Below are 72,089 nucleotides of genomic sequence, written 5' to 3'. Positions count from 1 at the left end.
TGGCGGGTGGGGGTGTTCGCTTAAGCTTGTTGGGGGTGTGTGCGTGTCGTACTTGTGCGTGCGAGTGAGTGGTACGGGCCGTTGGCGGGTGGGGGTGTTCGCGTAGGCTTGTTGGGGGTGTGTGCGTGTCGTACTTGTGCGTGCGAGTGAGTGGTACGGGCCGTTGGCGGGTGGGGGTGTTCGTGTAGGCTTTTGGGGGTGTGTGCGTGTCGTACTTGTGCGTGCGAGTGAGTGGTACGGGCCGTTGGCGGGTGGGGGTGTTCGCGTAGGCTTGTTGGGGGTGTGTGCGTGTCGTACTTGTGCGTGTGAGTGAGTGGTACGGGCCGTTGGTGGGTGGGGGTGTTCGCGTAGGCTTGTTGGGGGGGTGTGCGTGTCGTACTTGTGCGTGCGAGTGAGTGGTACGGGCCGTTGGCGGGTGGGGGTGTTCGCGTAGGCTTGTTGGGGGTGTGTGCGTGTCGTACTTGTGCGTGCGAGTGAGTGGTACGGGCCGTTGGCGGGTGGGGGTATTCGCGTAGGCTTGTTGGGGGTGTGTGCGTGTCGTACTTGTGCGTGCGAGTGAGTGGTACGGGCCGATGGCGGGTGGGGGTGTTCGCGTAGGCTTGTTGGGGGTGTGTGCGTGTCGTACTTGTGCGTGCGAGTGAGTGGTACGGGCCGTTGGCGGGTGGGGGTGTTTGCGTAGGCTTGTTGGGGGGGTGTGCGTGTCGTACTTGTGCGTGCGAGTGAGTGGTACGGGCCGTTGGCGGATGGGGGTGTTCGCGTACGCTTGTTGGGGGTGTGTGCGTGTCGTACTTGTGCGTGCGAGTGAGTGGTACGGGCCGTTGGCGGGTGGGGGTGTTCGCGTAGGCTTGTTGGGGGTGTGTGCGTGTCGTACTTGTGCGTGCGAGTGAGTGGTATGGGCCGTTAGCGGGTGGGGGTGTTCGCGTAGGCTTGTTGGGGGTGTGTGCGTGTACTACTTGTGCGTGAGCGAGGGGTACGCGTGTGGTATGTGTTGACGCTGCTAGATGCGAGCCACATATTGCCGTACGGATCATTATTCAAGTGCGATAACTTAGTTCCGTACGAATCGCTGTCAGGCTTCTCGTACAGGATCGTACTTGTGTGTTTGTACGAGCTGTTTACGAATCGTACGGTAGGATTCCCGATGCATGGTCGTACGGATCACCGACTGTGATTCGGACGGTTCGGTGATAATCGTACGGAAATAGACGGGAACGGATCGGAATTCGCAGGTCGGACGAAAAGTTCACATTCGTACGGAATCGGATACGGATGTGAGTCGTACGGCTGAATTTTTTACCGGATCGGAATCGACCCCTATGTGTCAATTGTGTTAGTAACTCTACTATGTCTATTATGTAACAGCACTTTGCGCTTTAAAAATGGCACGCCAGCCCCCATGACGGTGTCATGTGATCAAGGCTTTGTTAAGCCGAAACGCGTCATGGCAGATTGGTGTTGGGCTAAAGAATAAATAATTTGCACCAACTTCTGGGTCTCGCTTCGTCTATCTGGCTGATTTGCTGAGTTTTGGACGTCAACATACCGCATATATATATATATATATATATATATTCACTGAAAAAACCATAGGTTATAGACCATATATAGTTAGGAATTTGCATTTACAAAACCTTGAAAATTCACTGAAAAAACCATAGGTTAGAGACCATATATAGTTAGCTGGACATTTTATTGACATAAAACCAATGAAATTCCATATATAGTTAGTTGCACTAACTATATATCGCGCACCCGCAATCCACTGCTGATGATGTCACATATTACATCATTCATGACATGGTCAGTGACATCACTGATGACATCACTGATGACATCTCAAATGACATCACTGATGACATCATCTAGTGTCTGTGTGTTTTTGTAAAGTTTAAATATGTTTTACATATTGAAGAATGAGTGGATGTATGGAAGACTGAGTGTGTGTGTGGCTGGCTGGGAGGTGTGTGACTCTGTGCATATCAATGTGTACTTGTATCAGTGATTGTATAAGAGAGTAAGTATGTGTTAGTATATGTGTGAAAAAGTATGGTGTTCTGTGTTTAACTGTATAGATGAGGAAATCGAAGTGTGATTGATTCTTCACAGGACTGACTAGGTGTATGAGTGCATATGATAGTGTTGTAATAATGAGTGACTGTATGTATGAGTGATTGTATGGGTGAATGAGTGAATGTGTGTGTAGACGTAGAAATCAGTGAGTGCGTATGTAGTAACTGGTATTGGTGTGTCATGATATCATCAGTGATGTCATTTGAGATGTCATCAGTGGTGATGTCATTTGAGATGTCATCAGTGATGTCATCAGTGATGTCACTGAAGTATGGTGTTCTGTGTTTAACTGTATAGATGAGGAAATGGAAGTGTGATTGATTCTTTACAGGACTGACTAGGTGTGTGAGTAACTCCATGGATGAGTGGCAGTGTGTGAGTGTCTGCATAGGTGTATGAGTGCATATGATAGTGTTGTAATAATGAGTGACTGTATGTATGAGTGATTGTATGGGTGAATGAGTGAATGTGTGTGTAGACGTAGGAATCAGTGAGTGCGTATGTAGTAACTGGTATTGGTGTGTCATGATGTCATCAGTGATGTCATTTGAGATGTCATCAGTGATGTCATTTGAGATGTCATCAGTGATGTCATCAGTGATGTCACTGACCATGTCATGAATGATGTAATATGTGACATCATCAGCAGTGGATTGCGGGTGCGCGATATATAGTTAGTGCAACTAACTATATATGGAATTTCATTGGTTTTATGTCAATAAAATGTCCAGCTAACTATATATGGTCTCTAACCTATGGTTTTTTCAGTGAATTTTCAAGGTTTTGTAAATGCAAATTCCTAACTATATATGGTCTATAACCTATGGTTTTTTCAGTAAATTTCATTGGTTTTTTAAAAGCTAATATCTATAGCTGTAAAATATATTCTTTATTACGTGACGTATCACGTAGCCACGTGAGACGCCTCATGACGCGTCGCATAACCATGACGTATCGGCTCTGCAGCGCAAACAAAACCCGTAACGTAAGCGTGCCGGAGCACGCTTACAGATATATATATTTTTTTTAACCTTAATTAGACAAAATCCACACGTGCACATATCTTGAGGCCTTGCAAAGGCACATCAAACAAACAATCCATACAATTTTGGCAAGTTTGCTGGAAATCTATTCCCTTCATTTTTTTTTACTGTTTCTCTTAGTTTTCCCCTTGTTACGCTTACCGGGACGCTACCCGGTACATGAACCGGACGCTCCAAAAACACAAGATGGCGGACTCCCGTTACGCTGCCGGTTAGCTGCCCGGTTCACGTACCGGGAAGCGCCTCTACCGCGAAAAATCGCGGGGGACTTTAATATCCCCCTCATCAATCCTAGGGAGTCAGGAGGGGTTTACCTTGCCCCCTTTCCTTCATTTCCCCCTTCTTTTTTCACCACATCTTGTCTCTCGAACCTACCGAGAGACAAGATGGCGGCCGCTCCGGACTGTTTACAATGTTGACAGCTACGCTGCCGGTTAGCTGCCCGGTTAGCTGCCCGGTGAGCTTCCCGGTTCGCGTACCGGGACGCGCCTCTACGGCGTAAAATCGCGGCCGCTCTGGACTGTTTAGAATGTTGACAGACACCGGAGAGCCAATCAGCTTCGCTTCGCGAAGTTCCGTTACGCGTCAGGTACGCGAACTGGGGCGCTAACCGGAGTGCTGTCACAGATATATATATATTTTTAAACGTTAATTTCTCAAAATCCACTGGAGCACATATATTGAGACATAGCAAAGGCACGTCGGGCAAACCATATCTACAATTTTGCCAAGTTTCATGTAAATCTATTCAGCCGTTCGAGCTAAAAGTGAGTCCAACCGCCCTATGGAAAAATGAATGTGAAAAACGCGTTTTGGGACCCCCCTTTTTTCTCGGCCCCCCCTTGACGAAACCCCCCCAAATTTTTAGGGGCTGCTCAGAAACAAAATGTGCCATTTTCATGAAAATTTCAGCCAATTCCGTTCACAAACGCAAAAGTTATTAGACATAGAATTTTCAGAAATCCCATAGAGAAAAAATCCTAACTATATATACCCACTGGCTATCGCCAGTAGGTAATATACATATATAAACATATATAATCTGCATATCTATATAAATATAAATGCATGCATACATATACATATATGCATACATATGCATGTTATTTACATGAAAGTTTTAAAAACACTAATAAAAGCAAAGCTAAAAAGCCACCTCATTACAAACAGAATGGCTTTAACTTAAACGAGGGCGAGATCTATTGCATTTTCAATGCTTGTTTACTTTGGTTCTATCAAGAAGGCATTCAGATGTGTCACACATTTGCCATAAATTCTGAATGTTAGCACTCTAGTTGCTCATTAGATCACTGTAGTAAAGCTAGTGCTCACCAGGGAAGTCTGCTGCTAATCATGGTTTGCAGCCATTTTCCCGCATTTTTTATCCCGCAGACTTTCAGTCCGCATACCATTATCCCGCAAGCTCATTGACCTCGCATACCATTATCCCGCATTTTTTCAAAACGCATGTGCATTTATCGCGCATGCCTTTACAAAGAATTACCTTTTAAAGGCATGTATGGTAAATGTATTTGCGTTGTGAAAACCATGATGACGAGAGAGGTAAGTGGGTTTGTGTTAATTTTTTCGTGGGTTAGTGATTGTGTAGTGTAGTGTTGTGTAGTGTAGTGTTGTGTTAGTGTAGTGTAGAGTTGTGGTGGTTGTTTAGTGTAGGGTCATGCTGGGGGTAGTGTTTTAGGGTTTAGGGTTGTGTTGTAGTGTTTGCGTAGTGTAGGGTCATGCTGGGGCTAGTGTTTTAGGGTTTAGGGTAGTGTTGTAGTGTTTGCGTAGTGTAGGGTCATGCTGGGGGTAGTGTTTTAGGGTGTAGGGTAGTGTTGTAGTGTTTGCGTAGTGTAGGGTCATGCTGGGGGTAGTGTTTTAGGGTTTTGGGTAGTGTTGTAGTGTTTGCGTAGTGTAGGGTCATGCTGGGGGTAGTGTTTTAGGGTTTAGGGTAGTGTTGTAGTGTTTGCGTAGTGTAGGGTCATGCTGGGGGGTAGTGTTTTAGGGTTTAGGGTAGTGTTGTAGTGTTTGCGTAGTGTAGGGTCATGCTGGGTGTAGTGTTTTAGGGTTTAGGGTAGTGTTGTAGTGTTTGCGTAGTGTAGGGTCATGCTGGGGGTAGTGTTTTAGGGTTTAGGGTAGTGTTGTAGTGTTTGCGTAGTGTAGGGTCATGCTGGGGTGTAGTGTTTTAGGGTTTAGGGTAGTGTTGTAGTGTTTGCGTAGTGTAGGGTCATGCTGGGGGTAGTGTTTTAGGGTTTAGGGTAGTGTTGTAGTGTTTGCGTAGTGTAGGGTCATGCTGGGGGTAGTGTTTTAGGGTTTAGGGTAGTGTTGTAGTGTTTGCGTAGTGTAGGGTCATGCTGGGGGTTGTGTTTTAGGGTTTAGGGTAGTGTTATAGTGTTTGCGTAGTGTAGGGTCATGCTGGGGATAGTGTTTTAGGGTTTAGGGTAGTGTTGTAGTGTTTGCGTAGTGTAGGGTCATGCTGGGGTGTAGTGCTTTAGGGTTTTGGGTAGTGTTGTAGTGTTTGCGTAGTGTAGGGTCATGCTGGGGGTAGTGTTTTAGGGTTTAGGGTAGTGTTTGCGTAGTGTAGGGTCATGCTGGGGGTAGTGTTTTAGGGTTTAGGGTCGTGTTGTAGTGTTGGCGTAGTGTAGGGTCATGCTGGGGGTAGTGTTTTAGGGTTTAGGGTAGTGTTGTAGTGTTTGCGTAGTGTAGGGTCATGCTGGGGTGTAGTGTTTTAGGGTTTTGGGTTGTGTTGTAGTGTTTGTGTAGTGTAGGGTCATGCTGGGGGTAGTGTTTTAGGGTTTAGCGTAGTGTTGTAATGTTTGCGTAGTGTAGGGTCATGCTGGGGGTAGTGTTTTAGGGTTTAGGGTAGTGTTGTAGTGTTTGCGTAGTGTAGGGTCATGCTGGGGTGTAGTGTTTTAGGGTTTTGGGTAGTGTTGTAGTGTTTGCGTAGTGTAGGGTCATGCTGGGGGTAGTGTTTTAGGGTTTAGGGTAGTGTTGTAGTGTTTGCGTAGTGTAGGGTCATGCTGGGGGTAGTGGTTTAGGGTTTAGGGTAGTGTTGTAGTGTTTGTGTAGTGTAGGGTCATGCTGGGGGTAGTGTTTTAGGGTTTAGGGTAGTGTTGTAGTGTTTGCATAGTGTAGGGTCATGCTGGGGTGTAGTGTTTTAGGGTTTTGCGTAGTGTTGTAGTGTTTGCGTAGTGTAGGGTCATGCTGGGGGTAGTGTTTTAGGGTTTAGGGTAGTGTTGTAGTGTTTGCGTAGTGTAGGGTCATGCTGGGGTGTAGTGTTTTAGGGTTTAGGGTTGTGTTGTAGTGTTTGTGTAATGTAGGGTCATGCTGGGGGTAGTGTTTTAGGGTTTAGGGTAGTGTTGTAGTGTTTGCGTAGTGTAGGGTCATGCTGGGGGTAGTGTTTTAGGGTTTAGGGTTGTGTTGTAGTGTTTGTGTAGTGTAGGGTCATGCTGGGGGTAGTGTTTTAGGGTTTAGGGTAGTGTTGTAGTGTTTGCGTAGTGTAGGGTCATGCTGGGGGTAGTGTTTTAGGGTTTAGGGTAGTGTTGTAGTGTTTGTGTAGTGTAGGGTCATGCTGGGGGTAGTGTTTCAGGGTTTAGGGTAGTGTTGTACTGTTTGTGTAGTGTAGGGTCATGCTGGGGGTAGTGTTTTAGGGTTTAGGGTAGTTTAGTTGTTTATTGTATGCTAAAGGCATATTCGTTCTAAAAGTTTTCGTTATTTTAATTTGCGGCCTAATAGTACATGCAGGATTTTTTTTGCGGACAGATGGTATGCGGGATTTCGTCATATATTCGCTAATCATACTTTCTATGGCAAAATGAACCCCCTCATTTTGTTCCTTTTTAAATTAAATGTTTTAAGAGTTACCACTTTATTCCAATCAAGATGGCTTCAGGTGTGCCATACCTTTGTAATAAGTAGGACTGTTAGCACTCTAGTTGTTCTTTAGAACACTCTGGGACATTCTGTCATTGGGCTATAGTTGGGCTACATCTGGCTGATATTTGGGCTACATTTGTTTTTTTTTGTCTCTGGTGGCCATCTTTGGGCTACTTTGGGCTACATTGGGCTACATTGGGCTACATTTGGGCTCCAACATATATATAGCCCAATGTAGCCCAATATATATTTTTCAAAGTTAATTTTCGTAAAAACCACTGGAGCCTATATCTTGAGACATAGCAAAGGCACATCGGGCTACCAGTCCCTACAATTTTGCCAAGTTTGGTGTAAATCCATTCAGCCGTTCAGGCTAAAAGTGAGGCCAACCGCCCTATGGAAAATTGCATGGGAAAAACACGTTTTGGGACCCCCCTTTTTTCTCGGCCCCCCCCTTGACGAAACCCCCCCAAATTTTCAGGGGCTGCTCAGAAACAAAATGTTCCATTTTCCTGAAAATTTCAGCCAATTCTGTCCTCAAACGCCAAAGTTATTCGACATAGAATTTTCAAAAATCCCATAGGAAAAAAATCCTAACTATATATACCTACTGGCTATCGCCAGTAGGTAATATATATACATGCACCTGTAAAATAAAAATAAACTATATATATAATAAATTAAAATATTAAAATATTTACATTTTTTTACAATTACATTTTACACTACATTAACTCTAACAGTAGGGTAAACATTGGATAGTGGAGGGGATACAATTACTATTCCCACTCCAGGGAGTGCAACAGTAGGGAATGTGTTGGATGGTGGAAGAGATAACATTTACTATTCCCACTCCAGCGAGTGCAACAGTAGGGAAAGTGTTGGATAGCGAAGGGGAATCCCTTACTTTTACCACTCCAGCAAGTACAACAGCAAGGAAACTGTTGGATAGCGGTGGGGAATCATTTACTATTCCCACTCCAGCAGGTAGAACAGTAGGGAGAGTGTTGAATAGTGGAGGGGAATAATTTACTATTCCCACTCCAGCGAGTGAAACAGTAGAGAAAGTTTTGGAAGGGGAATAATTTACTATAGTAGGGAAAGTGTTGGATAGCAGAGGGGATAAAATATACTATTCCCACTCCAGTGAGTACAACATTGGGGAAAGTGTTGGATAGCATAGGGGATAAAATTACTATTCCCAGTCCAGCGAGTCCAACAGTAGGGAAAGTGTTGGATAGCGGAGGGGATAAAATTACTGTTCCCACTCCAACGAATGCAACAGTAGGGAAAGTGTTACTATTCGCACTCCAGAGAGGGCAACAGGAGGTAACGTGTTGGATAGCGGAAGGGAATAAATTACTATTCCCACTCCAGCATGTGCAACAGGAGGTAAAGTTTTGGATAGCGGAGGGGATAAAATTACTATTCCCACTCCAGTTAGTGCAACAGTAGGGAAAGTGTTGGATAGAGGAGGGGAATAATCTACTATTCCCACTCCAGCAGGTGCTGCAGTAGGGAAAGTATTGGATAGCGGATAGGAATAATTAACTATTCCAACTCCAGCGAGGGCAACAGTAGGGAAAGTGTTTGATAGTGGAGGGGAATAAGTTACTATTCCCACTCCTGTAAAATAATTAACATTAATTAACAAACAAATAAATAATTACAAATAATGCACCTCCCACCATATTCCACTATAAATTACACCACCTATGATGTAAAACATAACACAATAACATAATTAATAATTAAATAATTAATAATAATTAACAACCAATTTAAAAACAATCAATAATACATTAAATGACACAATGAACACTATAAAACAAATTAAAATAAATGTTATAATAATTTGTTTTACAACGTGTATTAAAAGTACATTACTTCCCAGCCTACTCCACTATCAACCCACAACCAGCTCTTTACAAAAATGACACAAATACCATAACTAATAATTAATTATTCATGATTAATTACCAATTATTAAATAATTACCATAAATTGTGTATCATAATTAACAATATAACATGTTAAATAGATAAATATTAAATAATGATAAATATATTAATTTTAATTTAATTACTTCACACCCTACTCCCCTATACACCCACAACCCATTCATAAAAAACATTACACAATTAACATATTTACCAATGAATTATTAATAATTAACAAACAATGAATAACTAATTAATAATAAATTAATTACCATAATTAACAATATAAAATCTTGAATACTTAAACATTAATTAATACAAAATATTAATTATTTATAATGAAATGACATACCACCCTATTCACCTATAAACTCACAACCCTCTCCTAAAAAATAACACAATTAATGTATTTACCAAATAATTATTCATAATTAACAACCAATCAATAACTAATTATTAATAGATTAATGACCACAATTGACAATATAAAATATTAAATACATACATAGTAATTAATAAAAAACCCACAATCTGTTACAGAACATTAAACCCAAAATGTAATAAAAAAATATTAATAACTTCTAAACATTATTATAACATTTATTCTAATTAAATGACTTCCCACCCTATTCCCTTATAAACCCAGAACCCGCTAGGGAACGAAAACGCAGAATTTACTTAACAAAAAATGTATAACTTCAAAAAATGTTACACATATATTAAAAAACAAATGCAATACTTACACAAAAAAACACATACATTTAAAATCACACTAACATACATAACACTAAATAAAACAGTAATATTTTTAACAACGATAATTCAACAAACACTATTAATTACTTTGATATTTTGAAAAACGATATTACTTACCTTCAACTCGATATTCTTGTCAACGATAATCTGACAGTCAATATTTTTGTACTATGATATTTTGCAAGTCGACATTTACAACTCGATATTATGTCTGTTCACCAATACCAATAAATCCTTAAGAGGGAAGAAATAATTAATGCCATTACAAACATAGTCTAAAGACACTAAGACGACAACAACTCTTTTATTTATTAAATGAGTGGCCATATAAGAAGATTGAAATAAAGGAGTGATGAAATAAGAGTGAGGAACTCTCAACTATTTAATTCTCCTGGTGACCATAATACACTGGAAGTGATCCATCACCCATACAACTTAGGGAGACACCCATGTGATGTGAAGAACATGTCAGAAAATGAACAACATTATTTCTTTTTAAACATAAGCTTGTCCTGAAGAAGGTGGTGTCCATCAATACAAGTCCACTGAAATGCCACTTCAACAACTTGTTCTTCATTGTATTGTTTTGTTATTGGTTTAAATGATTTGTTATTCACAGCTGAAGTAAGTATTGGAATATTGCTTCCTATGAAAAGCACTTGTATATGGAACAAAGTAAAATGAAAGTATCTGTATTAGAAACGAAAGTAGAACCGTTAGATCGAGGAGCACCCTCTGATCTTTTTTATTTACAATGCAAATTTAGGAGTTGGTAGATTTAATATTATTTGAAGAAAAAGGATCATTATGTATAGACATTAATGAATCTATATATTAGAATATTTGCTGTGACTACTTTTTTTATATAAAAAACAGGACCTAGTGTTTGGGATGATTGTATGTGAATGTGTGTGAAACAATAGCTGGTTAAATTTATGAAGAGATAAATAGTAAAAAAGGGACATATAATTTTGGTTGGTTTCTGTAAACCTAGTTCCCATTGTTTTGAACAGTTGCTCTCACATTTTGTTTTTGGATTGATATTAATTCAGATTGTCCACAAATGGGGCCAGTGTTTACCGGTGCTCTTTATGCGGACAATGCTGTGATCATGGCCAAAACCACTAGGGCTTTACAGTCCTTACTGAATTCTTTCTCCAACTTTATACAGGACCTTGATTTATCGATCAATGTAAATAAATCTTTTGTGATGGTAGTTGGTCCTCGCATGGCTTGGCTATTCATTTTTTAACTCAGAAGCCCAAAGCCCAGTGACTTTGACTGTTGCGATGCATCCATTTTAGATCAGTTAAATGTATCCAAATCTTGCTTTAGGTGTCCAAGATCATTAAAGTATATCTATCCCAAGGTATAAGCATGATTTATGGATTAAATAGGTTATAATGGATGTCTTTTTTTTTTCATTCTCAATATGAGAGCCAAAAAACAGTTTCCGTTGCTGCATGGTTTTGGATGTCAAGTCCTGCCAGATGAAGATGTTGTGCTCCTGTAGGTTAATAGACTTTAGGGCATATTAACAAGCGACAGCGATAATTATCACTGGCCGCACCTAGCTCGAGTTTCCCTATCGCTGGAATTCATCGCCAAGCTAGCGCTGTATTTACTACGCTTAGCGCATTGGCGATGAAAATTCCAGCGATAGCAGGGAAATGTCCCAACATCGCTGGAAAACCAGCGATGATCCCTGCTGAACAGCGACGACCTTGCTGATACAACCCTGTGTTCGTAACCCCACATTCCACCTCCCATGAAAAGTATGCCTAACACTGGATTTTAGCAGACATTAAAATCCAGCGTTAATGGCTGGTTAGCACGATTTTGTTTATCGCTACGCCGTTCGGGTCATTGTTGTAAATATCGCGAAGCTGCCTTTGCGATATTTCCCCATGTAGTCTATTAAGGCACGCCTACTTTGCATCCCATTAATGATGTGATGCAAAGCTTGTGTTAAATCACGGAAACACGCGCTAGCGTGTTCTTGCTAATATTACGATAAAATTATCGCCACTTTTTGGCTGTAAACTGACGCTAAAGCGGCGATAATTTCATCGCGCCACTTGATAATATGACCCTATGTTACTTTGCTGCCTGGACATCTTGCTGTGCCTAATGATGATGTGGAAAACAGGAGATAACTTGTCTTGGGCCTTCTCTACTGTTGATATTTCAATACCAAATCCCATAGATATCTTTGAAGATCCAATGAAGGATGAAACACAACTGTTGTGAGTTTCGGTATAATCCAGCTTCCTGGAATGTCTGTTGATTTCTGTTCTTCTACTCTGTGATTTTTCCTAATCTATCTCTGTCGACAGTTTATGTTCCATGGACGTGATCCTATCGTCAGCAACTGAGAATCAAAAGATGCTATTTCTGCATTTATGAACAGGACTTCCTAGGAGGTCTTAGATGCATTTTATTCAACCATGGTCATGAGTGTTTTCACAGCAGTCAATTCCTTTAAAATAGTCTCCATGGATTACTGCTCTTTGTGTGGTTCTACTAACAGTTATACCTATTTCATCCTTTATAGAAGTTGTTTTATAAATGTTGTACCCTTGGAAATGAACAATGGGTTATATAAGAGACTCACTTCAACCAACCAAATAGATACCACAAGACAGTTTACTATATGGTGGTGAGTTATAGTCCTTTGTAATCCATATTTAATAGGCTTGATATTGTATTTGAATTGGTGCATCAAATAATTGTTGTAGTGGAATGATGACAACGTTTCAGTCTCTGGCGTCAGCACATAGTGCATGAGACTATCTTCTGGACAGAGTGTTTGTAAAAGACCCCAATTCTCGAAATCCAGTAATATAGGTAATGCTGAATTACATCAACTGCATTACATATGTAGCTAACACCACTTATAAATGCAGCCAATCTTATATTTATAATCAAGGAAAGCAGAAGCTGGTATTCTGGCCATCTGCTTCCCCTAGAATAAATCAATGCCTGGTTGTCCAGTTTTAAACTGCAAGTTCAACCTGTCAAAACAACCACTTTTGATAGGCCCAAACTTTCCTTTTAAACATTCATAAGTCCTCCCTAAGTAGGTTTTATTGACAGTAAAGCAGGGTGCATGGTATGTAAGAGAAGCAGGTGTAAATGTGTAATATTAAACCTGTCCATACAGTGGCTACCAATTCAAAGCTATTTTCACTGTAGTAAGGCTAGCTATTTCACAGGGAAACACTGGCATGTAATTTTAAATACTAATACTGTTTATTGGGAATGGAATTAGCTAGAAAAAGAATATTCTAATAGTTATTAAAAATCTAATTATATGATGAAGTGATATTTTTTCAAAATATTGCAAAAGGCAACTTATTGAAAGTTTGTTTCCTAGTCTGAAGGGCTGGAGGCTAATCTACATTTTTGCTCCACCACTTCTGCAAGTGAACAATTAACATTTGAGTAGGTATGAAGTGTTCCCCAGGAGCGAACAACAGTCTGACCAGGATGGGCAGAGTTGACCCCTCTGAACCTGGCAGAAAACGCAGGGTGGGGTTGTGAGCATCCTTTTTTTTTTTTTTTTGTAAACAGATTTTATTGTTGTTCACATGAAAAAAAAAATCACAGGGCACAACTCGCCACCTTGCCCATGCAGGGGCCCATAAGTCACGAAGCATCCTATTCCCAGCATACCTAAGGGGAGGAGTCGTTACATCTCCACGACGCTAGCCGCCTCTGGTCCATGCCCTGTAAGTCTATACCAATCCATGCGCAGGCCGCCAGAGTCGAGTCTCAGCAGAGTCCAGAAGGATGAAAGTCCAGGTGCCCAGGTGCAGCACCGTACCTCTGTGCATGACAGGTATTCAAGGCCTCCAAGCCCCCCCCACCTTTCGAGGGGCTCCACTAGAGTCGAGTTCCCAGTGTTCCAGGACAGCTAATGGTGAACATTTTATACAAATACGAACAACATTAAATTACATTGGGGTTGTGTGGGAAAACCCACCGCAGCGCCCATTGAACGTCTCCTGAGCGCATGCTAAGGTGATTCAGTGATTGGCACTACGTTGATTTACTCACAATTTATGCGGTAACTCAGAGCCATACATGGTGGCTATGTGTGGCTTAATAAATCTGACACGGAGCTCTGCGTTTCGCATGTACCACTTTATGTGATACAAAAGTGATGCAGGGTTCTCATAAATAAGCCCCTCTGTGTACATTGCTCAGGTATGCATAGGTACGTGCCTGATGATAAAGCTGCATAGGTTTCATGTAAATGCATGTTATTGTCCAACTCACACATACAGGAACAGATATATATTTATAAAAAGTATAAAGTTAGGATCCCAATTTTTTGCTTTGGGAATCATGCCCGAAGTAACCTGCCACAGATGACATGGAGGACAAGTGGTGAGAATTTAGAATGGACTTGTACCACTAGATTGCACATTTTCTGTGACAGCAAATCTGTGCTTTGGAGCCAATCCAGGAAAAAGAACAAGCAGGCTGTTACATTTAGGAACAACCAAACTAATGTATTTATTGACATGAGATGCAGGCTTCCACAGTACAGCCTTCTAAATTATTTTACCAGATCGTGAAACAGAAAGTATTACAATAATCTAATTTCACAGCAAAACATTCCAATTATTTTTGTAAGAGTTTTCTTGTTATAAAACGATAAAGACAGAGCACAGTGAGGTCAAGCTGTATATGCTTGAGCTGGCATCCCAATCTGCCTACAGTCATATGGTCCTCATATGGCGCTCTTACACAGATGCCAGCAGAATGTGAGAAGTTTCTGGCTCATTTCCTTTCCCTCTCTTGTAAACCATTCTGCGTGTATATGGATTCACCTCAGCAACACTGCTATCTTCAGCCGAACAAAACTGACGGCATGTTTGTCTAGTTAACACAATGAAAAATCTGGTATGGAGCAAAGCTTTATCACAACTCAAATAAGAATGTTTCCCTGTGTGGCTAGAATGTTATAAGCAGCTCCCACTACTCCGAATAGCATCTGTGATAGAAAATACGGTACTTGCCAGTGACAGGAAGAATGTTCGTTTGGTGGAGTGATATTTCACGATATGAGCAGCGATCAACTGTATACCACCTCTCACTCACTTGTGCTTTCACCGAATTGAGGGCCGGAAGTACGAAGCCTTTGGAGTCGTAAACTGGTTTATGACCGCAAACGTTGGCATTTCATTTGGACAGAAGGCCTTCTGTTCTCTTTTTCTGTGTACTGCCTACGGAATGGCTATTTACGATTTCCTAATAATGGATATTTCAGTGTACGAAGCAATCGCAAATAATTAATTGCAAAGGGCCAGATGTATGATCAGTTTTCGCAAGTGAAAACGGGTTTGCAAAACGTCTGCGCATGGAAAAACCTAAATGGTTAATGTACTAACACTATTTTGCGACTCGCAAAAAATTGCGACTCGCAAAATAGTGTTTTGCGACTCGGTATTAGGAAGGAGAGTTCCCTTCCTAATAGCGACTCACAAGCCATGTATGAATGTTTTGTGACCACAATTGTGGTTGCAAAACACTCACAATTTACTGCACTCGTCAAGAGGGTGGTATTGGAGTAGCAAATGGGAAGGAGTCGCAAGGGGACCCCTTCTCCTTTGTGATTGGCTCTAAAAATATATTTTAAGGGAAGGCAGTGGTCCCAGGGACGACTCCCATGGGCATATTACCAAGGCAGGCGAAATGAAATTATCGCCGCTTTTGCAGCCGTTTTCGGCCACAAAGCGACGATAATTTCATCGCCCTATTAGCAAGCTGACGCTAACATCAGTTTGCGACAGCTTTTAGGTAATAGCGAGCGGTTTGGGGCCCTATTTGCATGACTGCGATATTTATCGCTAATGACATGCAAAGTGGGCGTACCCAACCTGTTAGCGGCTGAAAGCAGTGGCTAACATCGCTATCGCCTATTATCAACGCAGGCGTAGCGATGAAAAAATTTGCTCTAAGCGCGAAAATCGCTGAAAACTAAAGCCTGCTCAGACCACTTCTTAACCTGTACATCCAATGGGAGTTGGAAATTCAGGTTAAGACCCTATTGGCGTTCATACCTGAATATCGCTGGATTCCCAACAATATTCACGCATTTCGCCGCTGTCGCCGGATATTTTATCGCATTGGAAATAAACGTTGTTAATAGCACGTTATCTCTGCGATAAAATCCGGCGATGCGCGGCAATAAAAAAATGACGCTAAGCTTATTTAGCGATAAATATCGCTAGTTGTTGATAATATGCCCCCCTGCCCTTAGAAAATGAAACAAAAGCATCAACTTTTTTTTAATAAATACAGACAGTTTTCCTTTGAGGAAAATGGGCTGCATTTTTTTTTTAAACTGGTTTATTAAAAAGCAGTCCGAGACATGGAGGTCTGCTGAGCCCAGCAGGCCACCATCCATGGGAGGGCCAGCCATTCCCAATGGAGTCACAAATTGCAAGTGGCTCATTAACATTCATGAGCCTCGCATTTTGCAACCCGATTGGGAATCACTAGCAGTGTCTCTGACACTTTTATACATTGGCTTTTGTGACTCGCAAATTGCGACTCGCAATTTTTCGCAATTTGCGAGGCGCAAAAGCCAAGGGTGGTACATGTGGGCCATACTGATTGTTTTGCACATGCAATTTACCACCAACTGGTAACAGGTGGTAATCATAATCAACCTATGCAAACAGACCCAGAATGCAGCAGTGTTTAACACAATGGTTGCTTTGAAAGTGATGCCAAGGAGGATGTGTATACTGGCTTAGTCTGCAGAGGCGGCGAGAGGAATGGATGTTCTGCCTCAGTATAATACTTATCCAACAAACAAAGGAAGACATCTTTGAAAAATACAGGATTACTAGTGCAGTAATTTTAAATCTAATAGGTCACATTAAACCGCAGCTCTATAGAATCACTCTCAGGAATAATTGTATACTAACCCATATACAGGTACTATGCGCAGGTATCATGCTCGCTGCATCTCTTTGACTCTGGGAGATGCAGTGTCTCTGACACTTTTATACATTGGCTTTTGTGACTCGCAAATTGCGACTCGCAATTTTTCGCAATTTGCGAGGCGCAAAAGCCAAGGGTGGTACATCTGGGCCATACTGATTGTTTTGCACATGCAATTTACCACCAACTGGTAACAGGTGGTAATCATATTCAACCTATGCAAACAGACCCAGAATGCAGCAGTGTTTAACACAATGGTTGCTTTGAAAGTGATGCCAAGGAGGATGTGTATACTGGCTTAGTCTGCAGAGGCGGCGAGAGGAATGGATGTTCTGCCTCAGTATAATACTTATCCAACAAACAACGGAAGACATCTTTGAAAAATACAGGATTACTAGTGCAGTAATTTTAAATCTAATAGGTCACATTAAACCGCAGCTCTATAGAATCACTCTCAGGAATAATTGTATACTAACCCATATACAGGTACTATGCGCAGGTATCATGCTCGCTGCATCTCTTTGACTCTGGGAGTTGCCAAGGTGTGATTACTGCAGCAAATGGGGTTTCCCAAAGAGCTTTTCCCCCAGTTTTCTCTGCTTTTCTGAATGCTATGTGAATACGCATTTATAGTCATACTGAAGAGTTACCGAACTGCTGAATTTCCTCATGTGATAGGATGTATTGATTGATCTCATGTCCCAGATGCCCCCCTTTGATAAGATTTTGTTTCGAAATTGAAATAATAGTCATTTACTTAACATTCAGGTTGTTTGATACATACAATAATATCACAGATTTTGTGGCTAGATTCCAAGGCACCACATATGGCTCATTTATGTTTAGGCATAGTGAGATTTATGCAAATCTACTTAAAGGGAATATTGAAAATGGATATTTACTTGATACGCAGAATCACATTAACACAAACAAATGACCTACCAGTTCATCCACTTCGAAATGTAATTATCTCATTTAAAATCGTAGGTTAAAGGGTATATGCTTTCCACTCATGAATTTTAACCTTACCTAAATCCATCTGCACTAAGTGAGCGACGTTATAGTAATGCACACCAAAAGACAAGATCGTCACTGAAAGGACAATTGGAATTCTAAAAAGTCGAACTAGATGTCTGCATAGGAGTGGAGGGGCAGAACAATACATACAAGAGACTGGTTGCAAGATTTAAGCAACCTGCTATGTTGCATAACATCGCAACTGGAAAAGGACTATCAACGATCATGTTTGAGTCCGACTCAGGTGATGATGAAAAAAGCGTGTCATCAAAGAAAGCATAAGATATATTAAGGCAGAACATGATGTGTGTACATTCCAATTCATTATTTTTAAGGTTGGATGTACAAATGTGATGTAGAATAATACACAAAAAAAATTTTTGCTTGCAAAAAATAACATATACTTTTATTTTCAGGTATGCATATATATTGCTTAAACATTATGTTAACTGTTTCTTATTTCTTGATGTCTTTGCAAGTGTTAAATCAACCTTTTTAACTCAGATAACAACAATTGCAGGTATTTCTACAATTGTAATGCTTGCTTTACCTCAATAGTGGTTCTTTCAATTGTTGCTTACCCTGCACTTTTTGGCACATACCAGCTCGCCCATGACCACTATCGCAATGCATACTCATAGCCTCACTAACAGAAATTCTATGCACATTGCAGTGCTCTTCACTTTCTGCTTCCCCCTTCTTGACCAACACTTGCTATTTAGGTTTTTTATAGGCTTTCAACTGCATTGGATACTTGCAAAAGACCATGAGCAACGACCAAACTATAGGGCTGTTACTATTTGTAATGTACAGTGCACCTAGTTAGAATTGTAGTCACATTTTCAAGGCGATCCATAGAGTGACTCAATCCATTAACTTGCGCAAATTCATTATATTGTCCACGCTTTTATAGCAATAATTCGTGCTGTAGCTAACCAGATAAATTATTGTGAGCCTTTGTCATACTGTCCACTTTCTCACCAATGGACATTTGGCCCTTTCTGTCATGTATTTGCAACATTTTCAAAACCAATTTTATTCTTTAGTCCTTGATCTTGGATCATGCCACCTTTTCCTTATTTAATAGATGGTCATTGTGTGATACTAATTAAGTTTTTCTTCTGCTGTATTGAGACCCAAACTTATCTTTCTCGTGAGTCAAGCACAGAAAGTAATTACTTTGGAAATAAATCATTAGAGTGGGTTACACACTCCTCTATTTGAATTTCCAATTCTCTTTCGCTAAATTTTAGTTTGTGTTTCCTGCCTTCAGCATCACTATCTGGGTCTTGTCTAGATATTTTTCTACTTTTCAAGGGGGGAGGGGCTTAACAAAACAAAAGATTGGTGCTGGATTAGAAATTGCTTCTTCAACCTGAGTGCTCTCCAGTCCTTTGCAGATCATGTGCTGTAGTGCTTCATGTTTGTGAGGTTACCACTCACTGCCATAAAACAATTCTTGCAAAATTAAACTTTATTTGCATTCTACTGAATATCTAAACTTGATGTGATAAATAGCAAATCATATATATATATATGGTAAAGTTTCCTTAACACTATAGTGCATATCAAATAATGAGTCCCAATTAGCAATTCGAAAACAAATTCAAACCCTGAATCTCCATTACAAACCTTCAGACATCAAGCCCTCACTCTCTAACTGACCCCTTCATTGTTCACACAAGTTTAACTAAAGTTATCATAGTGCAGAACGCACATATTTGTCAGTGGAATCCTTACAAAACTAAAGATAAAAAAATTGGTAAACTAATGTTTGTAATTAGAAGAGGATTCAAGGAATGAACATCCTCTTACAATGGATGAGTGAGTAGATGCATATTATTTTAGAGCAGAACACCCTTACATATGATGGAAGACAAAAATGAATATTGCAAATAAGGGGATCGCACAATTCAAGGGGCAGAATGCCTCTAACTGCAAGTACCTGCAGCTTCACAGCCACTCTTAAACACAAACTTATGAGCACCTGTATACATGCATCTGTAGACCCCAGAAAATCACAGACGCTAGCACGATAAACCTCACTCAAAAGCTACTGCAAAGAGAAATGCCACAGGTCACACAGATTAAGGAAACCTGCACGGAGATCTGAGCTCTATTCATGCAATTTCCAAGGGGCACATAGGGGGTTATTTTGATAGCAGGCAGTTGGACCACTGCCCGCTATCACGATGGTCTGGAGACTTCCCGACAAGCAGGCGTCGACCCAACCCGCCGCATTAGGATGCTACCGCCGACTTGTTGTCAGAAAGTGCTCCTTTACACGAGTCCTACTTTCACATCCATGCACAGTGTGCCATGGACCATATGGTGCATGGTACACAGGGCATGTAAGTGCGTGGGAATACTACATGTGTCCCCACTGTTGTATAGCATTTTAGGACCCTAGTGTAATTTTTCCGATTCATGCCTTTATATAGGTATGAAGTACCGTATCCTTATATAGGCATAGAAACTATAACAATATTAAGACATAGCTCATGTAGTCCTAATACGGCTTGGCTACTTCCACTAGTTCTGAAAATCTACAACGATTTCTTGGAAAAACCCGCAGACAGACAGAGGCCCTATTTGGGGCCCCCAAAATCTGTTTCCTACAGTCTTTTCATGGCGGTCTTTCTGAACATGATAAGGTTGTCAAAAAGGGATATTGTAACGCAATGTCGATGCCTTGCTTCATTCGGGAGTACAATTCCAACCGCCGTCCCGCAGGATCACTGATCCTGGAGGAGGCAGCAGTCTTCCCCCCAACTTCTGGGATTGCAATCCGGTGGCCGGACCGAGGGGCTGTCAGTGGTCAGACTGCCATCGATGGCCTGTCAATGGAGCCCAGACCACCATCGCTATGAGCCCCATAGTACCTTGTGATCTACAAATAGATATGTCTAACAAAGGGCAACATTCTGTGACTAACACATTAGGACACCATGAACATTCTGTTATGCCTTTGCTCATAAAATATCAATCGCCTGAAAATACACCTCACACCGCGCCAACTGGTGTGACACTGCTAAGTACACTTTGAAACTGTGCTCTTGGTCCGACTTGAGATGCAAGGTGGGCACCTTCTCAAGGACACAAGAATAGACACACAAACTACACAAGAACCACTACATTAGCAATATTTTCTCTACCACCATTGGAGGCATGGATTGCACACACTATTCCATTAGAAACCGTCACAGACATTACACTGTCTACCACAATGCAAAGGATACACCAACCTAAACATACACTTGTTATGCGACATAAAATTATGGTTCACTACTTACTCTAAATGCTTACTGTTATTTTGGCATGATGTGTCCATCATTAACGTCAGTAGGCTCTTTCAGCAACCCACATGCAGAAAGCAGATACAAAAACCCCATCATACCAAGTGAGTTTTGCACATATCTGTGCATGACGGAGCAACTTCTTCCACTATGTCAACCAATCATAACTCTCCAAAGGTCACCTATGAAATTTTGTTTGATTACATCCTATCATAACCAAACTGTAAAGGGAGAGAGGTAATACAACAAGACTGATGTTTAAACTCGCTGGATCATCTACAAATTGTGGATATCAAATATAGATGCATGCTCCTCTACTAGGGAATTTGCCATGTCCACCCACTTCAAACCTGGATTAACAGGTAACCATGTGACCCCTCCATAGTCTTTCACAGTACATAAACTACTAGAACCTAGAGGTTCCTGGATGCTGCCACCAGATATGTATTCCTATGAATCATTGATTCCACAGCCAGATTATTAAACTCATGCTCACTCATCACAGTCTACACTGTGGCCAGATAGTCCACAGGCAGATGGAGGGAACTGGCCATCTTTCTGCCACTTTTTCAGAAATTGCAGAGAAGAGATCTTATTTCAATTGTCAAAGAGCTGCTGTGAACTTCTATTTTACTTTTTTAAATTTTCTAGTGTTTTTAGCTTCCTGTAGAATTTTACTGTGTGTATTGTTAATGGTGGGGTTTATAGTAAGGACTAATTTCCAGATATATTTGCTCCTTGTTATTTTGCACTTTGATGCTTTTTCACTTTACTACAGTCTCTGTTGATGTGACTAGGGCTGTTTCAGTAGCCTTTCCTGAGCCCTGCACAACCATAGCCACCAAAAACCTAATAGGAGGTTTGTCTCTCTCCTCTGGTGCAGTCTAGTGTTCCTAATCAGCAGCATAAATATAAACAGGGGTGTGGCACATCCCACAAATTACCTGTCCATCTCTCTGCTACTTTTTCAGTAATTTCAGAGAAGCAATGTTATTCTAATAGGGGCAATACTGCTGTAAACTGCCTATTTTCCTTCCTGTAATTTGTCTAGTGTTAATGTGTTGCAGGGGTATATAACTGTGAATATTGTGGTGGGAATTAGTGTAGGGACTCATTTCTGTAGATCTATGCACCTTTCTATTTTGCATTTTGCTACTTTTGCATCTCACTGTGATATCAGCTGGTGTGAACAGGGCCAGTTGTTACCGTTTCCAGAGCCCTGCACACCCTTAGTGCTCTCCATCTTAGGCTATCCCTTTTGCTGTGGCTTATTGTTCCTAACTGGCATCACAGATATAAATGGGGGTGCGGCACATCCACACAACAGTTGCATGTAGTGGGCATGCAGATCTTGTGAGAAAGGTGCTCTGAGGCAAACCCATCAGTGCCTATATGGCCTGGAAAAACACCAGATGACAGGACACCTGATGATCATTGTGCTTTGGATATTAGGGTATAACTTGTTTATTCATGCTTACAACTCCTCTCTTTTAATGTTAAGAGTAATAATATGACGACCAATGCCAAACTCACACTGAGTAATACTATTTTCCCCTTCTCCTGCTTAAGGTGTGATTTTCCATGTTCTGTGGTAACATCGTCAACGCAACCGGAATTAGATGCATCAGGTCCTCATTTTGGTGGAAAATATTTTTTGATCACTGAAAAGGTGAGTTCAAAATCTATTATAAATGTTATATTCTTTAATGCCCAATCTCTTCCCCAATACAGTATACTAGTATGGCATATCATTCATTATCAAACCCTGGATACTTGTTGGAAAATAGAAACGTGTTTCAACAACTCAATCAATCCTGGTATTATGATCACTATCCCTCTAACTCCAGGACTATTAAATTAGATCACAAGGATAAGATTAGGGAGGCGTAGCCATTATTTTTCATTAAATGTACAGAAGCATGTCCATAGAGTCACATTATTCAGAACAATATAAGATGCTTATCTTTCAAATTGATTTCAATCTCTCATTTTCTGTAGGAGGAGCTTTAATTTATAGACCCTCTGACCCTAAAAAGGAATTTCGCTCTATCATGATGGAACTATCAGCTCCTCGCATCATTAAGTTTAATCATAGTTTGGTTTTAGGAGATCTTTACGTTCTTGTTAATGAAATTTTAAGGATGATTTTGAAGAGGCAGAAGTCTTTCAAAAAGTTATATACCACATTGCAAAAGGCTTCAACATTATTATAATTCAGTAGACCAGAAGACCAAACAGGAAAATGTCTACAGGGAATTCATATTCAAAGGCACTGAGAGAAAGTGAAAGTCACTACAAACGTCTGGAACATCATTGGGCATGCACTAGATCTAAAAATCATAAAAGTTTGTACAAATCCACATTAGGTAAATACCATAAGGGTATTCAAATGACTTAATGGAATTTCTTTACCATGAGAATTTAAACTAACAATTCATCCTCTAAAGCAGTTTTTAAAATAGTAAAATTATTCCTTCACCCTTCCACGTGAGTTTCCATTCCAGCCTCCTCTTCTCTATGTACTACCTTGTACTCCATGTTTTCCTAGATAAAATTAAGAACAACTATAGCCATTCAGCCCCACACTCTGTCGCAAGATCAACCCCACCCAGCATCCAAATGTCAGCTTGTGAAATTTAGGACAATGGGCCAGATGTATCAAAGGGTTTTACTCATTCTGTCTCTATGGGAAAAAGGGGTTCATACATATGGCCCAATATCTACCATGATTGTGGAAAGAAACATGCAATCTATTTATTTGGAGAAGCAATGTCCATTTTATATGTTTGTCATCTCATTCTCCTCTTTTAGAGCCAGGCCTGCGGTGCTTTTTAATGACTCTCTTCAAAAGCGAATGTTCTGGCCATGTGAAAACATGCCTACATTATCTCTCTGCTTAAAAAACCCTGGCCGATCCATCAAATTTATTGAAAAATGTTTCAAACATTAGTTATCTGTTTATATGTAGTCAAACAACCTATTGGACCCATGGCAGTCAGGATTCAGGGCAGACCACAGCACTGAAATCACTAACTTATTGTTAGACCTGGCTTTTCCAGCGGGTTTATCCCCAGACTTTTTGCTTTTTAGCCTCCTGTTTTTGACCCTGTTTTTGTTGATTTTCGGACTCTATGCACTTTACAACTGCTGGTCAGTGCTAAAGTGCATATGATCTCCGTGTAAATTGTGAATATGGATTGGTGTTTAAATGATTGGCTTGTTTGACTTACTACTAAGTCCCTATTACAGTGCACTGTGTGTGCCCGGTGCCTGTAGGTCAAATGCTGTGCAGACTCTACTGCCATGTCAACCTGGCAAGTGCACTTGCCAGGCCCTAACCTTCCCACTTATTACATGTGAGTCACCCCCAAGGTAGGCCAAGGTACCCCTGTGGGTAGGATGCAATGTATATGAAAGGTAGGACATGTACTGGTGTGTGGGACATGTCCTGATAGTGAAATACAGTGTATTACATGTTTCACTATTGAAAGGCTATCTGTCCTACAGGATAGAACGGAAGTTTTTCTTTATAACATCTTATAAATATAACTTCCCATTGGGACACGATCGAAAGATTGAGTTTAGTATGCCTGAACTCAGAATATAAAACTGCATCTTTCAGTAAAGATGAGTTTTATATTATGTGGGTATTTTCTTTCTTAGCCATCCTGTGTGCCTCTGCTCGTTTGTGGATTGAATGTCTGGCTTTGGATGGACAGGGGCTGGGGATGTGCATTCACTGTAGACAGCTACCGGGGGGGTTGAGGTGGGTCCTGCCTTTCCTGGTGAGTCAGGGCTGGGCTAAATAGACCTGGGCTGCATTTAGAGTAGGGGGAGGAGATTACCTTGTACCTGAATAGGCCTGGTCTGCCTTACACAATACTATCTCCACATCCTGCCAGGAAGCTGGACCAGAGAGGACAGAACTGGTTTGGACTGAGCACAGAGCCTTTCTGCCACAAGAGAACAAACAGACATGCAGCATAAATATTGAGGCCCAAACCTCAGAACCTTAGAATACTTCTAGACTCAAGAGGAACTTCTGCCAAGGAGAAGAGCTGGGAAAGTTGAAGGAGAAGTACTGCCCTTTTGCTGTGTGGTGTCTGGGGTTGGCCTGCAGTGGTTGTTTCTGCCAAGGAGAGGACGAAGACGTTGCTGTGTGCTGTGTATCCTGCTTGAAAAAGTTCTCCAAGGGCTTGAAATAGAGCTTGCCACCTGTTCTAAAGTCTCAGGGACACACAGACGTCATCACCAGCTCCCCTCAACTTCCTTTCTGGGAACCGATGCATCCCCGAATCCCTACGCATTGTACCGGAGCGCCAAGTCTACAAGAAAGCCGGGGCCATGGTAAGAAACCGATGTATCACCTCCCCACAGAGTAAGAAACCAACGCATCACCTCCTCTTCTGTAAGGAACCAATGCATCACTTCCCCTGCATGGCAGTAAGGAACTGATGCATCACCTACCCTGGAGCAAGGAACCAACGCATCACCTTTCCTGTGGCCTAAGGAACCGATGCATCAGCTTCCCTAAGGCTGTTTTTGCTTATGATTTTGACGCATCCAAGATACTTTGTTTTGAAAGTGTTCATCTATAGTTTTCTATGGACAAAACAGTTTTTACCTTTCAAAAGTCATATATTGATAACTGAATGTTGGATTTTTGTCATTTTTGTCTTGTTTGGTTTAGAAAAGGATTACCTATTTTTCTAAACTGGTGTGGTGTCCATTTGTAGTATTTTCACTGTGTTGCTGAATGCATGCACACCTGCTTTACCCACTGCCTCCAAGATAAGCCTGTCTGCCTTTGCCAAGGTACCAAGGGGGTGAGCAGGGGTTGTCTAAGGGCATACCTTCCTTACCCTGACTAGAAGCAAGGGTCCCTACTTGGACAACGGTGCAAACCATTGCCAACGTGAGACTCCCATTTCTAACACTTATCAGTAACTAATAAGACCAGACTGAGTTTGGATGAGGGCAGACCAGTGGCCTTCATACTACTAACCCTCTCCACTGCCTTTGATAGTGTGTTGCGTGCTATTCTGATCAGAAAACGACATGAGATATGTATATACTCTAAATATATGGCATGGTTTCAATCATTCCCCCAGACAGAAACTCACACCATTCAAATCGGACTGGTTATTATCCAGTGTGCAGTGCCACAAGGGTAATTTCTTAGCCACACACTTTTTGACATCGATGCTGACTCATTAACCAACACTTTCAGAGTTTTTTTAATCTGAAATTCTATTCTACAATGATTTCAATCAGCTTTTCATCTCTATTGCAGACAATTTAGAGATAATAAGGAATACATATGTTCAGTGAGTGTCTCAGGTCTATGACCACATAGATGGGGGAAACAGCCTCAAATTAAATGTTGATAAGACCTAATTTATTTTATTTGGTTAGGCTAACTCCATGCGGTCTCCTATATGACGGCCAACCGAGCTTTTTAGACAATGGGGTACATAACTCTGACATCTCACTGAGTGCGCTGCTGACAGTTACGGTTTAAACATCAGTTCTCAATATATTTATTTCCATGTCACCAGTGGGTTGGGGGATCCAACAAGGTGCACAAAACCTAACTTTTCAGTCACAAGGCGTTTTACAGACCCTCTAATCTACTCGCGCCTGACCTGCGAAAAAACAGCTGACAGGCAACCCTATCAGTCAATGGAACGCTGAAGTGGTTCCATCTATGGGCACTATTTTGGCTATGCTATCAAGTGTTTCAACATGAGCCCACTATAGTATCTCATCTTCTAAATCTGTATTCCCCATTGCCCACCACATTATCATCGATGACACAGTGCCTTCATTAGCTGGAAGGAAGGTCTATAGCTCTTCCTCTACGAAAAAGGTACATTCACGAGCATTGAGATGCAAAACATTAAATCTCCATATAGGACAGAGAGTCTGCAGTCGGGCTCCTCATTCTGCCAGTAGTGGGGGCGTGGTCAGATATACCACGAGGGAGGATTCGGACGGAAAGCAGCAAGAGGGGGTCCATCGCTGGCAGACACAGTATGTCAATCCATGATTCTGTCATGTGAGCCGCAGACTAGAGTGTGTATACTCACAGCAAAGCATGCCAAGAACGCTATGCATCACATAGGCCAATGGTGTCAGTCCAGGTAAATAAACATGCCAAGTGAGTCTGACAACCATAGTGGGGGGCTGCTGAGGTGTCCCTCTTGGGGACTGGGACTGCCTTAAAGTCTCCACCCCCAGGGTGGTCCTCGGGGGCAGGGCCATCCAGTAAGGACCTGAGTGCCTGGAGGGTAGGCTGCAGCAGCTGTGGGGAGGCATAACAAGAAATGAAATTATACTGTCTAGTAACCATGCGGCACTCAACCCATACATACCTCCCATGGGGCTTCTCATGTATTTTCGTCACTGTTAATGGAAGGGACTTGTGAAATAAGAGGGCCACTCCCCTGGAGCCTCTGGCAAAGCCTGGGTGAAAAACCCTATTAGAGCTGAATTGACCCAGAAAGGGGGAGTGGGTGCCTAAGAGGTGGATTTCCTGCAACAGGATTACATCTGACTTGTATTATTTGATATAGCGCAGTACAGCAGATCTCTTGATATGGTCTAAAATACCATTTGTATTCTATGAGAGTATTGTGATCATGAGAGTGTATGGTGTGATAAAGATGGGACATTTGGGGACTCACCAAGGCCCTGAATCATCCGTGCACGCAAACCTCGAGCATAGCTATAAAAAAAACCTGCTTTATGGTATTGATGGGCATGCTGAGTGAAAACCTGTAAAGTAATAACAATGTTAGAACAAAGAAACAATCACATCAGGAACAACATAAGTCCTTCCCTCAACTCCCCTCATCCCATGCTACTTCCCATGAAGCATCTATTGCTCAAAAGCAAAGGATACCTATATCAACGAAATCAAACAAACCACAAAAAAGAAAACTCAAGGGGAACTCAGTGGCAGTTTACACTCCCATAGGACACATACTATGCCTGACAGTGCTCACAGGGACATTAAAAGCTGTATTGGACTGCTGTTGGATTTTAACTCCAACACCTTCTCTACTGATACACAGACTGGAGTTAGAATAGAAACTTATCCTATTCCAAAATGTGGCCCTTCCCTAAAGCAATTTGTTGTAATGACTTGCATGCTAAAGGAATGCATGTTAAGGATGCAAATGCTTTTCGCACTGCATGGTCCCACAGTATTGCATAAATACAGTGCATTCCTGTCCTTTCACTTTGGTGTAGGACAGCACAGCAAAGTGGCTTTCTGCACTGCCCACACCAAACTCCATAAATTAGGGCCTTTGTGTCTGAGATGTGTCAAAAAGTGACACAACCGAAGCGAAAAGTTAATAAACCATGGCCTCAATTCTCCACTTAACCCTAGAGCAACAATGGCAGGTAAAGCTCATTAGACAATGGCACTGGCGCTAGTAATAGGTATTTTAGCATACATACACAAAGTCTTGTAAAGTATACACCAATCTGCGAAAATTGTAGCCATGTGACTGGTTCAGCAGAGGCCACTGTTTGGAGGAGCGCTTGAATGGTCCTCTATCAAGGAACGGAAACTCGATGGATGCTGAACAGGTTCCTGGGAAGATGAAAGATAACCACCGCTTGTAAACGATGTAATGTAGCTTTTCAGTGGACAGCCTTCAGTTGGAGCACAGCATGTCCGGCTGTTAGCTGAGACAGCCAGATGGAGCAGTAGCCGTGTTCTCGAGAACACGAGCCTGTGGAAGCAGTGCATGTCACAAAGTCAGTGCACTCACTGGAGAATGTGCCCTAGGTTTATTTGTGTCTGACCCGGCCATGGCATTGACTCCTTCCTACCCGGCACAGGCCCCATGGTCCTTTCATCGACACCACGTGGGAGCGCACACGGACGTTCGCGAGCAGGGCCGAGAATACCAGCGAGTTCAGAGGGCTCAGCCTGACAAGATGCAGGCCAAAACAAACCTGGCCTGACTGCAGCGGGAAAGAAGGAAGGATGGCCCCCTGGCACGGGAAAATAGCAAAATACGAATTAATGAACACGTCGAGAGGATGCTGAAATGGATAATTTAACCTGACCTCCTTGAAAGCTGTCACAGGTAGCACCAGCTACAAATTTCTGATTTCTACGCTGTTTTAACAGGGAAGCATTAAAATCACGGAAAGTAGTCCTCAAAAGAAGGATATATACTCTTTTGTTGCAATAGACTTGGTTCGCACATAGTGAACGTACGTATGTATACTTCAATAAAAAGTGTATGTGGTAAGACTGTATGTATTTCTTGATTGTTCAAGTGTCTTCTTAAAAAAACATTGGCCAGAGATTAGCACAGCAGAAACATACACATAGCAATGTTTAAATATTGCCACTTTCTATGAAGTTTAATACCTTTTTAGATATCGAATGAAGGATTTCACACAAACATTCTCAATGTAGCTTAAAGAATAGTAATCACATTTATTAACCAACTGTATTAAGAGAGGGTGAAATAAATCCAATATTTGGTAGAAAATCAAGATTTAGCAAGCCTGAATAGCTAACATGTCTATAAACTGTTTACAACTCAAATATGAAATAGTTATTGTCCATGTAGGAGATAGTATGCAAAGCCTACAACATGTTCAATGTCGGTTCCCACCTTGGTTCAGAGTCACACAAACACTTTGCAAGCACGGGGGTCTGTGTTGTGCCTGTGTGTGTCCACAAGCCTGGCAACTGTTTGTCCCCCTGAATTGAGGACATCGTGTTTTCAATTTCCTCCAATAAAGCTATGAATCTGGCAATTTGCTGGCCCGTTTCAGCTAAACAGAAAGGACAATTTGCAAAAGATCATAGTTCAGGCTCAGTCAGGCGGAGAGGATTGGAAGCGGCGAGCTGGCCGCTATGTTTCCCCCAGTGCAGCTTGCTGTCGCAGTTTGACTGACAAACTGACTTTGCCGAGATGGCCGTGCCCATTCCAGTCAGAGTTTATTGAAGGTGATTTTGATCTTCTCCACGAGGCCTCGGCAGTGGTCGCGCCATCTGTCACCTTGATTGCATCGTGGGGTCTCGGGAGAGAGTGCGATGGCTCGTGATCATTTACAGATTGTGCCGCTTTCGCCTCCATACGGACCACATGCACAGAGCCAGATGGCGAACATACACGCTTATTATAAGTCTTTATCTCTGTGCAGGAAGGAGAGGAGCCATTAGATCTCCCCCAGGAACCCTGCTCTGCTCTCCCCTCATGCTGCTCTCCGGCAAAATACAGTCTTCTTCAGCTGTCACCGTCCTACCTCCGAAAATTAAAAAATAAACAATAATTCCGTCAACTCTGACGCTATTCACACCGACTCGCGGCGCTCTCCATCCCGCCCCCACCCCCCACACCCGACTGTCAGCGCTGGGGAGAGCCATGTTTGCAAATAGATCATTAATGTGTTGATTTTGGAAAGGTTGGGACAGGGGGGCTGCTGCCTGGAGTCTCGCGGCGACGTGTTCGCACAATGCTTTGGAGTTCCATAAAAAGGCACGCACGCTGATTTACATGTCACAAAAGTTAGACTTTCACTTTGCTGCCCCCTACCCCAGATGGAGCAGCAGTGCCAGAAATTATGATACATTCTCCAAGAGATAAACCTTGCAAACTTTACTTTTTAAACGATTGTGTTCATTTGTAGCAGAACGTAACTTGTGATAAAATTACACCTAAAAAAAAAACGGGACTGCTTTTGTTTTTCAAATAGCTATCCCGGATATGCATAAGAACTCTACCCGGGTCAGTAAGGTGGTTACATAGTATGTAGAAAAGGTTTGAAGCTAAATATATACTAACGGCTAGTATCAGGCTAACATCAATGGAACAGAGGCAGGGCAATCTTGAGGCAGCCAAATATGAGGTGGCCACACTGGCCAGGATTTGTTAATGACTTGGTGCCACCACATATTGACCAATTCCTATTTTAGTTGTTGCGCTAGGACCTCCGCCGAAGAATGGTACTTAACTTAATACTGACAGATGTAGACAAACATGCCCAAAATATGTTCACAAACATTACATGTCATGGCACACTAAAACAAACACATGGCAGTGAGCTATTTGTAGGTCTGGTGTTCAAAACCTTTTGATTTTACTGGTTATATTTTTGCAATATGCTTACAGGTGCTTTCTGCCAGCCCTCTTCACCTATTAGTCACACAAGATACAGTACAAACGTGGCTCAATGACATCAACCTTGATGGCTTTGAACACCAACTCTCACCGAATGCCAAGACATTTGGTTTCACCCAGGACATAAACCTCACCCTTAAGGAACCTATTGTGAAAAAAACAAATCCGACCTGGTACCAGCTATCTCTGCTAAAGAAAGTGAAACTCTTTCTTCCAGAAAGCCACTTCAGAATGGCTGTTTAAGCCCATGTTCTCTTGCATCTGGATGGTGGTAATGCCATCCTCCGTGGCACCCCAGACCACACTGACACCCCTTAGGAACATACTACATGCCTTTTTTTTAAACTCTTTTTATTATTAACATGAGGAAATAGTAATAAGCAATAAACAATGAACAATTGAATGGCATCCATATATCCAAAAGAAAGAATATAAATACAATCATTTAACGTAAAAGAAGGAAGAAAAGGGTACATCTTTACATAAATGTTCCCCAGATTTTTTCCATTTTACTTAATGATCGAATCCCCCTCGTTTCAGCAAGTCCAAGTTCCATATTGTATGTTTTTTTTTAACCAGGCCCCACCACTCCAGAGCCACCGGTGGGCTCCGCAAGATCCAAACCCGGGCTATAGTTAGTCTGGCACAAGCCAATAGAATAGTTATTAAATCTTTCTGGCTAGAGTCCCTATTCTGTCCACATACATTACATCCAATACTGTGAATACTATAGGTCTATCAAGTTTTTGAGACAGAATTTTAGTGACCCTTCGCCAGAACTCTCCTAGTGCCGGACATTGAAAAAACATATGTTGCCGATCAGCTGCGAATTAATCACATTTTGGGCACCTAGTCCGATCACTGGTAGAAGAATTTAATGACCATTTCGCTATCCTTTCAGGAGTATGATATAATGAACAAATAGTTCTATACGGCTGTAGTCTCAAGTTAGAAGAATGTACCGATTTACAAATACCATTAAGTACAGACAAGATAGTATTGGCAGTGATATTGGTCCCCATTTTCTGACTCCATAGCGCAGCTAGTCTCCCAAATCATCTTCTTTATAAGAATTAAGGCTTTTATATCCAGTACTAATTAATGATTTATCGTTAGCCAGATAAATGCAGTCCCATATATCAGAGTCTAATACTGCTATAAGCATCATACTTCGTATGAAATAATCACAGATTTGATAATACTTTAACCATATATTCAATGTGAGATTATATAAAAGCTTCAATCTGTCAAATGTCGAGAACCTATTGGGATCATACAGATCCCCTAAACTTTAATACCCAAATTTGACCTGTGCTTCCCACCCCCATCATGAAAAATACCCGGGAAAGCTGGATGATCCCATAAGGGAAGCTTGGGATGATAAAACGATGTTTTACATCTATTAAGGATAGCCCGCCAAATGAATACAATATCCCGTGCAGTCTTAAATTTGACCCGCTTATAATAGTTTGGATCATTAATTCTGTACAGGAACATAATAGATTCTTCATCCAACATAAATACATAGTAGAAAAAATTATTGCTAGGGCTTAATAAGCTGCGCATGCGTCCTAAGAAAGCTGACCAGAAATATAATTTGAAATCTGGAAAATCAAGGCCCCCTTGACTAAATGGGAGTTTCAATAACTTGATTGCGCTACACAATTTTTTATAGCCCCAAATAAAGCTACTAAATATACCATCTAGGCATTAAAATAAATAATTATTAATACGCAATAGAATGGACCGAAACAAATAAAGACATTTAGGAAGGATCTTCATTTTATTTTATTTTATTTTTTATTATTTTTTTATTTTTTTTTTTTATTTAGAAATTTTTTATTGGTATACAAAAGAAGGTCGTACAAAAATATATATATACAGATATAGATACAAAGATGGCGGTCATATCTATTGTTCTCCCTCCACTGGAGAAGAAAGAGAGAAGAAGAAAGGAGAGGAGGAGAAAGGGGGGGGGGGTACGCACGTAGTTGTCCTTGATTGTCCTTTATTGGGTCTACCTCAGGAGCTCGTCGAGCGGGTCCCACATGTGCAGCTTGGCTTTATGTTCTTCCGAGAAGGTGCCTGTAATGTTGTCGGCTCCTCTCAGGAAGGTGATCCAGTTGATCCATGTTTTAAAGCTTGCTTTGGCTGTGTTTTTCCAGTTCGTTAGGATTATTTTGAGGGCTGCTGTGAGAAGTAGGTCTAGGAGTTCTCTCTCTTCTCTACTTTTTAGGTTCGCTGTTAGGTGCTCAGTCGCCAGGCTGACGAAGCTGATTTCCAGATTTGTTTTGAGCATATCGTTCAGGAAAGTGTTGATTTGTGCCCAGAACTTCCTGACTTTCACGCAGGTGAAGATAAGGTGTTCGAGGGTACCTTCCTCCTTCAGGCAGTTCCAGCATTTGTCTGAGTCTGCTATGCCGACCTTGTGGAGTTTGGAAGGCGTCCAGTAGGCGTTGTGGAGCAGCCAGTATTTTGTTTGCGCTAGTTGTGGGGTGATTTTGTTTGTTGTCGCTGAGCTCCACATTTTCGCTCGCTCTGTTTCATTCAGTTGCCTGCCCAGGCGCATCTCCCATGTGTTGGTTGCTTTTTTGTTCTGCGCCAGCTTGGATGGGCTGAGGAGTTTATAGATCTTTGCCGTTTGGTGACCTGCTGAGTTGATGAGCTGCAGGTACTTGATGATCCCCGGCTCTCCTCCGCACAGGTTGGCCTTTGTTATTGCTGTCTTAATTTTTAGGAAATTATAGAACTCTTGGTTCGGGAGGTTATGTAGCTGCTGTAGGTTCTGGAACGTCAGCGGTTTTTGCCTGGTCTCCATTTGACTGGGCGTGCTAATGCCTTCTCCAATCCACGTGTCATTGTGCAGTGTCGCCCCCTGGTAGGTCACTTTAGTGTTGGACCAGATGGATTCCCAAGCAGTGCCTTTCAGTTTCTGCGCCATGTGCCTGTCCACTTTCAGCAGGGCGTCTCTCGTGTGTTTTAGTATGGCGCTCGCTTTCAGTGGGTGCCGGTTCGCTGTTAGGAGTGCTATTGGCTTGAGCCCTCCTAGGATGTCCTGTTCGACCTCCAGCCATACTGGCATGTACGTTTGTGTGGCATCTACCCAGGCGATACCCTGTCTCGCCAGACATGCTGTCTGGTATGTCTTGAAGTTCGCCAGGTTAAGGCCTCCGAGGTCTCTTGACAGTCTTAGTTTTTGTAGGCTTATCCTTGGCTTCTTGTTTTTCCATAGGAAGATGTTTATGAGCTGGTCCAATTTTTGTGAAATGTCTCTGTCATTGGGAGTGGTAGCATTGTTAGCGTGTAGTTTATTACCGGTGTTATCATCATTTTGATCGTTTCAATGCGTCCCCACCAGCTGATGCACTTTGGTGACCATAACTCCAGTCTCTCCTTTATCTTCTTCAGCGTGAGGTCCTCGTTGTGTTGCAGCGTTGACGTGAGGTCTCTCCCAAAGTGGAGCCCTAGATATTTCAGTGGTTTCGTCTGCCATGCCAGGCCGGATTCGCCTAGGACTTCTCTTGTGGTGTGGACATTCATTGGCTTACACTCCGATTTCTCCTTATTGAGTTTGTAGCCTGAGGCTTCTGCGTATTCACCTATTGTGGCCATCAGAGCTTTTATCGACGTGGAGGGGTTCGCTGTTGTGATTAGGATGTCGTCAGCGTATGCCGCTAGTTTGACGGTCTTCCTCTTGAGCTTTACGCCTGTTATCTCAGTGTTGTCCCTGATTCTGGCTAGCAGGGGCTCTAGAGCGAGCAGGAATAGTCCGGGGGAGAGAGGGCATCCTTGTCTGGTGCCTCTGCCCAGCGTGAGCGTTTCGGATGCGCTCCCGTTTACCACTATTTTTGCCCTCGGTTTGTTGTAGAGGGCCATGACCATCGCCGTGTACTTCCTGCCTAGGCCAAAGGCTCCCAGACAGTTACCCAGGAAGGGCCACGAAACTCTGTCGAAGGCCTTCTCCGCATCCAGCGCTATCATGACCGCCTGTTCGTTGCTGCTTGCTGTGTGGTTGATCAGGTGGCACAGTAACCTTGTGTTGTCCTGCGACAGTCTGTTTTTTATATATCCCACTTGTGAGGGGTGGATGATGTTCGGCAGGATCCTGTTTAGTCTGTTGGCTAAGACTTTTGCGTAGATCTTGCAGTCGACGTTTATTAGCGATATTGGTCTGTAGTTCTGGGGATATTGTGGGTCTTTCCCCTCCTTGGGAATTATGGTGATGTTGGCTTCGCACATGGACTCCGTCATCCTCCCGTTCTGGATGCATGTGGAGTATGTTTGTGCCATCAGTGTCTTGATGTGTTCGCTGAAGATTTTGTAGAATGTCGCCGAGTAGCCATCTGGTCCTGGCGCCTTGTTCCGTTTCAGTTGGCTTATGGCAGTTCCAATCTCTTCCTCCGAGATGTCGGCTTCGAGCGACTCCCTCTCCGCCTCCTCTAGCTTCGGCAGATTGGTTTTACTGAGTAGGTCTCGTCCTGCATCTTTGCTCAGGTTTTGATCTTCAGTGTACAGTTCTTGGTAAAATTGTCTGAAAACCTCCAGTATTCCTTTGTTCGTTGTTTGGGATTTGTTCGTGCGGTCAGTTATCGCTGCTATCGTGTGTTGCCTTTGTTTTGCCTTTAAGTAGGACGCCAGCTGCTTCCCTGCTTTGTTTGCTGCGCATAGGTTGACTGACTTGAACTTCGTCAGCCAGGAACCCGCTCTTTCGCTTAGGATCTTGTTCAGCTCGTATTTCTTTTTTGTGAGCAAAGTGAGCGTGTTTTTGTCCGTTATGTTAGCACAGTGACCTCTCTCCAGTGCTGTTATTTCCTCCTCGAGCTCACGGAGTTTCTTGCTCCTTCCTCTGTTCATCCTGGCCTTGATGTTTATCAATTTCCCCCTTATTGTCGCTTTGGGGGCATCCCATACGGTGTCTTTCCCTACTTCGCCATTGTCGTTGTGTTCGAGGTATTCTTTGATTGTAGCTTCAATTTCTTTGACGTTCTCTCTGTTCTGGAGGATGTCATCGTTCAGTCTCCACCTCCTCGTTGGGTTTTCATTGTGTTTCCCACTTAGAGTGAGTGTTATGTGAGCATGGTCTGAGACGGTGATTGTGGCTATCTCCGTGTCTTCTATGAGGTGCGTGTGTGTGTTGGACATCAGTATGTAGTCAATCCTGCTGTAGGAGTTATGTGGGTGTGAGTAGAAGGTGTATTCTCGCGCTGTCGGGTGTTGGAGCCTCCACGGGTCTGCCAGTTGTTGTTTGGTGCATAAGTCTTTCAGGGTGTTGTTGTTGTTGTTGGAGTTGTGACTTGGTCTGTTTGGGTGTCTGTCTGTTGCCTGGTCCATCGTCTTGTTCATATCCCCGGCTGTGATCAGGAGGTCCTCTTGGGGGAGGTCTGATAGCTTGCTGTCCACTCCCCGCCAGAATTGCTTGTCTTCCGAGTTCGGACCATAGATATTGACCATGTGGATTGTGTCGCCTCCTCTCTGGACGCTTGCTATGAGCATGCGGCCATCTTCATCAGTGTCCACTGCTAGTGTTGTTATGTTGGCCTTCTTGCTCAGGATGGTTATTACTCCTCTTTTTTTTCCTTTTGCCGGTGAGCAGAGTACCTCCCCTATCCATCTAGCTTTGAGTAGTTTCGCCTCCTCTTTGGAGAGCTTGGTCTCTTGGAGCATGTACACATCTCCCTTTAGTTTGGACAAGTAGTCCAGGATTTTCCTGCGTTTGACCGGGTGGTTCAGTCCTTTAACATTCATGGACACTATCTTCAAATCAGTGGACAGGCCCACTCTTGTTGGGTTTGTCATGGTGGTTTCGTTGCGTCGCTTGTGCTTTGCGTTCTGCGGCCCCCCCCGGGGTGTTGGATGGGAAAAAAGAGATAGGAAAAGTATAGGGTGCCTGTGGAGAAAGGCAAGATTCTGGGTCCTTTGTTCATGATGCAACCGGCGGCTCTGCCATGTACTATCATATCCGCCGACTTCACTCCCCCCCCTGGCCCGACCCCCTCCCCCCTCCCCCCTCCCCCCCGTCAGTAGTAAACCGGGTGTGCGACAGCAAGGGTCCTCACACTCCCCCCCCCCAAGTTCTTCCTGAGTCTTTTAGTCCTTAGCGTGTTAGCCAAAACCCCCCGCCCCTCATGGTCACTTTCAAAAGAAAAGGATATGGTCATCGGTGGCTCGCCCATTCTTCCCGTGGCCACCATGGCCTTGCTGAAGTAGGTATGGTTGTTCTTGCTGTTTGGTAGCTCACGGCATGTTCTGTGTCTCGGTGGCTGTGGTCAATCTTGTTCTGTGTCCATCTGAGGTAGGATGTTGTTGTTGTGTGAGGTAGTTTCTTTTTTTTTTTTTTTTTTTTGAGGTAGGTTGTTGTTAATGTTAATGTCAGAGTTTCCTTGCATGGTTGCGCATGCTTGTTACTCCAGCCTATTGTTCGTAGCGGTCAAGAGTCTCGGTGGCTGCTGTTGCTCCTGTACATGGTTGTCTGCGACAGCTTGTTACGTTCAGGCTCTCGGAGCTTAGTTGCACATGCGTGCTCCTTCAAAACACTCCTTCTTATTCACCTCCTTCGTGTGTTTCGTCAGAGGATGCCCTTCTCTTTGCCCCCGGGCTCGGCAGCTCCATCTCCTCTGGTTCCGGGTCTCGTAGGTATCGGTGCAGGTCGTTGGGGTCATCGAAGATTCTGCTTCCGTGTCTGTCTGTCACTCTCATCCTGGACGGGCCTGCAAATGTAAAAGCAATGTTCTTTTTCCGCAAATGTTCCCTTTGGGCTAGGAAGCCTTTCCTCACCTCGACTGTAAGTTTGGAGAAGTCCTGGGTGATGGTTACTTTGCTCCCGTTTATCATCATCGGGCGGCCCTTCCTGGCTACCGCAAATATCGCCTCTGTTTGATTTTCTCTTAATGGTTTGCATATTATGGGTCTGGGGGCGTTGCTGTTCATTTGCTTCCTGGCTGGTATGCGGTACGCTTTGGTGATCTCCAGCGGTTTGTCGAAAGTAAGTCCCGTTATTTTAGGTATTAGGGCCTCCAGCATGAGGGCACATGCTCCTGGTGTATCTTCTTCCTCCTCGGGCACTCCCAAGAGTCTTATGTTCCCCTTGCGACTCCTGTCCTCCTGCTCCGCTACGGCCTTTTGTAGTGCCGTTGTTCTCTTTATCACAAGCCCCATGTCCTTATGTGTTATGTTTGCGTTGTCTTCTAGCGCACCTATTCGCTTCTCTGCCTCGTCAATTCTTCCATTGGCTCTGCTTTGCTCGGCTCTGATTGCTATTAGCTCCATCTGGATGCTGTCTACTGTTTTTTTCGTGGCTTTTGCCAGCTCGTTCCCCTCCGTTATTTTCTTCAGGAGCATGTCCAGCGTTATGGTGCCATCCCCATGGTTGTTTCGCTCTTTGCCCGGTGAGGGCGGTGTCTCATTCTTGCTTTTCTTCAAGTCGTTGGCCCCTTGTTTCCCGTCCCTGCCTGCCATGGCCTCTGTTCCTCTTTTGGCCTGGTTGAGACTGAGCCTCCCTTCTGTTAGCGGCTGTCTTTTTGCGGCTTTGTCTCCTCTTTCTCCCTCCTTGCCCCTCGAGGTGCCAGTCGGCGTTATAGGGTCGTCTCTGAACCTGGGTGGCCACCTGACCACTCTGGTTTTAGTCCTAAGCTCCGCCAGCCTTCTGCGCTGTTCTTTGCTCTGGCCGTGCCCCCTTTACTATTATGCTCCAGCTCTCGCCGTCGTCTGCTCAGGCTTGTTTGTCACAGCGTCGCTAGCTGTTCCCTCAGGAAGGCCACCTAGAGCTTCACTTCTGTCTTGAGATGTCTCAAATGGCCGCTGTTGCTGTTGTTGTTGTTGTGGAGCCACTGCCTGTGTCTGCCACTCACCGTCGCTTCCTAGTTCCCGTGGTCACGTCCTCCGCTGCCTCCTATTGCTTTGGCCAGCTGCTGGGTGGTCGCCTCCTAGACAGTCGCTCTGCGGCGGTACAGTCTGAAAGTTCACGGATTGCACCGCGGCAATATTGTCTGAGACCGCGATTTGCCCCACGAGCTTGCGCCCTGCTCCTTCCTGCTGCCTCCGTCTGCCTTGCTTCGGCCTCTGTCCCGCTTCGGGGATGCGACCGCAAGATGGTTACCTCCGTGTTTCCCTCCTCTGCCGAGATGGCCGAGATGGCCGAGATGGCCGTCTTATCAGTGGCCTTATCGATGGCCTCCCTGCCGCCTCCGCCTGTGGTGTACGCCCCTGGTGCGTGACTGATTGCCCCTTAGTTCTCTGCTGCGTTGGAGAAGCGCGGGCTTACCGCTCTGACCTGCTTGCACTGTGTTGTCGGGTTGTCTAATGCCAGGAGAATTTCCGCCGTGAGGTGCTTTTGGCTATAGCAAGATGGCCGCCCCGCTCACTCCCTCTCTACCAAGATGGCCGCCTTGTTGTTGTCTTTCCTGCTGCCGTTGCAGCTGCGGCCCGGCCCCTCGTTAGAATTGTGTGGCTGAGACTGGTCGCCCCTTAGTTCTCCGCTGCGTCGGAAAGATGCAAGTATGCCGCTCTGACCCACTTGCGCTGTGTTGTCGGGCCGTTTATCGCCGTTTATCGCCGGGGGTGTTCCGCCGTGATGTGCTTGTAACTTTAGCAAGATGGCCGCCCCTGCTCATTCCCCCTCTACCAAGATGGCCGCCTTGTTGTTGTTGTTGTCTTCCCTGCTACCGAAGCGGCTGTCGGCCCCTCGGCCGCGGTTTGTTACTGCCGTCTCGGCCCCTCGTCAGAATTCGGAATTGTGAGGGCGTGAGAGGAGCTGCCAGTTCGTTCCTTGCGCTGACCTGCGCGCGCTGTTCCGCTAAGCCGGTACTCACGTGCTCGGTCACCGCACGCCGTGACTGCCTCTCTCTCCCTTCTTCCTGAGGCGGGGGGGGGGGGTGCCAGGGCGGTCGGGTGTTGCGTTCTAGGTGGATCAGCCCACCTGTTTTTGTGCGGCTCGCTGTCTTCCCGGTCTTCTGACTCAAGCCGCCATCTTGGGGTCGCTCCTCTTCCCCCCTGGCCGCTCGCCTTCTCCCCCGCCGCCGCCTTATTCTTGGCTCTTTTTGGTCGCGGAGCCTCTCGTAGGGTGCCGGTTTGGTTCCCTCACACTTTTTTTTGGTTTTGGCTCAGTTTCTTTCCGTTGGGCTGTGGTGCGCGCCGCTCGTTGGAACTTGGGGTCGGGAGCTCCGGACTTAGGTCTCCTGCCTCCTTGCCATCCAAGCCACGCCCCAAGGATCTTCATTTTAATTAAATTTATCTGCCCACTTATACTTAAGGGGACCGTGTGCCATTTTTTTAATGAAATAACTGTCTCTTTTACTAATGATTCATAGTTTAACGCAACTATCTCTTCTAATTTAGAAGAGACTTTGATCCCCTGATAAGTAGCAGTATTACAAACTCCTTGTATAAAAGTCGGTGGTTTATGGTTCACCACTACTTGAGTTTTATTTTTATTCAATCTGAAGCCTGAAACAGCCCCAAATCTCCTTGCCTCCAGAATTATCCCCTTCATTGCTTCCCCTACGTCTACTGCAATGTCATCTGCATACACGGTTATTTTAAGGGAATTCAAACCTGAAACAAAAGGAATTATTCGTGATTGGTTTTGGAAGGACACTAAGAATGCTCCATAGACAGGGCAAATATTAAAGGTGACAAAGGGCATCCTTGACGAGTACCCCGCAGTAACTTTGACGACTGCAGCCTTGCATAGCTAATTTTTGCACTAGGATGGTCATACAAGGCTTGTATCCACTGTAGAAACTGGTCTTTAATCCCAAATATTTTTAATGCAGCCTAGAGAATGTCCCACCCCACACGGTCAAACGATTTCTCAGCATCTAATAGTATCATACCTAGTGGGGTTGACTTGATCCTGGCAACATCAAATGCTGTCACAGCCATATTTACATGGGCCGTGGTGTCCCTTCCTAAAATGAACCCATGTTGTTGTGGAGACACCAGGCCAGGCATTATTGGTGCAAGACGAGTTGCCAATATTTTTGCGAATATTTTCGCCTCATTGTTTATAAGTGATATGGGTCTATATGACTCCCACTCAGCTGGTTTATTTTTTTTTTTTAAAACACGATCTGCGTAATATTCCATGATGTAGGAGCGTTTCCTCCAGATCCAATATGCCTAGCTACCCTACTAAATAGTGGGGCTAGCTCATCAATGCAGTTCTTATACAACTCCAGAGGAATTGAGTCCTCTCCCGACTCTTTGCCCGATGGTAAAGCAGAAACTGCCAGTTTAATTTCCGCCAGCGTAATTTCGCCAGTTAACAATTCTGATTGTTCATCCTCGATACGGTTCAAGGAACTAGTTTGCAAATATGTATGGATGTCATCAGGCACTGGCTGGTTCTCCGGGGTATATAGTTCCCTATAATAATTAGCAAAGTGTTCGAGTGTCTGCTGGGGGCTTTTATAGATCACATTTTTGGGCCCTTTAATAACCTTAACAAAAGTTTTTGCTTTTTTGTCTGCCAATTTATATGTTAATATTTTTCCTATTTTCTCACCACCCTCATACTGGGATTGATGGTATTTATTCAATTTAACAAGGCTTTTTTCCCTTAGTGTATTTTTTAAAGCAGATTTAAGATCATTTAAAATGTACCCCAATTATTCCATCTCTGTTGAATCCCTGTAAAAGTGCTTCAGTCATTTGTTTTTCTGCTGAAAGTACACTTGCAATAGTTTTATCTATCTCCTCCTTACGTTCATAATTCTGTCTTAATATAAATTGTTGAGTGAAACCCCTAAAACTAGCTTTACATGAATCCCATACCACAATATGTGGGGCTGAGCCAATATTAACTTCCAAAAATTCTTTTAAGTGTGCCTTAAGTTTTAATATAAACCCCAAGTTTGAGAATAAGTGCCTAGGGAATGAAAAAAGCAGAGGTCTCTGCTTTCCTGTTGTAATTTTAAAAGAAAGAAGGATAGGATTGTGGTCAGAAGTGACCCTTGGGCAAATCTCCATATGGCTTGTCTCCAAGATCCTATCTGATACCCAGGCCATGTTTATACGTGAGCAGAGTTTATGCGCAGCTGAGTAATAAGTATAGCCAGCCACATCAGGATATAGTGCACGCCAAGCGTCTTTTATGGCATGTATTCGTCCTATTTCTCTAATTGCAGCCCGTGTTTTACGCATCCTCTGAAATGCCCCTCATCTAGTGGTATCAATATCATAGTTCATGATACAATGAAAATCATCCATTAGCACCCGTTCGCCCTCCCATCCCAGCAGCTCCATATTGACCTTGTCAAAAACAGTATTGTCATCTATGTTTGGTCCATACAAAACAAAAAATGTATATTTACTACCTTCAACTATTATCTGAGCTATTGCCCATCTTCCATTTTTATCTGAGGATATTTTACTGATCTCAGCTCTGAATTGTTTATGCTTCAGAATTGCAACTCCTCGTATTGAAGCATTTAACTCTGAGCTAACGACTACATCATAGCCTAACTGTTTTAATAAACTCCGGTCTTTATAAGAAATATGCCTTTCCGAAAGTAAGGCTACATGCGGATTATACATCCTTAATTCTTCAGAGACCAACCTCCGTTTATTTCTACTGTTCAGTCCTGCCACATTGCAGGCTAAACACCTCATTCGGTCCATTCTAATACTTTCTTTTTTCTTTCTTCCTTATTCATTAAAGAAAAGATAACCTTGCCATTAATATTCTCGTTGCACATTTCCCTCATGTTATTTTTACTAGATTCCCCCCCCTCATAAGCCCATCCAACCATCTCCCCCCAACCCCTTCCCACCCTACTGCCCCTTTTCCTTAGAGGAGGATTCCTCTGTCTACCCAGCAGCCGTTGGTCTAGGCAGCCACATAGAGTCACCACCTAGGTGATCACCCCCCCCCCAATACTTTTACGCACTAGCTAGCGCTACATACAGTCACTAATCATACTCAGAAGAAAGAAAATAGAACCCAAGGAAAAAGAAGAAAAAAAAGAAAGAGTCAGCAAAAAAAAGGGGATAAGACCAAATCAAAGCTCCCGCTATATTTCCCTCAGTTCCCCTAAAAACCCCTCAACAGTTCTATACTATTTAACCATTGTCCAAAATTATTAATGAGGACCATTTATTCTGCTACTTCTCTGTAGCTTCTCCTTGCCATTTGACCAGTATCTTTTCAGCTTCCTTCTCATCCATGAAAAAATATGTGTGGCCACTCTTAAGTACATTTAACCGCTCTGGTTCTTGCAAGAAAGCTTGTCCACCAAGAGCCTTAATTGGATCTATATACTGTCGCAATTTCCAGCGTTTTTCCATAGTGATTTTACTTAAATCTGACCTGACAAAAAAAGTGACAGATTCTGTTGAAACTGGAGTATTAGGGCGAGCCTTCAGTGACACCGCCTGACTCAGCAAGAAATTTCCCAGGTAGATCAGAAAGGGCCGGGGATTTTGGCCTCCCTTATTCCTCTGTGCTAACGGTAGTCTATGGACCCTTTGCAGCTGTGAATCCCAGTCCCAGTCGGAGAGATCGGGAATGCTTTTTGGAATAGTTGAACCATATACGCCCTTGGATCTCCCCCTCAGCCCCTTCTGGGATACCAAAAAGTCGGAGATTGTGTCGCCGCTGCAGATTTTCCATGTCTTCCACCATGGCCTGAAGCTTATAATCTGAGCTTCATGCTTATTTACCAGATCCTCTGTGCGAGCGGACAAGTCTTAGGTACCCACAACCCTTTGTTGCAGTTCTGACATCTCCTGCATCAGCCCCCCTAATTTGCCTGCCATCTCTAGCAGAGAGCGTTGCATTCTGCCATTATCTTCTCACACCTGTACATAGTGCTCTTGTGCTTCATGTCTTTGTTCATTGAGCATCTGTAATATCAGACCAAGTGACGCATCATCCTGACTAGCCCCAGACCCATCTCTTAGCTCAGTAGCCGGCTGATTCAGATTTAAGCCTTCCGTAATATGAACCGAGCGGGGGGCAGGTGATACAACTGAAAGTGTAGATTGATCAGGGGAGTCCAGCTTGGAACTATTGAACGCCGATGGAGCAGACGGATGGACATTCATAACGTTCCCCTCCGTGGGGCTGGCGCCTGAAAGCGGTGGTGCCATGGACTTAACACCCCCCTTTGCCTGCACCCACTTCTGAAAGGAACATACCTCAGCACATTACACCAGGGCCGGAAAAAATAATATCATATTTACCACTTCTTGATGAAATTCCATTAGCTTCCCTTGTCGGCCCTCACCATCTTCAAAAGCAGCTGCATCAGTTACAAAGCCATCACAACCAGCAACCTTGTCTTTCTTGCAGAGAAGCTTACCATCTTTGGAAGCTTTCTGTACACCCACAAGCAGGACACAATCAGACAGCAGACTAGGAAGTGTTAAAAAAGAAAAAAACAAGACAACAGGACTTTCCATCTGTGCATACCGGATATAGAACAGCATCCCTATATCCATCAGGACCAACCAACCCTGCTCCAATGTTGGAAAAAGTTGAAGGCTTATCTTATTAATGAACACTACATCACAATGTATTAACCAGCCACAGCCCAGCTTCCACTCCTATTACTCATTGACGTTCAGCTCGTCTTTGACCATGTACAGAATTCTGCTGCTTTTTTGCTAGGTTTGCACTATAGAAATATGACATACATACAAAAATGCATACACGCATGTTTGCAGGAATATATGTCAAAAGTGACAAAGGAGGCATCACTGGAAAACAATCAAATGCTTCACATCTTCTTCGCTAATGAGAATTGAGAACTATTTCAAATGGTTTCTAATGAATCAAGTTTCATCATATGAGCATTCCGACAATTGACTATACAGTGGACAGCTAAAAAAGAAAGCTATCTCTAGTAGCTGAATAAAAACAGCAACTAGTTGGAAAACCTTAAATTATTTGGCTCCTGTAACCTGGTGTCTGAATGGAATCACCTTGAATGTTCTCCATATATAGTGTATTAGATGTCCTGGAAAACACAAAGCAGTTTATTGAGCTAGAAGAAAACGTTTGCAACTTGTGCTACTCCTGAGGCGAAAAGCCGGGAGGTGTTTACTGCTCATTTTTAAAAACTGTATGCTGTGTGTTTGCTCTTATAATACTTGCCGATTTGCACATTGATTTTACTTTGACACTCACCTGATTCCCAGAGCAGCTGAATACTAGCTGTTGGGAAACGGAATTCACTCGTTTCTTGGCGCCATTGCTCGCCGAGGGAGACGATAGCCACGCCCATCTCTTGCTGGCCACGCCCCCTCCGCAGAGATAAATAGGGCGCGCAGAACTCGAGCGCTGCTCTATTGCTTGTGCTACTCCTGAGGCGAAAAGCCGGGAGGTGTTTACTGCTCATTTTTAAAACTGTATGCTGTGTGTTTGCTCTTATAATACTTGCAGATTTGCACATTGATTTTACTTTGACACTCACCTGATTCCCAGAGCAGCTGAATACTAGCTGTTGGGAAACGGAATTCACTCGTTTCTTGGCGCCATTGCTCGCCGAGGGAGACGATAGCCACGCCCATCTCTTGCTGGCCACGCCCCCTCCGCAGAGATAAATAGGGCGCGCAGAACTCGAGCGCTGCTCTATTGCTTGTGCTACTCCTGAGGCGAAAAGCCGGGAGGTGTTTACGGCTAATTTTTAAAACTGTATGCTGTGTGTTTGCTCTTATAATACTTGCCGATTTGCACATTGATTTTACTTTGACACTCACCTGATTCCCAGAGCAGCTGAATACTAGCTGTTGGGAAACGGAATTCACTCGTTTCTTGGCGCCATTGCTCGCCGAGGGAGACGATAGCCACGCCCATCTCTTGCTGGCCACCCCCCCTTCCACGTCACTTGCTACCACTATAACCCATGTGTCAATACCAGAAGCGCAGCGGACGAGCGCAGCGGGCACGCCGATTGCGCGCCGAAGGCACGCTTAAGGCAAGCTCGTCTGCGCTCGTCCGCGACGAGGACGCGCCTAGCGCCACTTACCCTGCCCAATCTAGCCCTCAATCCCCCTGCTACACCCGGGATGCACTGCTCAATCTACGAGGCTATGCGCACGAGGGTAAGCTCACCTTTGAAGAGACTGCTTCTCCCTTAACTGACTTCACCCATAAGGGCTTAATCGTAGGAGGTCTCTTGAATGTCAGATCTCTACCGAAGCATGCCACTGAAATCAATCTCCTTATAGATTCACACCATCTAGATGTACTTTTTATAACTGAGACCTGGACACATGCCAATTGTGAGACCGACTTAGCATCTGCCTGCCCTCTAAACTTTAACATTCTACATCTCCCCAGACCCAAAGGCCGCGGCGGCGGAGTTGGCGTCATCTTCCGAGCCTCTTGGCAAATGAACACCATTGACATAGATCCTGTACCCGGAATCGAGCTCTTTGGTCTGACTATAAACTGCCACCCAGGAGTCACCTTTACGGTGATCATCTGTTACCGGCCGCCAGGGGCATTTTCCCTCCCGCAACAACAAGCTCTCCTTACGATCATCACTAACATGGCAACCTCCCATAACAAACTTATTATACTAGGAGATTTCAATCTCTGGCCAAACGGCAGCCTTGATACAGGTTTAGACAACCTTCTGCTGTCTTGTGACAGCGTGGGGCTTCACCAACTGATAAAGGACCCCACCCACTCCGCAGGCAATCGTCTTGACCTTATTTTTTCGAGTCCTGATCTAACTCAAGTAGGCGATATTCTGCCTATGAGCTGGACGGACCACTCGCTCATTAAACTTTACATCACCAACGTCACAATAAGAAAGCCCAAGAATTATTCTCCACCACAATTCTCTTATCGAAACTGGAAAGCTCTAGAAAAACTCAGCACCTCCACTAAAGTCTTTGAGGTGCAGGACAGCTTCTCTCCTACCAGCTCAGTGGAAAACAATTATAGATCCCTCAGCTCGAGAATTATCTCCATCTCGAACTCGGTTGCCCCTTTAAAACTCTGCAAACCCAAAGGTAGAGCACCTGCTCCCTGGTACAATGATTCCCTGAAAACCCTCAAATCAGCCTGTAAACAGGCCGAGAGAAAGTGGAGACACGGATACTGTGACAACAATAAAGCCCTCTGGAAAAACTCACTCCTTGACTACAAATCTGCCATCGCAGAGAGTAAATCGAACTACTACTGCTCTACTATAGCTAACGCTGCTAACAGCCCAAAAAGTATATTTCAGATCCTGGATAATATTATACATCCTGACTGCGTCAAGAACTCCATTCCCCCATCTCAGACTCTCTGTGACAACCTCGCTCAGTTTTTTACCGATAAAATTGAGACCATCATCAACAATTTGGCAACGCCCCCGTCACATAACCACCCAACCCCCCCCGGAGTTGGCTCCACCAACCCTGATTCTCCGAGGTCACTGTGCCCTCCTATGAATAGTCTCCTGGCTTTCCCCCTGATCTCTCAAGCAGAATTTGAGAAATTGGCACTGGCCATCACCTCGGGATCTCCCCTTGACCCTTTACCCCCGAAAATCTGGAAAGCATGCGGGCACGAGTTATTCCACACCCTCCGGATGATCTGCAATCAATCTCTCAGCTGTGGTTTCGTCCCTATCCCCTGGAAGCAAGCACTCATCACCCCGCGACTAAAGAAACCTACGCTGAACCCAGAATGCCTGTCCAACTTCCGCCCCATATCACTTCTGCCATTTCCGGCGAAGGTGCTTGAACGTTGGGTCAGCAATTGCCTCTCAACCCACCTCGAGCAGCATCACGTTCTGGACGAATTCCAATTTGGCTTTCGCCCAGCCCATGGCACTCAAACTGCAGTGCTCACTGCCATGGAAGAGCTTCGAATGCGTGCAGACAGGGGCCAAGCTGTGGCCTTGATCTTATTAGACTTGTCTGCCGCATTCGACACTGTCAATCATGGGACCTTGCTTGAGAGGCTGAGAGAGGCAGGGATCGATGGCACGGCCCTGCTCTGGTTTCATTCCTATCTCAATGACAGAAAACAGGCTGTATCCCTCCCCCCTTTCCAATCGGTCTTCTCCCCTGTCCCTCACGGTGTTCCCCAGGGCTCCTCTATCAGTCCGATTCTTTTCAATGTTTACTTGAAACCACTGGTCACTTTAATTAAATCGCACAATATGACTACAGTAAACTATGCGGACGATACCCAGCTCCTTTTCTCTTGGGAGGGCGAAGACTCCATCTCTTTAGAAGCCTTCCATAACTGCCTAAGAGACATCGCAGGCTGGTTACACCGGAACTCCCTCCAGTTTAACTCCTCGAAAACCGAGGTTCTGTTCTGTCCCGCGAGCCGTATACCCCGCCCTCTGCCTGCTGAGTTCTGGCCCCCGGAAAACACTAACAATCCGCTACCTGTTACCAGTGTTCGCAATTTGGGCGTCATGCTAAATCACCAACTGAGCATGGAAACGCAGGTTTCAAGAACAGTCACCACCTGCTCAGCCCTTATGCGCTCACTGCGCAAAATCCTGCCTCTACTACCACCTTCAGCCCGAGCATTGATAGTCAGGTGCACTATTCTCAGTCGCCTTGACTATTGTAATGCCCTCCTGTTTGAATCCCCTGCGACACTGCTGGACAGACTCCAACGAGTTCAGTCAGCTGCAGCCAAACTGGCTCTTGGTTGGCCCAGGAGATCCTCGACCACCGCCGCCTTGGCCGAGCTGCACTGGCTTCCTTTGAAGCAACGCATTGCCTTCAAAGCCCTTTGCTTGGTCTTTAAGGCCCTACACGGTGCAGGACCTAGACCCCTCCAACGTCTGTTCTCGTGGTATATTCCCACCAGAACACTTAGGTCCGCAACCGCCTGCCTTGTGAAAGTACCCAGATGCAAGAAGGCCAGGACAGGGGGAAGATCCTTCAGAGTAGCTGCGGCCAAGTTTTGGAACAGTCTGCCTGCTGATATTCGCCAAATCCCTCACCTCCTACCCTTCAGGAAGCGAATCAAAACATGGCTCTTCCCCTCTAAGTCCTAGCCCACCCCTCTAAGTCCGCTCGCCCACAGTTCACCCCCTCGCCTAAAAACCCAGGAGTAGTTACCAGCGCCAGGATACCTGCCAGGTGACAGCCGCGCTCTATAAATGTTTTAAATAAATAAATAAATAAATTAAATAAACTTGTCAAGTCCTATTTCCAGTAGGGCTGGTCAGTGCCTATGAGGTCTGACATGTTGTTTTACCTCAGCCAAATAATATCCTCAACCTACCTCACTTGAAGACTTGAAAAATGTCTACATTTACATCACCCATCTTCAATACACTAGCATTATATAAGTGTCTTCTTGTATCCTGTGAGGAACAGTCCAGAAGCATATAGTTCCTAATTTAGTCTTGGGGCCTCGAGGACATTCGGGAGAAGAATTAGGTGCTTGTTGTGACTGACACTGACACTGGACCTGCCTCATCTAGAGTTAGGGTAACGGCAGAGGTAATAATCTCCATGTTAGTGACACCTGCCAATACATCTGATATGATTAATCTTCCCAGGAGTAAATATGATTTGCATTTGGAAATATTGAATAGGTGTATGACTCAACTTTGGAGGATAGACCACTTCTTAGTACAAATCATAGGATGCCGGTGGAGAGTGTTTTTGGGAAAAAGATGAGATCGATTCCTCAGAAGGCTCCCTCAGTGATTTGTGCCTTTAACTTGAGATACAAAGACAATGCTTACTAGATTGCTTCATTTTAGAAGGCTTCAGATGGAAGTTAAGGATGAAATGATGAGAGAGATTTGGCAGATATTGTTGAGATTAGAGTGTGAAATATGGTTTTGCATTTAACAGAGAGATCTAGAAGAAAACAACATCCTTAAAGGAAAATGAGGTCTGAGAGTGATCGTCCCTGCATAGTCAATCAAGAGGGCAGTACATCCAGGTGGATAATAACTGAAAGAGTGCATGTGGCCATCGATAGAAAGATGAAAGTTTGGAAACAGACATTAAGTCGTTCAGCTGCACCAACAGTTGCCCCACATGGGTCAAGACCAGTGATTGCTATGGCAAGATGAGTGAATAAAGAATGAAGACATTTATTGTGCACAAACTAATGCCCCCGAGGCGCCTTGGTTCTAGCTGAGATAAAAAAAAGGCAGACTCTAATGATCTCCTATTTCTGTATTAAAAGCCAAGCTTTCTAGGACTTTCTGAAAACAGACAGAGAGGGAGCTGTTTTAAGTTCGAGAGGCATGCTATTCCAAAGAAGAGCTGTGGACTTGAAAAAGATTCTGCCACCCAATGCGATCTTCCAAAAAGCTTGTAACACTCGATTCTTGATGATGCCAGACAGAAGGTTCCTATTGTGCAGGAACCACCTCAGGTTGTTCTTGAAATATGTAGGACCATGTCCGTGAAGGGTGTTGTAGGCCACAGACAGAGTATTAGGGACAATGAGTTGCCTGACAGGCAGCCAATGCAATTTATTTATGGTCCCTTTTACTGATTGAGTTTTGGGAATTTTAAAGAGAAAATGTGCCGTTGTATTTTGCTTTGTCTGAAGCTTCCTCAATGAGCCTATCGTATTATTGAGTTGGAGACTATTACAGTAGATGAGTCTTGTCAATACAAGAGAAATGACCACTGTCTTCAGTAGTTCAAAGGGTAGATGATTCTAAAGACGGAGAGGCAAGATGGCGGCCGCTACTAGTGGCTGAGCGGCAGCATTAGCAAGGGCTCTGGTCTCGACATGATGCTTGGCATGTAGATCTCGCAGAAACCCCCCCCCCGGCAAAGAAAGAAAATCCGGACGGAACGGAACGGGACGGATGGAGACAACATACCGGCTCTCGGTCGGCCTGCTTCGGGCATTCGCGGATCTGTATACCGGCAGTCCCTCAGCGGTTTCCAGCAGCAGCAGCGCACCAGTCACAGCAGGCACAGCAGGCGAAGCAGGCGGAGCTCGCGGAGCGGGGAGGCGGAGTGGTCTCAGAGGCACCAGAGTGAACATTGCTGTCAGGATCAAGGCGGTGCTCACGGTTTGGGTGATTGCAAGGCGGTGCGGTCTGGGGGAGAAGCGGCGACGGTGCAAGATGCCCCGAAACAAAACAACGTTGGGAAAGTTTCCACCAAAAAGAAAGTGGGGGAAAATGTTAATCCCGCTACAGAAGGGCAAATAAATTTGGATGGAGTTAACACTCAACCTGAAGCGGGCGGAAAGGGGAAACCGAAAGCGCAGGAGTCAACAAAGGAAACGAGGCCACCTACAGTCAGGACCAGGTTGGCCACGGCCAATTTGAGCATTGTTGATATGTTCAGCCGAGCCGGTAAGGAGAAGGAAACCAGAGCTCCAGGAGGGGAGGCAGATGTGGAATCGGAGATAGAGGCTAAGAGACTGGTTGAGACAAAACCGCCTGAAACCATGGTAAGCCAAATAATGACTTGTGACTCTGAGTGTATGACTGGAAGAATGGCCCAGGACCAAGTTTCTCCTCAAGACTTGGGCATACTTTGCATGTCAGGTGGCAATGAGGTTGATCAGGGTGAGGATCATGGTAGCAAGACCAAGAGCGTAATAGGGGTCGATATCAGCACCGGTAGCTGCCCCACAGTTAAGAAGGCTATGAGCAGTATGGGAAAAAATCATGATAAGGTGCAACTAGGAACTGCGCAACCAAGCGATATCCTCCAGATAAACTTGAATCAAGAGCAAGAAAGGGAGGAGGAGAAGACTCCAAGCGAGGGCTTTGTCTCAGTGCCGGAGGAGGCAGATTGGTCCGAGGATGAAGAGGAACAAAGCTCGGATGTAGATGTCAGTAACCCAGAAACAGAGAGTGACCCAGAGGGAGATCTGGTTACTACGGCGGACGAAATGGTGGTGCCATCAAAAAAACAGACGAAGCTGGCCTGGGACCACTCACCGACGACACTGCTCCAAGGCAATTCGATTCGAGAACATAACTTCAAGGATACCCAAGAGGCTACTCAGCGAGCAATGCTGGAGGCAATTCATCACGAAATAATTGCACATCGGGAAGAGACCAGGCAGGATAGCCTGAAAGCGCAAGCGACCATGAGGAAAATGAAAAGCGTGGTCAGAAAGCTATCCAAGGCCACTGTGAATGTGGGGGACAGAGTCTCGAACCTAGAGGCAAGAGTTGTTGCTACAGAGAATGAAGCCGCTGCGGCCACTGTTAAGGTGGAATCATTTGGAGCTCAGGCACAGGATGTCCAGTGGAAGCTGGAAGACTTGGAGAATAGACTCAGGAGGAACAATCTAAGAGTCCTTGGCGTCCCTGAAGGTCGGAAGGGGGCGATGTTAAAGCCTTCATAGTGAACATATTCGAGAAAGCCTTTCCGGAGCTGGCTAGCTGGAATTGGGCCCTAGAAATTCAGAGGGCACACCGGACACCGTTTAGGATCCACCGGAACGCGAAAGAAGGCGATAAGCCCAGAGCAATCCTGGTATTCTTTGGGAACTTTATCCTAAGACAATCTGTGGCAGAGAAAGCAAGACCGGATGCAAGGAGAACCGGAGAGGGGGTCACCTTCTTCGTTAGACCGGATTTTTGCCATACTACGGTGGAGCGGCGATGGAGGCTACGACAGTTAATTAGGCCTTTCCAAGATAAAAAAATCCAGGTCTATCTTATAAATCCGGCTCAACTTAAATTAATTTATTTGGGGAAAACAATGTACTTCTCTTCAGAGATCAAAGCCCAAGAGTTTCTGCATTCTGTATAAGCAATAGGAATAGAAGCATTCTAATTAATCGTTCATGCACTAGGGGTATATACATTGGGTGGAAGTGCTTTCCGTAATAGCCATAGGTTATGTGCTGATCTATGTTGAAATAGATGTGAATTGATTTGGGTTTTCTTGAGGTTTACACTTGGAAGTAGGTCTATTGAGTCTATTGCTATGCTGCACCCATCACATGCACAGGCCTTGTCTGCGCGCCTTGCCAGGGAGAGAGTGGGGGGTGGGGGCCAAGGAGGTTGGGGGTAAAGGTGAGGGGGGGTGGGCTGGACGGAGGGAGGGAGGAGGGTGAGGGGGAGGAGGGGGGTGAAAAAATTAAAATGAAGAGAGTTTGTACCGTCAATGTGTTCATAAACGTAAGAGTAATTTTGAAACAAAGGACATATCTCCATTATTTATTTATTAGTTATCTGGACAGGTTGATGAGATGGCAACGTTTGATATATATCTATGCCTAAGCTCAGGATTGGATCTCCTAATATAGGAGGATTAAATGATTGGAAAAAGAGGGGTAGGCTTGAGCAATATCTTAATGTTGTGGGTCTTGATATCATATGTCTACAGGAGACCCACCTACCCTGGAAGAAAAAACATTGGTTGAATCTAAAGGGGTACGAAATGTTGTCTTGTTCGTCCCAGACCTCTATGATAAGAGGGGTGGCTATTATCAGTAAGGTTGGATTAGGGGGGGCTAAAAGGTGTAAGGCAGATGCTATGGGTAGGTGGGCTATCTGTGAAATGAACTTGGGGTTTACTTTATGCTCGGTCTACGGGTCTAACACAGATGATTCTGAGGTCTTCAGTCGTTTAGAGAATGAATTAATTGACTGGCCAACTCCTATAGTATTATGTGGGGACTTCAATATTTCAGCTAATTTCTCGGATGATAGACCCTACGCAGGTAGAAAGCCGAGGGTATACAGAGCAGTAACCTCAATGATGCGGTCACATGGATTCACTGATGTGTGGGGGAACCTAGAGGCAGGTGACCCAGGGTACACTTACTTCTCGCACCCTTTTAATAAATATACGAAATTGGATTATTTTATGATCTCGGCCACCCAGTTAAGTAGGGTGAAAATAACCAGACTCCCAAAAGTTCTGTCTGACCACAACCCTCTAGTTTTAGCTATGGATATTAACAAACCACGAAAAACCCCTAGGCCCTGGACCTTTGATAGGAAACTATTAGCGGATATGGATTATCTAAAACATATGAAAGTTTGGTCCCAGGCCTTCTTTGATGCTAATAGGTACAGTGCATCCAGGGGTGTAGTTTGGGACAGTTTCAAGGCAGGACTAAGAGGTGAGACCATCAGCTACACTACTCGGACTTGGAAAAGGGTTAATCAGGAAAGAGAACTTTCGATGGGAAAATTGATTGAGGCTGAGGCACAACACAGACAGGATATAATTCTAGGGGGCAATCCACTGCGAGTCTAGAAAGGGTAAATTCTCTAAAAGCAGAGATCCAGAAACAACTGGCTAAAAAGGCGGCAGCAGAATATCAGTCACAGAGATCAAGATTATATGAAACCGGGGAGCAAGCAGGAAGAGCGCTGGCACTACGAATCAGGCAGGTGGCCTCCAAGAATACAGTGACACAAATAGAATATGATGGTCAAACATATGATAAACCGAGTGAAATTCTAGATGCTTTTAGAAAATTTTATCAAGTATTGTACCAGGAGGAGGCAGAAGCAGAGGCTCCAAATACAAGTTGGCTCGATATGGGCACCAAGTTACAACAGGCCCACATAGATCTTTTGGAGCAAGATATTACTTGGTCTGAGGTTTCAGAGGCCCTGCAAGATCTGGCCAGTGGGAAGGCTGCGGGTCCAGATGCTATACCACTAGAGATGTATAAGAGTTTAAGGGATGAAACAACTCCGATGCTCCTAGATTTGTTTAGGGGTGTTATGAATACAGGTGTAATACCCGAATCCTGGAAAGAAACTAATATAGTGATTTTCCACAAAAAAGGGAAACCAAGGAATAATTCTGGTTCCTACAGACCAATATCCCTGATAAATAGCGACAATAAGCTCTATGCAAAGATTATGGCCGCTCGCATGGGAAGGATTGTTGTGACCCTGGTTTCTCCCTGGCAACATGGGTTTATCCCAGGTAGGGGTACTACCGACCATATTAGGAGAGCTATTACCCTATTTGACATCGGGGCTGCCAGGGGGCAGGAGGTCGCAATGATCCTCCTCGATGCGGAAAAGGCATTTGACCGCGTCAGATGGAGCTTCCTATGGAAGGTTTTGGAGGAAAGGGGGTTTGGCCCAAGATTCTGCCAGGCAATTCAGGCAATGTACTCCACACCTACGGCAAGAATCCAGGTGATGGGAGAAAGATCTGGGAAGATAAATATAACAAGGGGTACGCGACAGGGGTGCCCATGCTCACCAATCCTATTTGCGCTATATATCGATCCCTTAATTACCCAAATAATGAACAGTGTTACCATCAGTCCGGTAGTTACCAACGGGTTCCAGACAAAACTTCTCGCATACGCAGACGACCTAGCAGTAATCACTAATGACCCAGTATCAGCTATGAGGGAACTAGTTAATATTACCGGGCAGTTTGGTGGTTTGTCGGGCTATCGATTAAATGTGGGTAAAACACAAGTTTTATGTTCCAAAAAGGTAGTCAAGCAGGATGCTAGATATGTAAACTCTGTCGTCTACCTGGGTATAACAATAGATGCAGAACCCGGAAAAATAATTAAGGATAACTTTTCACCGCTTATGCATTCAATGGGAAAAGATTTAAAAAGGATGGACTCACTCCAGTTATCGATAATTGGTAGAGCTAATGTCATCAAAATGACCATGTTTCCCAAGGTTTTATTTAAATTCAGGGCAATCCCTTTCAAAATTGAAGAGAAGGTCATTAAGGAAATTGAAGCCATATTTATGAATTTCCTGTGGCATTATGGTAAAATAAGGAGGTCAAGCAGATACATGTCACTACCACAGGAAAGAGGTGGGTTGGGGCTTCCAGATCTAAGGAGCTATCATTGGGCATGTCTTCTTACTGATATGGCAATCCTATTTCATCCAGGGGGTCCAACCTTTAGACAGGATGATATACCATCAATCTTCCAGTTAACACTGGGTAGCGAAGCAGTAGGTGTGTTGTTGAGGAGAACTCAGAGTAACTATTATAAAAAACTGGGGTATAAAACGTTGGAAGATGTATGGCGAATGTGGTCAACAGTTAAAAAAATCCTAGATATACCCAGATATCACCACCTTACACCACTTTGGAATTCAACACTCTTCCCAAATTTGAGTAGGGATGGACCCTGGCGGCATTGGCAGAGACAGGGTATAGTCACGTTGGGGCAAATATTGGTAAAGGATGAGTGTAGGTCCTTGGAAGAACTTAAGCAGCGGTACTCGTTGCAGGGCTGTCAAGAGTTTAAATACTTACAGATTGTTAACGGAATTAAATCAATAAGGCCACGCATTACCCTGACGAAGAGTTGTGAACTATTGGAGTATTTGAAGTTGGGTGGCCATAGAATTAAGGATATATATAAAATATTCCAGGAAGGGTCAGTGGACGATATGATTGAGATGGAATCAGCCTGGTCCATAAAGTTGGGAGATCCGGAAGTAGATCTGGATAAGGCCCTAGCGATGGACAAAAGATTTCTTCGATCCACGAATCTTAGGGCCTAACATTATAAAACTTTATTTAACTTGTATTACACACCGGCGAAACTATTCTCTTGGGGGAAAAAGGCGGACAGCAATTGTCCGAGATGTGAGAATGGCCCAGCTGATATTATACACATGTTCTATGGATGCGAAAAGTTGAATATCATTAAAACTGAGATAGAGCTGTTTTTAGAGGGGCTGCTAGGTGTTAAAATTAATCTATCCCCAACTCTGATAATCATCGGGTGCGATGTGAAATTGAATATGTGTATAGAGGCTGAAGCTCTAGTTTTTATTTCTGTAGCAATACTTAGGATATTAATTAGTGCTGCATGGAAAGATACGGAAGCACCAACCTTCCAAATGTGGATGTGTAGGATGCTGGGGATCCATAATATAGAGGAAGCACTTTATGAGCTAAAGGGAGCTAAGACAAGGGAAATGGGGCTTCGACTCTGGGCTCCAGTTGCGGCCTGGAGGGCGTCAAGAGTCTAATGGCTGCTAGGGTATTATAGTTATATCGTGTGTTTACCATCTTTAAGAACTTTTGTGAAGGTTGGTCAGCGGGTCTGCCGTATCAGTAAAATACTGTAGAAATTTTTTATCATTGATGGTATATATGTATTTATGTATTTATAATGGGGAAAATTTCTTTTTTTACTGTGTACTTCATTGTATGTGTATGAACTCTCAATAAAAAATAAAAAAAAGGGTAGATGATTCTAAATGTTTTTGATCGGTCTCAGAGAAAGAGAGGACGCAGAGGGGACCTTTTTGACGTTTTCCTTCAACTTCAGATTGTTATCTAGTAGTACCGCTAGGTTTTTAACCTTTGGTACTGGAGTAGGGAGTGAGCATAATTCAGATGAACACCAAGCTGGTGACCAAAAAGATGGGTTATTTCTGAAAAGAATCCCCTCCGTCTTGGATGAATTCAATTTGAAACAGTTGTCATCCATCCATATGCCAACTGCACTCATGCAATTCCTAAAACAATGTGCGTGTCATCTGTGTAAGATGCCAGTGATAGGCCATAGTAAATTCATGAGCGTGGCCAGTGGTGTAACATACAGGTTAAACATCAATGGGCTCAACGATGAACCCTGCTTAACTACACAGGGTAGAGAGTAAGCATGGGCGTAAAATCAGCTCCGCTCGCGGATTTTTCGGATTTTCGGCAAATTCGCAATCCGCGAACGCTCGCGAATTTGTCGAAAATCCGTGAATCCGCTCGCGGCGGATTTTTTGCTTGGTTGCGGCGCGCGGCGTGGTGCACGGCGTTCACTTTCCGTCATTTAGCGTTTGCCGAGTTGTTTTTCTTTGCGAGTGACGCGCCATTTTAGATATTGCTGCGTGTTCCCGCGAGAGTTTGGCGCCCGCGAATACGTAATCGCGGCTTGCCACCTTGCACAGCACACCTCGCGAGAGTTCGCAATTGCGAACACGTAGTTGCGGCGGAAAGGAACAATCTCGCACTTGCGAAATAGAGATTTTGCAATTTCGCACAAGAAAATCACCAGCAAACAGGATAAACCTTCAGAAAATTATGATTTTTATCAGAATCACTCCTCAGGTTGACATTTGGATGGCCTTTTTTTTTGCAAGGAGTCCATTTTGGGGGGGGGGAGGAAGGAAGTGCCCCACAGTCTCCAACTTCCTGTTCCTGTCCAGCAGGCTCCTCCCAGTGCTTTGTCCATCTCCTGGTCACTTTCATTTGGATCTGGAGCTGGAAGGATTACTTTTTGTGGGTGCTGCTTGATATTTGGATTTGAGGCCTTTTTGACTGTCTTTGGATCACTTTTGGATTAGAAATCAACTTTCACAAGTAAGTTTGTTTGGGGCATTACAGTTGCTGCAAGTAAAATTTTGGAACTTTTTCAGAACATTAAATAAATTATATTGTGGGTAGCCACAGTATCCAGTAGGACCAGGGTTGGTTAGGGGTGCATGATACAACTGTTTTGTTGAATTTAAACACCATTGAGGCCATGGATGGGCTGGGATTGTGCTGATTTTTGTCCTTTTTTTGGGCCTGCTGGTGTGGCCCTTTGCCCAGGGGTGGTGAGTGTTGCATGGGCCTAGTCTTTCTGTGGGGTGTCTTCTTGAATTTAAACATAATTGAGGCCATGGATGGGCTGGGATTGTGCTTATTTTATTGTTTTTTGTCGTTTTTGGGGGGCTGCTGGTGTGGCCTTTTGCCCAGGGGTGGTGGTGCATGGACTGAGTGTGCCTGTGGTGTGGTCTCACTCTCTTTAATGTAAACATCATGGATGGCATTGGATTGTGGTGATTTCTGGCTGTTTTTCTGTTTTTGGGGGTGTACTGTTGATGTGGACTGGCCATGTGGGTGGTGGTGGTGGCCATCTTGAGTGCTGGCTGGTACAGGCAACATGTGCTTGGGGTGTAAGGGGCCATTTTGAGGAGAGGCAGTGTCCGAGGCCTGCACTTGTTTTGGCTACTTTTCATCCATTATGCCCAGGGGTAGTGAGTGTTGCATGGGCCTAGTGTTTCTGAGGGGTGTCTTCTTGAATTTAAACACCATTGAGGCCATGGATGGGCTGGGATTGTGCTGATTTTATTGCTTTTTGTCGTTTTTTTGGGCCTGCTGGTGGGGCCCTTTGCCCAGGGGTGGTGAGTGTTGCATGGGCCTAGTCTTTCTGTGGGGTCTCTTCTTGAATTTAAACATAATTGAGGCCATGGATGGGCTGGGATTGTGCTTATTTTATTGTTTTTTGTCGTTTTTGGGGGGCTGCTGGTGTGGCCTTTTGCCCAGGGGTGGTGGTGCATGGACTGAGTGTGCCTGTGGTGTGGTCTCACTCTCTTTAATGTAAACATCATGGATGGCATTGGATTGTGGTGATTTCTGGCTGTTTTTCTGTTTTTTGGGGGTATACTGTTGATGTGGACTGGCCATGTGGGTGGTGGTGGTGGCCATCTTGAGTGCTGGCTGGTACAGGCAACATGTGCTTGGGGTGTAAGGGGCCATTTTGAGGAGAGGCAGTGTCTGAGGCCTGCACTTATTTTGGCTACTTTTCATCCATTATGCCCAGGGGTAGTGAGTGTTGCATGGGCCTAGTGTTTCTGAGGGGTGTCTTCTTGAATTTAAACACCATTGAGGCCATGGATGGGCTGGGATTGTGCTGATTTTATTGTTTTTTGTCGTTTTTTTGGGCCTGCTGGTGGGGCCCTTTGCCCAGGGGTGGTGAGTGTTGCATGGGCCTAGTCTTTCTGTGGGGTGTCTTCTTGAATTTAAACATAATTGAGGCCATGGATGGGCTGGGATTGTGCTTATTTTATTGTTTTTTGTCGTTTTTGGGGGGCTGCTGGTGTGGCCTTTTGCCCAGGGGTGGTGGTGCATGGACTGAGTGTGCCTGTGGTGTGGTCTCACTCTCTTTAATGTAAACATCATGGATGGCATTGGATTGTGGTGATTTCTGGCTGTTTTTCTGTTTTTTGGGGGTGTACTGTTGATGTGGACTGGCCATGTGGGTGGTGGTGGTGGCCATCTTGAGTGCTGGCTGGTACAGGCAACATGTGTTTGGGGTGTAAGGGGCCATTTTGAGGAGAGACAGTGTCTGAGGCCTGCACTTATTTTGGCTACTTTTCATCCATTATGCCATGGGGTAGTGAGTGTTGCATACTTGCATGTCCCTAGTCTTTCTGTGGGGTGTCTTCAATGTAAACATCATAGATGGCATGGGATTGTGCTCATTTTTCTGTGTTTTGTCGATTTTTTGGGGTGTATAACTGAACTGATGTTCCTCTGTCTTCCATTGCTTTTAGGTGCACAAGAAGACTCAAGAGAACCACCAGTGCCAGGAAGAAGTCCTGCAGCGGTGTGTGTGTGCAGCATAACGTCACGCGACGTCACGTCTGGACACAGAACCCTCTGCAACTCGTGCAACTGCTGCCTGCTGACCTGCTCTGAAGAAGATGGCCCCAAAAAAAGTCACCCGTAGCTCCTCTAGCAAGAAAGGTGCCAGTAAGGAGCAGAAGAAGCAAGTTACCAAGGACACTGGTGTGCTGCCCGCCCCTTTTTTTGGGAGTAAAAAAAAAAGTATGCCTGCAGCAGCAGCAGCGGGATCTGCTGGGGACCAAGCTGGCAGCAGCACCCCCGCTCCATTGGGCTCAGTGCCACCACCACCACCACGCCAACTTAAGTCCAAGCCCTTGAGTGCTGCAGAGGCAGCCAGTATAGTTGTTCAATCACCATCGACCAGTGATGTTGGCTCATCGCAAGAAAGCAGCAGCAATGTCCCTCAATCAACACAGGTTGTTGTAGCTCATCTGACGAGTGTTGAACAACCACAGCCGCAACAACAATCACATGTGCAAGTACAAGCCCAAGTACATGTGGAAGGAGAGGCAGCGCAAGGAGATGCGCAAGCAGAGGTGCATGGAGGGTCACAAGTGCCCACAATAGTTGTTCCTCCCGAAGTAGGGGCACATCAGGAAATCGACAATCAAGGCGAGGTATCATTTGAGGAAGCCACTCCTCCTGATGATCCTTCATTGTCTTCCACACCCCTAGCAAGGAAGAGATCAAGGGTGGTGTCTACATCTTCTTCAAGCACACCTCCTTCTGATGATACGGATCAAACTTGGGAACCAGCACCACAGCCGTCTGAGAGTGAGGCACACCATGATCCGACAAAGGTAGTTAAGCGTAAAAGGAAGCTCGTCCAAAGTCTCAGAGTTATGGAGTGTGATGAGTCTCAACAAGAAGTGGCGGATACTGCTGCTGATGAAGACTCTGCCAACGACGACCCAGTCATCATAAAGGTCACTGCAGCCCCAGCGGGCATGCAGCAAACAGACATTTTGACCCTAGCCCGAAGAGCTGCTGAGCGTGATGATGATGATGATGTTGTCGATGAGGAGGCAGTGGAAACACCACAATCATTGGAGTTAAGTAGTACACCAACTCGTCCCATCTTCCATATTTCTTTCTGGCAAGAAGAGACCTCCGTCAACCTCGACCTTAATTAGTGGCGGTGAAAGTGCAAAACGTACAAAAGTTGGGCAATCCAGATCCTCCACTTCATCTGGCATTAGCTTCATGACCACCACCACCAGTATCGCCGCCTCCTCCATGTCCCACAGACACTTCAAGTCCCCAGTTTGGGACTTCTTTACTGTTTGTCCAAAAAATCCAAAGTTTGCCATTTGTACCATTTGTAAGCAAGCAGTTAGTCGTGGTAAGCCAGGTACCAACTATGGTACCGGAGGCCAGAGAGGTCATCTTAGGAGACAGCACACTGTCAAATGGTTTGCGCACCTAGATGCGATCAAGAAAGGCCAAATTCAAGGAAACGTTGATGTTTCAACTGATGATGACGAGCAGGAAGAAGACGTGTCAAACACTTCCCTTACACCCAGTACCCCTGTCAGCAGCACACCCAATGTGAGGCACACTAAGAGTGTTGGAGCGAGTGAGACACCAACGCACAAAAGTTCACCAGCGAGCAAAATTGGGTCAACGAAGTCATTATCAGCCCGTAAATGCTTGGTCCAGGGCAACATTAGAACAATGCTTACTTCAGACGTGCCATATGAACGCAACCACCCACTGACGCGTCTGTATAACACTAAGCTGGCTAAAATGCTAGCTGTGGACCTTCTACCTTTTTTTTTTGTAGAAGCGGTAGGTTTTCTTGAATTAGTGGCAACGCTCTGCCCTAAATGGAAGGTTCCGAGCCGGTTCTATTTTGCCAGAGTTGCGGTTCCAGCACTACATGAAGATGTGCTGGAGGCGATTGGGGCAGCTTTGCAGAAGAGTGCTGTTCACACAATACATCTGACAACAGACATGTGGACCAGTGGCGCAGGCGCTGATTACATGTGCATCACTGCACACTGGGTCTCTTTTTCAGGTGTTAAAGCAAAGCTAAACGCAGGTGTTGACCCGGACAAAGTTTTCAAAGCTGCTCGGAAACATGCAACACTAGCCATGTTTGGCTTGGAGAAAAGTCACACAGCAGAAAACCTTTTGGAAGAGTTTAACAAAAAGGTCTTGAAAATGCTATCCCCCCTAAAACGCAAGATTGGTTATGTTTCCACGGATAATGGCGCCAATGTAGTTAAGGCCATGTTGAAGGGTGACCATGTTAGAGTGCCGTGGTTGGCGCACTGTATCAACCTGGTAGTTCAAAAATTCTTGATTGATAAACAGAGTCCAGCGTTCGAGGTAATGGCCACCTGCCGCAAAATGTGCAACCATTTCAGCCATTCTTTTAGGGCCCGGAAGCATCTGCGGAGACTGCTACTTCAACGTGGAATGCCAGTGAAAGCACTCATCCAGGAGGTGGCAACACGTTGGAACTCAACCTTCTACATGCTTGAGCGTCTGTATGAGCAGTATACGGTACTCGATCACTATTTCTTCACAGAGGGTACATCTCAGAAGGAGGACCTGCGGATGAGTGCGGCGCAATGGGACATAGTTAAAAGCCTGACAGACATGCTTCGTCCTTTTGAGTTCTTCACGCGTGCAGTCAGCCAGGAGGACTGTAATTTGGGAAAAGCTATCCCATTGTTGTGCATGCTGGAGCACCAACTGATGGCGGTGTCTTCTGAGTTTGAAAAAGATGTACAAAAAAAAGACCATTTTATTTTGTCTGAGAAATTATTAGAACGCCTACGTGGTGATGAACGTCTTCAAAAGATCAAGTCAGATCAGCATTACATTTGTGCTACTATTCTGGATCCACGCTACAAAAAGGCGCTGGCAGGCGAAGCATTCTTTCCTTTTGCTGATGCAGATGTTCAAAAGTACAAACATTGGTTAGCCTGGTCAGCCAAGAGGTTTGAAAAAGAACGGCAGGTTATTGAAGGAGAAGCCAGTACATCAGCATCAGCATCAGCAGGCCATCCCCAGTCACAAGAATCCACTTCTGCACCTGTGGCTGGGGCACAAGTGACCTCTCAGCCGTTAAAGACACCGGCAACTGGATCATCTGCACCACACACAATGACAACACTAACAGTGGCTGCGGAGGAGGATTGGCTAAGTTTGATGGGGTATGGTTCTCGAAAAAATGTCACAGGCACAGCAAAAAGTAAGCAAAGTGGAGGAACAGTTGATGACCTTGAGTCGATGGTGCAGGACTATCTGAATGACTCAACAGAGGTCTTTCTTAATGATGAGCCATTGCAGTATTGGCATGGCAAAAAACAATTGTGGCCACAGCTCTTCAACCTGGCTATAAACTATTTGTCTTGCCCACTCGCAAGTGTGTCTTCTGAACGTGTTTTCAGTGCTGCTGGTGGCATTGTAACTCCCAAACGGAGCCGCCTCTCGCCCAAAAATGTGGAGCGGCTGACAATGATCAAGATGAATCAGCACCTCATACCACCAGATTACAAAGTACGAGAAAGCACGCCGCATGAAGACGAGGAGGACGGCAACGTAGATGAGGGGATTTTTTCTCTGTTCGGTGGCACTGACCTCATCCAGCCTGAATTCGCAGAGTATGATGACGAAATCTTGTTCTTATTCCCTGACACCGAGCCCTGAAAATGAGACAATCAATCAAGAACTTTCTTTTTCGTCCTTATTCACTTTTATTCCTGTGTGCTTTGTGTCTCTCTTTCTTTGTTTTGCACAGTTAATTTAATTCAAACTTTAATCACCTAATCCCAAAAACAAGACCATCATCAGAACTGTCTTCACTTGTTTGCTTATTGATTTGAAGGTGCCGCAGTCTACATTCCTCAGGTTCACAAGTTCTGAAGAACATGCTCCTCTATCCTCCTCCTCCAGACTGCGATTTCCCTCAAAGCAGAGTGCTGGATTACGCCCAATGAAGAAAGACTCAGCACTTGTGGGGGTGTTGTACTTCTTTGCGGGTGAGTTGACGGATTTGGGCCCATTGCTGTGAAGCTCTAATAATGGACAAAAGTGTTTTGGACCAAATATGAGGTGGAAATTTCTTGCCGTTTTTGCTGACTTGCTTGCCTTTGAGGTGCTCTTTGGCGGGGTTCCGGGTGTTTGTGGGTAATTTTTGGTGTCTGGGAGCACTGCTGCGACAGTCTAATCTTGATTGCATTTGCTTTTCAGGAAATCCGTGGTGGAAAACAGGAGTTATGATGATTGATGATGATGAGTGACCTAGCTGCACAGCGCCGCGTTTGGACCGAAGGCCGAGAGATATTGTAAGTATGAGATTTAGCTTTTTCGCTGGTTGGGGGTGTTGTCGTTTTTTCCGGGTGGGTTGGCGGGTCTTGCCTGGGGCATTCCTGGGAAGGTCTAATACCGGATAGAAGTGTTTTGGACAAAATCCTGAAGGAACAGCCTTTTTTTTGCTATTTCTTCTGTCATCTTGCTCAATGTAGCGTTTTGGGGGGCTTCCTGCTGTTCGTGGGTGGGTTGCGGCCGGGGTCTCTGTCGAAGCACTGCTGCGACAATCTAATCTTGATTGCATTTGCTTTTCAGGAAATCCGTGGTGGAAAACAGGAGTTATGATGATTGATGATGATGAGTGACCTAGCTGCACAGCGCCGCGTTTGGACCGAAGGCCGAGAGATATTGTAAGTATGAGATTTAGCTTTTTCGCTGTTTGGGGGTGTTGTCGGGTGGTTTTTTCCGGGTGGGTTGGCGGGTCTTGCCTGGGGCATTCCTGGAAAGGTCTAATACCGGATAGAAGTGTTTTGGACAAAATCCTGAAGGAAACACCAGTTTTGGCACTTTTTGTAAGTTAGGGTTCGTTAGGGTTAGCCCTAGCAGCAGGATTGCATGTGTTTCGGGGGGTTCTATTGCAACGCAGTTCTGGTGTTGTAGAGCACTGTTGGAGCGATGCTGGCTATGGATACTTTTGCTTGCTTGCAAGTGGTTTGAATACAATCCACGGTCTGTATTTGGGCCTACTGTTACTTTCAAAGTACGTTTTGTAACTATTTTTCTGCTAGGCATCGTTTTTGGAGATCTGATTGGGGTTCTTCTACATTTTTGCGACTGGCTTTAGTAAGGGTCTTGGTGGGAGCATTGCTGGGAAGGTCAAATTTTGTTCTAAAACACAGTTTACAGTACACCTACCTTGAGGGGAAAGATCCGCTATAATATTTTGGCCATACTTATTTATCCTTAAAAAGGTGACTCAGACAGAGCACGCAATTTCAAAAATATTGTACTGTCTATTAGGGAAATCAAAGTGTCACATTTTGAACCACACAGCGTACATACCTTTTATTTATTTATCAGTGGTATTGTAATAGCACTTCCTGTTTTCCGTTCAATAATTACAGGCCGGGTTTCAGTCAACATCCGCCAGGCAGGCAGTGGACAGGGTGTCTTCTGTCAGTGGTCACCAACATTGATGGACGAAGCGTCAGCTGGAATGGAGGAGTGCCGCCAATAAGAGGAATTGTTTGCTGCATGCAACTTACTTACCAAATTCAAGGACAACTCCAACAACATACGCAATACAGATACAGTATCCATTGTTTTAATCTATGAGTGTGACTGCATGTGCTTAGCTTTACTTTGTAACCAAAGATTGTCTTTATCTTCAATTATTGTTTGTCCAGGCTCTGCTTTTTTTTTCTTCTCTCAACAAAACCTACCCAAAAAGAAACCCCCATTCCCATCCATTTTACAAACCCTAACCCTCTTCCCCCGGGCTGTGTTGTTTTGCTTGATGTCTGACTAAAATGACATCAATAATTCCACACACTTGCTGGGGAGGATAAGGTCATAGCAACAGGCTGGTGAAGGAATACGAGGATATCTTCTAGACTTACTCAGCTTCAGTACTATATCTTCTAGTAGTAGTAGCCAATGTCAAATAAATTCAACGCAAGTACTAGTTATACTTGCAAGCAAATACTTTACCATTTGTTAGGCTACATTATGGCACTGTTCTGTCTGTCACCTGCTATATTCTCGATCGTACCGTAACCGTTGTAATGCTACAGTAAGGACAAACAAGGTTTCGTTTTCTTTTTTTCCATAGGCATGCAACTGCCACTGTGTCACACCACTAGTACCACCGCAATGAGGAAATGTCACCCGCCCAGGATTGACAACGTTAATCCCCATTTCACGTGGAGCCAGCCCTGGGCCTAGCCCTAATTTCTAACACAAATTACAGGTAAGATAAGCGTTTGGTGGGAGGTAGTATAATGGAGTATTATTTCGGAGTAGACAAGAGATTGACGGTTGTACTACTAAAGTCCTACGACTGTTCAGGAAAACAAAGTTACTGTTACACCCCCGCCCCCCACCCACCAGACTGAAAAGCAGTAAAAAACAGGTATGGTCAGATAAAGTTAAAAAATATATTTATGTAGCCCTAACAAAATAATCTCCCTCACCCACCCTAACCCCAACGATTGTCTTTGAAACGTCCCAAAACGATCCCAACTCCCAAATCCCACCCCCCAAAAGTCTATAAAAAAAGGGCAAGGGACACTCCACTACTGGAGGGTGCTGGTGCTGGTGCATTTTGCGGCATGGGCATCATACTCCTTGCGGAGGGTGGCAAGCTCGGAGCGGAGGCCCTTAACCAAGTTCTTATACTTCAGGACCTCCTGCTCCAGGTTGGACATTCGGACTCGTAGGCGGCGTTGGCGTTCCTTGCAGCTCCTGTGGGGGGCAGCTGGTATTTCTGTTGCTTGGCGGTGGCGGTTGTCTTTGTTAGCCCGGCTCGGTCCCGCTGGCTTAGTCACGGAGGAGGATGCAGTGGTCACAGTCGAGGATGTTGTTGTTGCCCCGCTCGACTGCGTGTCCTCCTCCTCCTCCAGGGCCACCAGCCGCCGATATTCGGCGACAGTGGCCTCCAGCCTCCGTTGCCGGGCCATTCTAGCCTGTTCCCTCCGTGTTGTTGATTTGGAAGGAGCAACTATATGAAGAAAGAAAGACATAGTCTGTAACCAATGCTCCTTAGCATTAATAACACAAAGTGATTGAGCCGAAAGTTGGGTCACAGTACAAGTAGCAAATTGAAAGCACAGTACATAACTATTGAGGACAGTATCTATGTAACCTCCCACTTCTGCATCCTTGCTCTAACATTAGTGGTAGTTTAATGAACAAATTCTACGACCACTATGGACTTCCATTACAGTCGACTATGACAGTACACCAGTCTTATTCTTCTTCTTCTCTCTTGTTTAGGGAAATTGGTACGTTATCTTATGCAAGCCGGCAGAATGACATGGACAGCACAGTGAACTTGCACCCGAGAAAAAAAGTTGCACACCATGATGAGTGAGACAGACTTGCGTTACTGTACCGGTCCAGTACATGCAGGTGGTGAAGCTATTACTTTTCTATTACGGGTGGCACTGAGAATACTCTGTTACAAGGGCTACTGCTTAATTAATTTACCTTTCACCCTACAGTGCAAATGAGTACTAGAAAAGGAAAATGAAGAAGCTAACTAATTTGATTATCTATCACTTCACATGGGACGTATTTGATGACATATGGGATGACTTTAGGTGCTTTGCTTAATATTGAGTGAACAGTGATACACCCACACATGAATGACGTACTACAAGTAAACTAAAGTTATTAAGAGAGGTACGGAGTGTCCACCGTAATAACCAGATATATGCTGTGATTGCAGACGCAATACAAAGTACTGCTACTATTCATGGTAGTATTGGACACATTTACAATTTCTTTTCCTTGCCTTCCCTGCACTGGAACGGACGTGCGGGGGCGGTGGTACATGCTCTTCAAGGTAACACTTACTTCATCTGGCGACCATCTACTCTCTCTAGATACACATGTGCTATCTAAGAGTCAGAGAATACCATGCTCCAGGCATCCATTCAGTCAAAGTATACGCACACATACAGTTTCTGTTTCACCCACCCAGGCTGCTGTCCTTCCACCCATCCTTGCTTCATCATTGACCCAGCCATGCACCATACCATATTCTTTCCTTCCCAGCCACCTCGGGGCCAAGCAAACACATATCGTTCTTCTTTGCCAGCCATCATACAAGTTCGCGTCCCACTTACTTACACCCTTCTTTCGCTTTTCGTTCATCCCATCCATCACGTTCGTCTAAGAACTTATTGGGATTCTTCTCACCAAAAACTTCACAGCTAAGTCGAAGTACATTTCGAGGAGGCTACTACCTGGTTGATTTGTAATACACCCGTGCAGAAAGCACACTATGCAGTCTTCAATCTCAATAAGTAAGGAATATATAGCTTACCTTTTTCCGCCACCACCGTTTGAACCCCCACAGGACCGTCCGCCGGCTCTTGCACCGCCTCCTCCCCAGAGTCCGCCGAGTCCTCGCCCAACACAGCCACCTCCGCGCTGGCCCCGTCACCAGATGTTACACCTACAAAGTACATTTAAGAATGTTAGAATACACCACTCACTACTATATAATATTTGGTCTAGGAGAAATGTTAAAAAAACTGAATACAATGTAATAATTTGTGACTGTCTACTCCAAAGTAAAAATGTCCCATTTTCCAGGGAAGGCTGTTGTCTTGCTGCACTTTTATGCACAACTGATGAATGCTTGCTTTTGATTTTTAACACGCACCACTTTTTCTCCTAACAGACAGAAGCTTGACTCCTAAGAACACGACCAGGATCAAGTTCAAACCAGGTGAGAGCTCGGCTCGACCACAAGAAATGTGTCCAATTAATCGTCAGCACTAACCACTTTTCCGTTTTCAGTTAAATAGTTTTATGACAAAGTAGATTTTAATAAATGTGTTTACTTTTAATAAAGCTTTTAAACTTAAATAGACTCTGTGGTTTTTGTTCCTCCAGACTAGAGTGGGTGAGCTAAAGGTTTTGGAATTTTTGCAAGCATGAGTGCCTCTGACACTTCTTGACTGTGCTGTGACTCCGTACTCTCTTGTCCTGCGTACGATAATCTAGAGATCATTGGGGATCAATAATCGGTGACTTCGGGAGCTGAATGACTCTGCCACACTATCTAGTCAGTAAGGAGACAGTGCATAGAGCTATTGCTGAATAGAATGGGAGTCCAATGGAATTGCCAAATGTCCAATCTTAGTTAGCTACACAGACAGACTAATAAGAATAGTCTAGTAATACCACAGGGAGTCATATTCGAGGCAGGATAAGAATTTATATCCAGTCTACAAGAAGATCAAAGACGATTTAGAAAAAATTGAATGAGGAACGCTAGGAAAAAATAGGTACTCTTTATTAAAATGTAAACTTACTGGGGCCAGCAAAGGAGCCCTCGCCTGCCCGATCCTGGCCTGCATCCTCAGCACCCTCCTCCTGTGTCCTCTTGCCCTTGGGGGGAGCTGATGTACAACATGAAAGAAAGAAAAACCAGAAAACATGGATGAGATTTTTCAACCAAATCAAACATTTCAAAAGAACAATAACAAAATATTTTGGAGAAATAGCAAATAGATAGACAACTATTCCACGGGATCTATCTCATGTGGTATACTACGTTATTCGTATTGCCTGATTTGCGGAACGTTGACTTAGAAAGTTCCTATGTAACTCAATAAACAGACTACTAAAGAGGTTTGCCTAGGCCTGGCACTGCAGGCAGCAGTCCGCAGCACGAGAAGTGACAGACAAAGTCCATCCTGCTTGCAGATCAGTGAATACTCAAACTATCAATCCACCCACCACCGCCACTATTTCTTCTTATAGCCATGTGTCTAAAGGAAGGACTGGACTTCAGTCTGTTGGGGCTGATTTAGAAGTCCCTTGCGGCTCATTTTCCTCCATTGTTGCGTGCCTTTTGTGACGCAGCGGCAGAACAAAAGACTCGCCATGGTGTTGGTGCGGCGTATATATTAAAAAAAAACACATATGGGCATATGGGCGATGCATCACGTTGTAAAGCCCTGCGCCATCAGGGGGCGTTCCGGCGCAAGGGAGGGCGTACCTGCGCAGGAACGAATCCTAAAAGTGGCTGAGGGAAATCTACAAGATGTCAATCAGTCACTTTTAGGACAATGATGCATGACTCAAACCCTGCGCGCTTGAAGCCGACGTACGGCTTGATGCAGCATTGGGGAGATAGGGTACCCCAGAGCATTGCTGGAGCTGCGCCATCGTTGGCACGCAACTCCAGCAATGCGCTGCCTTTACGGCACAGATGCGTAAGGCTTCTGTGACGTTTTGGGCCAATGGGTGGTGGTGGCATGGCACACAATTACTGCCGCATCCCTGCTACTTTGCAGGGATGCGCCGGTAATTGAAAATATGACCCTTAGTGTCTAGCATTACGCAGTTCTTATCTTTACACTACACTCATACATAATTTCTCAGGCCAATGAAATGCTTCTGAACACAACATACAAAACAAAGAAGCATAGTAGCAAGCAAGGCTACTGAGAAGGAGAGCAGTGCACCTGAAATGCATAGAAGATTTTGAAATATAATTTACCTCAATGTAATCGGCAGCATTATTGCTCTTGGTAAAGAACAAAGATTTGCAAATAACAGAGCCGGATAAAACAGAGTAGTAAATGAATAGCTACTACTACTCACCAAGCCCGGGGACCTCTACGCCGAGCGCGTCCAGCAAGTCCCGCTCCCGGTCCATGACATCGGTCCAGCGGTGGGTGGCCTGGTTATATGTGCGCCGGACCCCAGAGAGCTTATACATGGCCCGGCACACCTTCTCCCACCGCTTGCGGCGCTCCCGGATGCCATAGCCAGTCGCGATCTTGCCGCCTCCCAGGATCGTCTTGGGGAGGCGGCGCTGGACGTGGAAGATGAGTGCCGCCACTTCCTCCGCGCTGAAGATCTCCCGCGGGACCACTTGCTCCCCCCTCAAACGCCCGCACGGGAGCCGGGCACGGGGTGCGGGACCCTTCCCCTTCTCAGGGTGCTTCCCGGCTCCCTTTACCATGGTCTGGGCAGAAATACAGTTAAATGATAAACAAGAAATAGAATAGTGAAGAAGAAAAGAAAAGAGTTTAAAAAAGTAGTTTAAAAGTAACTAAAAGCAGCAGAAAACACAAAAATATAGAGCTAGAAAAATAGAGGGATAGATAATAAGTAAAATTAGATCAAATAAACTTCAAACAAGCAAAGGATGGCAGAGATTGAGAGAGGATAGAGAAAGCATGCCCAGAACCATAGCAATGAATGAGAAACAAGATGGCCGCGCCCGTTCACGACCGCGTGGGTAAGTTCGCGCGAGATTTTCCTCGCGAGCACGCGCGAAATTGTACTAGCGAGCAGCACACTTTGCGAGATTACACATAGCGGCCGGAAACGGAATTACGTCACGCAAACAAGATGGCCGCGCCCGTGTACGACCGCTAGGGTAACTTGGCAAACGTATAGCTACAAGCGCCTCGCGAACACGCGCAAAAGCACGCGAACATACACGTCGCAAAAAAAACAATTTTGTATTCGCACGTATTCGCGGCTTCCGAAATCGATCTCTCACGGATTCGCGCCCCAAAAAACGCGCGAAATTGCAGAAAAAACGATTTTAGCTAAACTGAAAGCAATGAGCAGGTGCAAAAGTTCAAACTTAACATTAGTAACATTCAAGGTAGTGCTTCCTGAGGGGCCCCTCCAGAGTTTGCAACTATTCTATGACCCTGCTATGACCCAAACAGCAGGCTCATAGAATAGCTACAAGTAGACCATAAAGGTCCTGTGAAAATTTTTTTCACTGCAACAACAAGCAAATTA

The sequence above is a fragment of the Lissotriton helveticus genome, chromosome 4_1 (genome assembly GCF_964261635.1).
Source record: "Lissotriton helveticus chromosome 4_1, aLisHel1.1, whole genome shotgun sequence".
Classification (NCBI taxonomy): domain Eukaryota; kingdom Metazoa; phylum Chordata; class Amphibia; order Caudata; family Salamandridae; genus Lissotriton; species Lissotriton helveticus.
This window is presented reverse-complemented; position numbering follows the sequence as displayed.